The 69,594-nt window shown below is 50.5% G+C and overlaps 2 protein-coding genes and 1 long non-coding RNA gene across 7 annotated transcripts; 1 reads left to right on the plus strand and 2 right to left on the minus strand.

Annotated features, from left to right (window-relative positions):
* Nucleotides 1–20,044: 20,044 nt before the first annotated feature.
* LOC140001083 (ATPase family AAA domain-containing protein 2-like) lies at nt 20,045–41,495 on the minus strand. Its single transcript, XM_072032224.1, has 21 exons — nt 41,361–41,495; nt 37,424–37,538; nt 36,882–36,987; nt 35,955–36,077; nt 35,624–35,726; nt 35,288–35,403; nt 32,852–33,026; nt 32,392–32,480; nt 31,898–32,057; nt 30,963–31,053; nt 30,221–30,535; nt 29,784–29,910; nt 28,623–28,806; nt 27,416–27,649; nt 25,767–25,973; nt 24,464–24,623; nt 23,996–24,109; nt 23,750–23,899; nt 22,432–22,680; nt 21,613–21,746; nt 20,045–20,318 (listed from the first exon to the last, which is right to left on the minus strand). The coding sequence occupies exons 1-21, from the start codon at nt 41,484–41,486 to the stop codon at nt 20,271–20,273; spliced, it is 3,126 nt and encodes a 1,041-aa protein (XP_071888325.1). The 5' UTR covers nt 41,487–41,495; the 3' UTR covers nt 20,045–20,270.
* LOC140001104 (protein N-terminal glutamine amidohydrolase-like) lies at nt 33,716–50,140 on the plus strand. Of its 5 annotated transcripts, none has more exons than XM_072032255.1 (6): nt 33,716–34,396; nt 42,145–42,244; nt 43,004–43,054; nt 44,262–44,410; nt 44,757–44,881; nt 49,839–50,140. In XM_072032255.1, exons 2-6 carry the CDS (start codon nt 42,242–42,244, stop codon nt 49,970–49,972), a joined length of 462 nt encoding a protein of 153 aa, XP_071888356.1. In that variant the 5' UTR covers nt 33,716–34,396; nt 42,145–42,241; the 3' UTR covers nt 49,973–50,140. The 5 variants fall into 5 exon arrangements, 4 of the variants coding, with proteins under 4 accessions (XP_071888356.1, XP_071888352.1, XP_071888354.1 ...); XM_072032251.1 differs by lacking the exon at nt 33,716–34,396 and adding an exon at nt 41,823–41,957; XM_072032253.1 differs by lacking the exons at nt 33,716–34,396; nt 43,004–43,054 and adding an exon at nt 41,823–41,957.
* Nucleotides 39,277–40,651, minus strand: LOC140001106 (uncharacterized). Its single transcript, XR_011806252.1, has 2 exons — nt 40,521–40,651; nt 39,277–40,424 (listed from the first exon to the last, which is right to left on the minus strand). It is a non-coding gene; the product is annotated as an uncharacterized lncRNA (long non-coding RNA).
* Nucleotides 50,141–69,594: the final 19,454 nt, after the last annotated feature.

Genomic DNA, 69,594 nt, shown 5'->3' on the forward strand with positions numbered 1-69,594 from the left:
CTCCCCCCATTGCCCCCCCAATTGCCCCATCACCAATTATTACCCCCCCAGTCCCCCAATTGCCCCCTACAGACCCCCCAAATTGCCCCCCATCCCAAATAATTACCCCACCAGCACCCCCAATCGCCCCCACCCCAATAATTACCCCAACCAGTCCTCCAATTTCCCCCATCCCCACTAATTACCCCCTCCAGCCCCCCTCATTAACCCCCACCCCCAATTGCCCCCCCAGAACCCCCTTCCCAACCAGGACCCCCCCCCAGCAGTACCCCCCCCTGTCCCAAAAAGACCCTTTTCCCCGGGCCCCTTCCCCGCGTCTCCATCCTGCACCAGTCCCGAGACCCCCAAGTACCGGGGCTGGTGGAGTTGGGGGGAGGGGCGTCGGTCTTGGGGGTGCTCGGTGCTCCCCTGTGTCCCCCCCGCGGGGGGGGGGCTCAGCACTGCACCCCGTAGCGCTCGAAGTGGCCCAGGATGACGCCGAGCTCCAGGCGCACGGTGCCGGCGGCCCCGGTGCGCAGCCGAATGCGGTCGCCGTAACCGGGGTCGGGGGTAAGCGGTTGGGGGCCCCCCCCCCCCCAGCCAAAATTGGCTCAGGCGCTCCCGCCAGGTCCCCTGGGGCCGCCAGGTGACGCAGGTCAGCGCGTGGCACCCCGGGGTGCTGGGGATCTGGCAGGAGCTGAAGCCCATCAGCTCGCTATGCCCCAGGGAGCCCTGGTGCCACACCTCGAGGTGCAGCTTGGGTCAGCCTGGGGGGGGCGACAAAAGGGAGGGGACAGGTTGGGGACACTTTGGGGACACCTTGGCGGCTATTTGGGGACACTTTGCAGACACCTTGGGGGCACCTTGGGGACACTCTGGGGACGCACCTTGCAGGCCCTTGGTGGCGTAGTGGATGTCGATGTTGTCACCCGTTATGACCCTGTGCCCCCCTCACTGGCGTGCAGCCCCCACTTGCAGAAGAGGCGGCACTGCAAGTATATATAATCCTCTATACCTAGAGGATTGGTTATCTACTTTGATCAATCAAATTTGATGTATGTGATGCTGCTGGGGATGATTAGTATACATTGTGTGGAACAATGAGTTGGGTGAAATATTCTAGATATGGGAGTCCAATAATTGCTAAAAACTTGTTTATAAATCTTGCAGAGAATATTGTGAAAGCATTCTCTTCTGGTTCAATTGGCCTTGGCCAAATCTGAAAACAAGACACGGATTAATGATACTCAAAAGAAGATGAGGGATTGTGATATATGGAGTGGTAATTCGTGTGGAGAAAATGGTTGATATTAATAAAGAAGGGGGAGATTTGGGAGTGTGGCCATGGGGCTTGGAAAGCCCTGTGGTTGAGATAAAATTAGACCCTTAACGAGGAGGCCATCAGGAATGTAAAAGAGTTTAGAGGGAACCAAGAAGGGTGATTCAGGAGACTCCATGCAGGCTTGGGTTTCTTGTTCTCCAGCCAGTAAGGCATGGAAGCTCCTGGGTGTTTGCTGTTGTTGTTACATTCAAAGTTGTTTGAGCAATGAAAAGTTGTTTTGAAAAGAACTGCTGTGGAGAGAAGGGGATAAGAGGGGAGCCTGCCCTCAAGAAAGAAGAAGAAAAAAAGGCAACACGATGAAGTTACATCAATAAAGAAGCAGGAAAAAGAAGTGAAGAGGAACAGGCTGGCAGAATGGAGACCAGGACGGGAACAGGCATTTTGATTGCCTCATGAAGATAGGTTCGGCCAAACTCAGCAAACTGCTCAGAGAAGCTCGTACTGGAAACAGGCGCGCCAGAGCTGGAGAGAAGCTCGAGCTGAGAGAAGCGGAGCCAGCACACAACTGCCCCTCGCTGCTAAGCAGCTGCGCATTATGGGGAATCATACGTCCTTAGGAACAAAGACTGTCCTGGTCACCTCACAGCTTATTCTCCTTATTAACAATCGGACAGTTTATGATCCTGAAACATGGGACCAAACTGAGGTCAAGGTGTGGGACTCTGCAACTAGAAACGACAAGGTTGCAGTGGGATTGCTCGGCACCTGGCGAGCAGTCTCTGAGGCCTTAAAGAGCCCTGTGGGACCACAGTCAGAAACGTGTGGTTTGCCAGACTGTGAGGGAGCTGCGGGCTCCTTTACTGCTCCTTCTGCCACGCCATCGGCCCCTCTGCTGCTACAGCCATCGAAGGCTTTTGCTGTTACGCCCATGGTGACCTGGATGTGCCTTTTGGCCCAGGCCCTATGGCCTTGAGAAGGAGCTGGATATGCTTGTCTTCGATTTGGGAAGAACGGGATCCATAGGGCCTGAGGACCGAGTTGCTTGACAACATAAAGCAAGACATATTGTTCAAAAGGAATGGAAAACGGAGACTTGTTAGTAATCAGGAAAAGGAGTGGAAAATGGAGACAGTTGAGTCGTGGAACTTGGAGGATTGTTTGTTACCTTTCCTGATTGTACGTATGTATAGGCATACTTGGGTTTAGTATGTAAAGCAATGTTCTGTATATTTAGAATGTTTGATGTTCGTGTGTGCGTGCTGGTGGAGCGTAGACTCCCCGCACACCCAGCGCTGTTTACTTGCCTTTTATACCTTTTATAGCTTTTATACCTTTTAGAAATATTTGTTTTATAAATATTACAAAGTTCAGATTGAGTTGAGACCTCATGTATAACAAGGGGAAGAGCAGAGCTAAGAGCAGAGCTGAGCGCCTCCAGCCCCCATTTCTCGCCCCCACCCCACACAAAACAGCACCGGGGGGGGGGTGGTCCCAGAAAAGCTAGGGGCTGCTGGGGGGAGTCGAGGTGCTCTAGGGCAGGCGCAGAGGGAGCAGAGCAGCCCCTGAACCCCTCAGGGGGCCGATCCGGACCCTGTCCCGGTTACCCCAGAGCCAAACCAGCAGCCAAGCCCTCAGGCCCACCCCAGTGCTGGTGGAGACCCCAAAAACGAGGGGTCCAGACCCCTCCTGTCTCACAGGAGACCCCACACAAGACCTCAAAGACATCCCCTTTTGGGGACAATTCCACCTCTCTTGGCAAAACTTCCCACTTTTTGTAAACAACTCCCACTTTTTGGGAATGACTCCCCTTATTTAGGTAACAATGCCACCTTTTTGGGGAAAATTCCCCCGTTTTTGGGGAACAACTCCCCCCTTTTGGTAATAATTCCCCGTTTTTTGGCAACAATTGCTCCCTTTGTGGGAAAAACTCCCCCCTTTGGAGAAAAAATCTCAATTTTGGAGAAAAACTCCCCCTTTTTGGGGAAAAAATTTCCCCAAAAAGGGGGAATTGTTCCTAAAAGTATGTTGTTGTTACCCAGAAAGAGGGAGTTTTTCCCCCAAACAGGGGAATTTTCCCAAAAAAGGGGGAAATTTCCCCAAACAAGGGAATATTTTCCCCAAATGGGGAGTTGTTTCCCAAAAAGGGGAATTGGTCCCAAATAATAAATTAAATGTTAAGTTACAAAAGTTCACAGGCCATGAGATTAGAAATAAATCCCTTCTCGAGCTAAAAGATCTCTTTTTTTTTTTTTTTTCAGGAGCGGCCTCCCTGAATCTAAATAATCCTCTCACAGGCAGAACAGAGTGTGTCCGTTCTAACTCTTTATCAGATGTGGAAAAAGAGATCGAGATGACCAGTGCCTAAAAAAAAGAGGCACTCTCTTTTTAAGGCAGACTGATCAGCACAACACATTTTATCTGTTCTTAAGCACAAGCAACTCTAAGATAAATGGGTTCAAGGATCTTCAATGTGAAGAGTGAATATCCAGCGTATACCGGGAACACCTGACTTGGACCATGGACGCCTCACGCAGATTTCGGAGGAATTCGGACAACTCAGAAATCATCTTTTACAGGAAGAGACCAGAGAATTTGACTCAGTGTAAAACTGGCACAGGCAGAAATCTCCCCAGTTACAGATGCTCAAGCGCATTAGTTAAAAAGAGATTAGAGTGTGACTAGAGAGAAGTCTCAAACTCTTGTTATATACTTAAATTTCTCTCCAAGGATGGAACAACCACTATCACCGTGCATGACTGGCTGTAGAGGGAGAGAGCAAGTGAAAGACTTAGAAAAGCACCTTCCCTTCATAGTCCTCCCACTCCCAAAATGGTTCTCAAGGAAAACTACTGACAGACTAAAGTTAACTGCTTTGAAAGGGCTGTGTGGGTGGACCCGTTGTCTTCAAGTTCAAGCTTTTTCCTGCAGAAACTGCCAACAATTATGCCAAATACAACAATGGTTTTGCAAGATGGATAAACGTCTTCCAGACTGAAAGGGAGAAGTCGTACTGTTGTTGTTGTCTGTGCACAGACACCTAAGCAGTAAAGAGCAATGCTAAACAACCACGATATCCCAGAACACACAAATACTGCGTAACAGTGACAGAAAGCGCTAGAATTCAAAACAAAAAGCGGCTGGTGGCGAAAGTGGGGTGGCTGGCGGGCAGCCTGCGATGGCAACCGATTGCGTTGCCCTTCACGGGCACCAGGCCTTGCAGCTGCCCCTGAGCAGCTCCTCTGGGAAGGATCCAGCGCTGAAGCATCTCACAGTGCTGGGAGCTCCCTTCACATCAGCCACGCTAATGCTGAAATTCCTCCTGTCCTGCTCCCTGCCAGGCATCCAGCCAGGTGCGGGAGCACTCCATTTGCCTCTTCCAAGCCATGGTGGAGGATGTGCTGCGGCAAAGGAAGAAGGAAATGAAGAGGACAGTGCACAGGAGCCTTCTCCCACTCTACTTTCACATGAGAGACCAGAGTGAGAGCGTAGCAAAGGTACAGATCTCAGAGCTGAGCAGTTATGTGGGCAAGGGTGTGCTGATGCCACAGGGTTGCTCTGGGGGATCACAGAATTTCTAGGTTGGAAGAGACCTCAAGATCATCGAGTCCAGCCTCTGATCTCTGGCTGTGATCTCTGGGATCTCTCTCATTGTGAGCTGCCTCCGATAGTGGCAGTCCCGTGGCCTTGCCTTGGCCACTGAACCCAGTGCACGCTGTCCGAGCCACGGCTGCACTCGCGTCAGGCAGCACCCTGGGGTGTCACCAAGTGACGTCACAATGGGTGCCCACCCAGCCCAGGCGCGTGTCACAGTGGCACCCATTGTGACGTCACTTGGTGACACCCCAGGGCTCCGCCTTATAAGAGCGCAGCGGTGGCTCGGACCCTCAGTGTCGGTGCACGGCAGTGACGGACAGGGCAGGAGCACAGGGCCTTCGAGGAGTCCCCGAGCATAGCCCACGTCCCACAATGCCGCAACCGCCCGCCCGGAGGAGCCGCCGGTTTCTATCTGAGAACTCTCCCACTCCAGAGGCTGCTTCTGAAGGGGATGAGGAGGGAGGCATGCCCCCCAGGCAGCCCAGGCTGGCCTGGCAGGAGACCTGGTCTTCTAGGGGCAGCAACCGGCCAGCAGAGGACAGCTTGCTGGCAGTGGAAAGAACCCCCGTTGAGGCCTTTTTGCCGGAAGAGGACAGCAGCCCGGCAGACGCCATTGCTCAGGCAGCGGGCAGCAGCCAGGTAGAGGAGAGCCAGGACGACGTACAGTGGCTGGATCCCAGTGAGTCAGGGTCTTCGGGATGGGGTGGGGAGGGTTGGGGACACAGAGACCCCTGCCTGACTCCAGGACTCCTTCCCTGGGTAAAGCGGCGCTTGGGCTGACGGGGCCGAGCTTCCTCCGCAGCACCACAGAATGCCAGGACGCTTTGGGCTGGGGGGGACCTCGGCGATCACGATGCTTCCCCCCAGCCCAGGCTGCCCAAAGCCCACCCAGCCTGGCCGTGGGCAGTGCCAGGGAGGGGGCACCGCAGCCTGCGCCAAGGCCTCACTGCCCTGGGCGTGAAGGAGAGAAATCCCTGCCTGTCCGAAAGAAACCTGCCCTCTTTGAGGTTAAGGCCGTCACCCCTTGTCCTGTCGCTGCAGTCCATGATGAAGATCCCCCCCCAGCTTTCCTGGAGGCCCCTTTGGGCACTGGGAGGCCGCAGCGAGGTCCCCCCGCAGCCTTCTCCAGGCTCCACAAGCCCAGCTCCCTCAGCCTCTCTTCCCAGTGGAGCTGCTGCAGCCTCTGGGCATCCCCACGGCCTCCCCACGGCCTTCTGGGGCTGGGGCCCTTCCTCTCCTCACCCCTGCATTCAGCCCCTCTCTGCAGCACTCTTTGCTTTCCTCCTTTCCAGGTAAGGCATGGAAACTGTGCAGAGACAAGGCCGTGGAATTCATCAGGGCGTATGTCAGAGGCACAGAAAAGGTAATGGCAGCCGCTTGCATCACAGCTGTGCTCCTGGCGCTGCCCTCCAGGGGTCCCACACAGCCCCAGACCCCTCAAGGCTTTGGTCCTGCTGGCCGTGGGTGTCCCCCTAATGCTCTGTTGGTGTCTTTGTGGCTGCCAGGACGACGAGGAGCAGAAGATGCTGTTCCTCAGCAAAATCTGCGATCTGTGCACATGTGTCACAGAGAGGGGTGTGCCGATGAACTTGCATGGCTTCTGCAGCAAACATAAGCTGGTGGAGAACATCATGGTGAGAGGATGCACAGCGGGTTGGGGAAGGGGCAAGGCCCCCCGGCACCAGCCCCCTGGGAGGCGAGGGCTGGGGCAGCGCTGGCTCTGCTGCTGCTGGGTGCCGGCGGCTCCAAGGTCTCATCCTGCTTGTGCTCTGCAGGCTCTGCTGGAAAAGGAGCCCATGGACAGCTTGCGCACAGCATTCCGGCAGAAGGCCATGGAGACTGTCGCCCTCCTCAGGTGCGTGCCCAGCCCCTGGTGGCAATGTCCTGGTGGCCCTGAAGCTGGCAGGGAGGCTGCCCGTCCCTCCCAGGGATGCCTGGCCAAGGGAGGTCCGTGTCCTCCTTCATAAGCCTCGAGGCACTGCGTCCAACAGGCTCCTCTCTCTCTTTTCTTCAGCAACACCATACCAACAGCACTGTGTGGCAAAAAGGAGAGTCTCCTAAACATGTGCTGCAAGAGCATCTTCTTTCTGCCTCCGGAGTCGGATGTGCCAGAGACAGGAGTGCTCTACGCCAAGGTATGTGCTGGGTGAGGTACCAGCACCCCCAGTCCTGCTGAGCTGCTGCCTTGCTTCCCCGTGCTGACACAACCAGAGACCAGTGCAGGGCCGGGGCCCAGATTTGCTTTCCCAGCCTCGCCCCTTCCCCGACCTGATCTTGTGCTGCAGGAGGTCTGCACACAGCAGCTTTTTAGCCCCAAAGCCACCCCTGAACTCCCGAGGGGCTCAGAGCCAGCTCCTGGGGGTGAGGAGGGCCACAGAAATAATTCGATGCTCTTCTGTCCTCCCTGCAGACTATGAAAGCCATGGACACCATGCTGGAGGGCTTCGTACGCAACTGTGCCAACACCAGTGTCAGCATAGAGTTGGAGAATATGTTGAAGGTTTGGCATTTGCAAAGAATTTCCAAAGAATCCTCTCAGGTCTCATTTGCAGACCACTGTCAACCCAGCAACTTCTCTCCTCACAGGTGATGCTGGACTTTGCTGTCTCCAAAGACTCAGCTGTGCGTGAGAGCGCTGTGAGGAGGATTGAGAGGCTGGGTGATTTCATCATCAGTTATTTTGTGAGCGAGGTAAGGCACAAGGAACCCTCCACCCTTTCCTGCATCCCAGAGCATCCTGCCACTCAGGGGTGCCTGTGAGGCAAGCCTCGATGCACGTGAGTGCCTCAGAACCGTGAATCGAGGGTCTTCGTCCCTCCTTCGCCCCTGCTCTTCCCTCCCCAGGCCCTGCTATCTCAGGGGCTGGCTCTGCCTCCACTAAGCCCTTTGTCTCTCCTCCCTTCCTCACCCAGATCACAGATGACTATGAAAACTATAGCGATGATGAGCCCACAGAGCTCTACATCCCCATCCTGGGACAGCTGCTGGGCATCCTCTTCATTTTCACCAGTGACAAAGATTCCATCAGATTCACAGCTTTAGAAACTCTTTCTCACATATACAAAATCATCAGAAAAGGAAGAGGTAAGAAGGTGTGGTGGGCAGCGTCCGTCTGCACACAAACATCTACTGATTTGTCTACTTGTTTTCCCCGAGTTTAGTGGGGACTGTTAGTGTTAGGTTAGAGGTTGGACTCGATGATCTTGAGGTCTCTTCCAACCTAGACATTCTGTGATTCTGTGAGTATTGTGAAGGATTGTTTTTGTGCTTGGTGGAGGCTGCCCACGGAATTCTGCCAGGTTCCCTGGCCTCCTCTGCTCCTCACAGCAGCTTCCCGCAGCATTCTGGCTATCGTTTTCCGCAGAAGCTAGACGCTCACCTGCCGTCCAGGAGCAGTTCTCTGCTGCTGTCCTTCCCAACCCTCCCCAGATCACCTACCACGCTGTTTTGTGGTGTCCCCCAGTCTAAGCCATCGATCGATGAGCACTTCCCAAACGGCATCTTCCCCGAGGAGTGAACAGCAGAGCCAGCCGTGCATCACCAGGGATGGTGACGCCCTCCAGAATGCTCCCTGACTGTTTGCTCCCTGCCGTCTTAAAGGCAGGTGTCAGGGGGCTTCCTGCACATCCTGACCCCGAGCAGAAGGGGGTCTGTGACACGCTGCTACCCCCACGGCACCCAACGCCATTGCTTCTCCTCCTTCTGCATCATCCCTGAGGTCCCTCTTGCTCCCAGCACTCCTCACCTTGTGCTTTACATCCCTGCCCACCACTCTCCTCGCCGTGGGTCTGAGCCTCCCTCCTCAGCCATTCCTAGTGAAAGTGCTTTTCACCATTTGGCAAGCTTGTTGGCAAAGATGCTCTTCCCTACTGACTCTTCGCTGTTGCCCCCTGTTTAGAATGCATATTGAGAGAGGACATGCTATATTATGCAGTGAGACACAAGAAATTGGAGTATGCAAAACTTCCATTTTCTACAACATCAACTCCGTGTGAAATTGCCAAGGTAATGAGCTCTGGCCTTGCTGGGGATCTTGTCCGCAGCATCAGCAGGCATCTCGTGTGAGCAAAGGGGTCCAGAACCGGTGGGGCTGGCACGGCCTCACTCGCCCTGCTGAGAGGGTTCCTCTTGTCCCCAGGCTGGGGCTATGCGAAGGCTGCTCCCCTGTGTCCCGGCAGCAGCTCCACCCTCCTGGCCACCAGCAAGCCCTGGTTACCTGCAGGGCCAGCACTCTGGCCCCATATGCCCCATCCTCACCCCTTCCCCCGAGGGCCCTCTCTCCAGAGCTGCCCTTGCTGCTCAGCTAAGCAGCACCCTTGGGACACTCAGTGAGGCATGTCTTCGCTCCTCCTTCTTCCCACAGGGGTTTGGAGGACATCTCTTCCCTGATGAGAGGCTGGACATCATCCTCACAGCCCTTGAAGCTTTACAAGACTCCAGCATCCATGACAAGCAGGGGGCCTGCAGCGTGCTGGACGCAGCCTTGGAGGACCCTTTCTACTGGCTGAAAGATGTAAGTGGCCTGTGGCCATGGCCCTGCCCTTGAGCTCTTCCAGGCGTGGTTCCTCTCTCCTTCCCTGCCTCCCTCCCTGCCTCCCTCGCACATCGGGGTCTCTTGGGCTCCAGAAGCCACCTGAAGCCAGCAGAGAGCAATGGAAGGGGCCAAAGTTTGATTGGCAGCTGTGACAATGGCTGCTGTCTGCTGGCAACACCATTCCCACTTTGTCCCCCAAGGTGCCAAAGACCATGGAGTGCATCAGGAGAAACCTGGGCAGCATCCACACGGCATTGGCGCGGCAGTGCCTGGACTCCCTGCTTCTCCAGATGACCAAAAAGATGTCCAGGGAAGAAGTCAAGAACCTGCTGCAGTTCTCTCCGCCACGTGACAGGTCCTGGCCTTAACATCCTTGAGGGCTTGTTCCGTGTTGGGAGATGCACCTGGAGACTCTCTGCTTGCCACACCAATGGCAAAGAGCAGGACATCCCCAAGGAGCACAGCCCTCCTTCCCACCAATGTGTTCCAGCCCTACTGGGCCAGCCAGGGCTGCAGCAGCCCAGCTGTCCAAGGCAGCCCAGAGTCCCCCTGCCCCCAGGGAACACCAGCTCAGCCCCCTCCTGCCTGCCCAGGCTGGGCCCTCAGTGCTCCCCAAGTCACAGGGGCTGCAGTACAGCCTGGGTCCTCCGGGGCTGGCCCAGTTTGTGGCCCTGCGGCTGAGGCAGCCTCACTGACAGAGTATTCTGGGCTTGCAGCACTGACCTGGCCATGTGGGAGGTGATCCTGGCCATGCCGCAGACCTTGGAGAGGGTTTTAAACATCATGATGCAAGACTTGCCGCTGCGCAACTGGTGCACCGAAGTCACCAAAGACACCTGCATCCGTCGCTTGGCTGTGAGTTCCCAGATGAAACCTTGCTCACAGCAGGGCTACGTGTGCCCCTTCAGGCACACAGGCACAGCCCTGTGCCCATCTACCCCCAAACTGCCAGCTCCCGCAGGACGTACGGACACATGGTCCCTGGGGCCGGCAAGCCCCCGTAGCTCCCCGCGCCTGGTGCCTCTTTGGTGCCAGCTGGCGCTGCCCCATCCCTGCCCAAAGGTGGGAGAAGAAGAGGCTGCAGGGAGCCCTGCAGGCCCTGCCAGGCTCTCACTGCTCTTTCTTGCAGATGCTGGCCCAGAATCACATTTCTGAGGAGGACTTTGTTAACCCAGTGCACCTCCAGAGCTACCTGAGGCACCCAAGACCAATGATGCGCTTTTTGGTTCTGAAAGGGCTCTGCACCGTGTCAGAGAGCCCTGAGAAGGTGAGCGGGCCATCGTCAAGCAAAGCCATGTTGGCAGCCTGGGGCTTTGCTCTTCTGCCCTCCCGTCCCTCCCCGCTGCCAGGAAGCAAGGCAGGAGGCTGGTGCTCAGGAACCAGAGCCCTTTGCCCAGGGTGGTCTCTCACTGCCTCACGGAAGGGAAATGGTGTCTTTCCTACAGGCAAGGGAAATTCAGGTCTTGCTGCCAGACATCCTGGAGGCCCTGCAGGACACCAACACACACGTGGTGCTGAAGGCCCTGCTTGTGCTGAAAAACGTGATGGCTCATGTGGAGAGGAGGAAGGCCAGTGGCCCGGCTCTGCAGCTGGCTGAGAAGCTCCTGCCATTCTTTGACCACGTAAGTGTGCTGCGGGAGCCCGAGCCCTCAGCTGGGCCCCCTGTAACGAGGGCTGCCCTTCAGCCCGGCCCTGTGGGCAGCACTCAGGCAGGGCCTTCCCAGTCTCCTCGTCAGCCCAGGCGCTGGGGAGCTCTGCTTGGGCATGGCTGGTGCGGCTGGTGGCGAAAGTGGGGTGGCTGGCGGGCAGCCTGCGATGGCAACCGATTGCGTTGCCCTTCACGGGCACCAGGCCTTGCAGCTGCCCCTGAGCAGCTCCTCTGGGAAGGATCCAGCGCTGAAGCATCTCACAGTGCTGGGAGCTCCCTTCACATCGGCCATGCTAATGCTGAAATTCCTCCTGTCCTCCTCCCTGCCAGGAGTCCAGCCACATGCGGGAGCACTCCATCTGCCTCTTCCAAACCGTGGTGGAGGCTGTGCTGCGGCAAAGGAAGAAGGAAATGAAGAGGACAGTTCACAGGAGCCTTCTCCCACTCTACTTTCACATGAGAGACCAGAGTGAGAGCGTAGCAAAGGTACAGATCTCAGAGCTGAGCAGTTATGTGGGCAAGGGTGTGCTGATGCCACAGGGTTGCTCTGGGGGATCTCTGGCCGGCAGCATGAGCTGCCTCCGATGGTGGCTGTCCCGTGGCCTTGCCTTGGCCACTGAACCCAGTGCACACTGCCCCCCACCACAGCCTCCCATAACGCGCTGGGAAAGGCTCGCAGCCCTGCCAAGAGGAGGGGACAGAGGGTCTCCTTCCCAAGGCTGTGCTGCTACCTCCCAACCTCTGCTGCTCCGCAGGCCTCTGGGGAAGCTCTCGCCGTGACTGCAGAGTTTCTGCGATGCAAGGAGCTGAAGCGCTTGGCCCAGACAGAACAGACGTGGAGGATCGGGGAGTGCTTGGTAAGGACCCAACTTGGTTTGCCCCAGCTGGGCAAACGTGCCCGGCCAGAGCCCGCTGCCTGCAGCCGCATCCTCGCTCCCTTCCTGCCAGCACAGAGCCCCAGGGGGCTCTTCTGCAGGCCCCTCTGCCCTCCCTGCCCCCAGGATGCTGGAGGAGACCCTGGAGAGGGTGTGCAAGCCCCGTGACCCTGCGTTCTCTCTCTCTCCAGCTGCAGCAGGACAGAGGCAGAGTAGAAGAATACCTGCAGCAGAGCCAGCCCTACCTGCAGGCCACTCAGACCGACTTGCGACTTGAGGCCGTCAGATTCATTGGTGAGCCCAGCCCCTGGGTCCCTCTTGGGGCAGTCTTTGGCAGCCCCAGGCACTGCCCTGTTGCCCCCAGAGCCCCCCGACTGGGCCCTTGCTCCAGGGTGCAGGAGGGGGCACAGCCTGGCTGGCCAGGCCAGGGGCTGCGCTGCTGGGAGCGTGCTGGGGAGCGGGGCTCTGATGGGGTCTCTGTGTCTAGGTCTTGCTGCGCGCTACTGCGAGGACCAGAGCGAGGAGAAGCTGAATGAAATCCTCAGAGGTGAGTGAGGGCAGTGGGGGGTGTGCTAGGGCTGGGGGGACAGCGGCAGAGGCCCCCGTGCCTTGCCCTGCTCCAGGGAAATGCTTCGGGGCGGAGGAGCAATGCAGCCATAGGAACGAGGGAGAGGAGACGGGGTAGCCTGTGGTGTCAGGGAATGGCCTCCCAGCCTGGAGCTGGGCAGTGCCGCTGAAAGGGTTGAGTGTCCCTGAGGAAGAGTCAGGGGAAAGGGTGACAGTAAGGCTGACAGAAGGTGGGAGCCTGTTGTAGAGCACGCAACCAGGACGAAGAGGGAGATGAGACAGCCTACAAGCAGCTAGGAGCAGGGTCACGATTGCTAGCCCTTGCTCTCATGGGGAAGCACAATAGCGAGAGGAAAGAGTCCAGGAGATTCCTGGAGTGTGTGAATCCTCCCAAGGGATGGAGGCAGGTGGTGAGGGAACCAGCTTGTGAAGGTGCCCCACTTGACCTGTGGTGCGCAGGTGGGGAAGGACTGGTGGCTGCATTTGGGACATTGCTGAGCAGCAGCTTTCAACGGATTCCTTTGTCCCTCTTGCTCCTCCTGGCCTGGGGAAGAGTCGAGTGGGGCTGGCATGGTCTGCAGGGGATGCCTGGGGATCTCTGCAACGAGTGGGTTTTCATCTCTGCTCTTCTTTCTTTTGCAGTCCTCCGGCCTTCAGAGAAAGACCCGGAACCCATGGTCCGTTCCGGGGCAGTTGAAACCACCGTGATGCTGACGTCAAGGCATACCGCAACGTCAGGACGGAGATTTCCACTGCCGTGTTGCCGCTAGCCCCGCAGCAGTCCTCAAAAGAGCAATATATATATTTAATAGAACTAGGTTGTTGTCTCGTTATTCCAGCAGCTCCTTCACAGTGACTCGGTGCCATGACGCTGAGCTAACTTGGAGGCCACCATGGACGTCTTTTCCCTGGGCCCGGTGACTGCATGGTGCCTACTCAATCAGTGAAAGAGTCACAGAACCCTTGCGCTTGGAAAAGGGCCTTCAGCTCAAGTCCAAGCGTCAGCTAACACCACCAGGCCCACCACAAAACCACGGCCCTTAGCGCCAAGTCCACGCATTTCTTTAATAGCTCCAGGCCTGGGACTCCAGCAGTGCCCTGGGCAGCCGGTTCCACCCTTTGCATGAAGAAATTCTTCCTGACATCCCATCCTGTGAGTCCACCTGTGGTAGGTGCGCCCAGGTAGAAGAACTGCTCAGCCTCCTGGCAGAGCTTCGGGAGGAGGTGGGCAGGCTGAGGAGCACCAGGGAGTCGGAGAAGGTTGAACTGTACTGTGCCAGCCCTGGGACAGATGCGTCAGGCAGACACAGCAGAGGAAATGGAGGATCCCCTACCCTCTGGCCATCAGGCAGAAGGAGTGCATCTCAGTGACGAAGGGATGGAAGTTTAGATCTGCTCGGGGCAGCAGGCGGACCCCTCCTTGCCTACCTCACCTTCCTTTCAGGTGCCCTGAAACAACAGACTCTGGAAGTAATGGACACACAAACGATGATGTGCATGAAGGTCCATCCAGGTTGGAGGGGTTTTCTAGGGCAAGTCAGCCTTCCCCAGTATCACGACCACCTCCATCAAGAAGAAGAGAAGGGTTACTGTCATAAGTGACTCCCTTCTGAGCAGAACAGAGGGCCGCATATGCCGGCCTGACCCAACCCATGGAGAAGTCTGCTGTCTCCCAGGAGATCAGGGTAAAAGGTGTTTCTGGAGAGCTCACTCGCCCCGTAAGGCCCTCTGAGCATCATCCATTATTGTTCTGTCCCCGGGGTTTTTCGGGGCCCGGTGGCAGTGCCGTCCCCTCTGTGTCCCCCTTCGCGCAGGTGACACCTCGGTGCTGGCCGGGCTGTACGGCCCCGCGGAGGTGCGGGGCTCAAAGGAGAGCCCCGAGAGGGCGACGCTGGAGGTGCTGCTGCGCCCCAAGTTGTGGCTGCCAGGTGGGGGCCGCCTGGGGGGGGGGGGGGCCTCGGGAGGGAGATGGGGTCGGGGCCAGGCTCCGAGGGGCGTGGGGGGGGCCGAGGGGGTGGGGTCCGGGAGTGCTCTGAGGGGTCTGGGGGTGCTCAGGGGGATCCTGAGGAACAGGGGGGAAACGGGGGGAGCCCTGAGGGGGGGCTATAGGGGTTTATGGGGCTCCTGAGGTGCTCAGAGGGCTCCGGGGGTGCTCAGAGGGGTTTGGGGATGCTCAGGGGGATCCTGAGGGGACAGGAAGGTAACAGGGGGAGCCCTGAGGAGGGCTACGGGGGGGCTTAGGGGGCTCTGGGGATGCTCGGAGGGGTTTGGGGGTGCTCAGGGGGATCCTGAGGGGTGGGGGGGTAATGGGGGGAACCCTGAGAGGGTCTTCGGGGGTGTTCAGGGGGCTCTGGGGGTGCTCAGAGAGCTCCGGGGGTGGTCAAAGGGCTCCCGAGGGATGTGGGGGTGCAGGGGGGAGTCCTGAGGAGGGCTCTGGGGGTGCTCAGGGGGCTCCTGAGGGGCAGGGGGTGTAATGGGGGGAGCCCTGAGGAGGGCTTTGGGGACTCTGGGAATGCTCAGAGGGGTCTGGGGGTGCTCAGAGGGCTTCAGGGGTGGTCAAAGAGCTCCCAAGGGATGCGGGAGTGCAGGGGAGAGCCCTAAGGAGGGCTCTGGGGGTGCTCAGAAGGGTCTGGGGGTGCTCAGGGGGCTCCCGAGGGACGTGGGGGCACCGGGGGGAGGGCCTGAGGAGAGCTCCAGAGGGGAGCCCCCTCCTTGGGGGCTATTTTGTGACACTTTGGGGACACTCTGGGGATAATTTGGGGACAATCTGGAGGCACATTGGGGACACCTTGGGGGCTATTTGGGGACACACCTTGGGAGCTATTTGGGGACACCCTGGGGACAATATGGGGACACTCTGGGGACGCACCTTGCAGGCCCTTGGTGACGTAGTGGACGTCGATGTTGTCACCTGTTGTCACCCTGTGCCCCCCCCTCACCGGCGTGCAGCCCCCACTTGCAAAAGAGGCTGCGCTGGGGGAAGCCGCTGGCCCCCACCAGCTGCCTGATGACGTGCAGCTCCGCCATGCCCTGCGGGGACACGGGGGGGGGGGGACATGGGGACACACACACACGGTGTCACCCCACCCCAGAGGGGGGGTCCATGTCCCCCCCCAGGGGTTTCTGCACCCCCTCCAAGGAGCTCCCCACCCCCTTGCACTGCACATCCCAAGCCCATCGCAGCCCCCCCCACCCTCTTGTTCCCCCAATTGCCCCGTCTGACCCCCCCAATTGCCCTGTCTGACCCCCCCTATTGCCCCACGCCCCCCCCACTGCACCCCCGCCCCCCCTTTTACATCCCCTTACTCCCTTCTCCCCCCATTGCCCCCCCAATTGCCCCATCACCAATTATTACCCCCCCAGTCCCCCAATTGCCCCCTACAGACCCCCCAAATTGCCCCCCATCCCAAATAATTACCCCACCAGCACCCCCAATCGCCCCCACCCCAATAATTACCCCAACCAGTCCTCCAATTTCCCCCATCCCCACTAATTACCCCCTCCAGCCCCCCTCATTAACCCCCACCCCCAATTGCCCCCCCAGAACCCCCTTCCCAACCAGGACCCCCCCCCAGCAGTACCCCCCCCTGTCCCAAAAAGACCCTTTTCCCCGGGCCCCTTCCCCGCGTCTCCATCCTGCACCAGTCCCGAGACCCCCAAGTACCGGGGCTGGTGGAGTTGGGGGGAGGGGCGTCGGTCTTGGGGGTGCTCGGTGCTCCCCTGTGTCCCCCCCGCGGGGGGGGGGCTCAGCACTGCACCCCGTAGCGCTCGAAGTGGCCCAGGATGACGCCGAGCTCCAGGCGCACGGTGCCGGCGGCCCCGGTGCGCAGCCGAATGCGGTCGCCGTAACCGGGGTCGGGGGTAAGCGGTTGGGGGCCCCCCCCCCCCCAGCCAAAATTGGCTCAGGCGCTCCCGCCAGGTCCCCTGGGGCCGCCAGGTGACGCAGGTCAGCGCGTGGCACCCCGGGGTGCTGGGGATCTGGCAGGAGCTGAAGCCCATCAGCTCGCTATGCCCCAGGGAGCCCTGGTGCCACACCTCGAGGTGCAGCTTGGGTCAGCCTGGGGGGGGCGACAAAAGGGAGGGGACAGGTTGGGGACACTTTGGGGACACCTTGGCGGCTATTTGGGGACACTTTGCAGACACCTTGGGGGCACCTTGGGGACACTCTGGGGACGCACCTTGCAGGCCCTTGGTGGCGTAGTGGATGTCGATGTTGTCACCCGTTATGACCCTGTGCCCCCCTCACTGGCGTGCAGCCCCCACTTGCAGAAGAGGCGGCACTGCAAGTATATATAATCCTCTATACCTAGAGGATTGGTTATCTACTTTGATCAATCAAATTTGATGTATGTGATGCTGCTGGGGATGATTAGTATACATTGTGTGGAACAATGAGTTGGGTGAAATATTCTAGATATGGGAGTCCAATAATTGCTAAAAACTTGTTTATAAATCTTGCAGAGAATATTGTGAAAGCATTCTCTTCTGGTTCAATTGGCCTTGGCCAAATCTGAAAACAAGACACGGATTAATGATACTCAAAAGAAGATGAGGGATTGTGATATATGGAGTGGTAATTCGTGTGGAGAAAATGGTTGATATTAATAAAGAAGGGGGAGATTTGGGAGTGTGGCCATGGGGCTTGGAAAGCCCTGTGGTTGAGATAAAATTAGACCCTTAACGAGGAGGCCATCAGGAATGTAAAAGAGTTTAGAGGGAACCAAGAAGGGTGATTCAGGAGACTCCATGCAGGCTTGGGTTTCTTGTTCTCCAGCCAGTAAGGCATGGAAGCTCCTGGGTGTTTGCTGTTGTTGTTACATTCAAAGTTGTTTGAGCAATGAAAAGTTGTTTTGAAAAGAACTGCTGTGGAGAGAAGGGGATAAGAGGGGAGCCTGCCCTCAAGAAAGAAGAAGAAAAAAAGGCAACACGATGAAGTTACATCAATAAAGAAGCAGGAAAAAGAAGTGAAGAGGAACAGGCTGGCAGAATGGAGACCAGGACGGGAACAGGCATTTTGATTGCCTCATGAAGATAGGTTCGGCCAAACTCAGCAAACTGCTCAGAGAAGCTCGTACTGGAAACAGGCGCGCCAGAGCTGGAGAGAAGCTCGAGCTGAGAGAAGCGGAGCCAGCACACAACTGCCCCTCGCTGCTAAGCAGCTGCGCATTATGGGGAATCATACGTCCTTAGGAACAAAGACTGTCCTGGTCACCTCACAGCTTATTCTCCTTATTAACAATCGGACAGTTTATGATCCTGAAACATGGGACCAAACTGAGGTCAAGGTGTGGGACTCTGCAACTAGAAACGACAAGGTTGCAGTGGGATTGCTCGGCACCTGGCGAGCAGTCTCTGAGGCCTTAAAGAGCCCTGTGGGACCACAGTCAGAAACGTGTGGTTTGCCAGACTGTGAGGGAGCTGCGGGCTCCTTTACTGCTCCTTCTGCCACGCCATCGGCCCCTCTGCTGCTACAGCCATCGAAGGCTTTTGCTGTTACGCCCATGGTGACCTGGATGTGCCTTTTGGCCCAGGCCCTATGGCCTTGAGAAGGAGCTGGATATGCTTGTCTTCGATTTGGGAAGAACGGGATCCATAGGGCCTGAGGACCGAGTTGCTTGACAACATAAAGCAAGACATATTGTTCAAAAGGAATGGAAAACGGAGACTTGTTAGTAATCAGGAAAAGGAGTGGAAAATGGAGACAGTTGAGTCGTGGAACTTGGAGGATTGTTTGTTACCTTTCCTGATTGTACGTATGTATAGGCATACTTGGGTTTAGTATGTAAAGCAATGTTCTGTATATTTAGAATGTTTGATGTTCGTGTGTGCGTGCTGGTGGAGCGTAGACTCCCCGCACACCCAGCGCTGTTTACTTGCCTTTTATACCTTTTATAGCTTTTATACCTTTTAGAAATATTTGTTTTATAAATATTACAAAGTTCAGATTGAGTTGAGACCTCATGTATAACAAGGGGAAGAGCAGAGCTAAGAGCAGAGCTGAGCGCCTCCAGCCCCCATTTCTCGCCCCCACCCCACACAAAACAGCACCGGGGGGGGGGTGGTCCCAGAAAAGCTAGGGGCTGCTGGGGGGAGTCGAGGTGCTCTAGGGCAGGCGCAGAGGGAGCAGAGCAGCCCCTGAACCCCTCAGGGGGCCGATCCGGACCCTGTCCCGGTTACCCCAGAGCCAAACCAGCAGCCAAGCCCTCAGGCCCACCCCAGTGCTGGTGGAGACCCCAAAAACGAGGGGTCCAGACCCCTCCTGTCTCACAGGAGACCCCACACAAGACCTCAAAGACATCCCCTTTTGGGGACAATTCCACCTCTCTTGGCAAAACTTCCCACTTTTTGTAAACAACTCCCACTTTTTGGGAATGACTCCCCTTATTTAGGTAACAATGCCACCTTTTTGGGGAAAATTCCCCCGTTTTTGGGGAACAACTCCCCCCTTTTGGTAATAATTCCCCGTTTTTTGGCAACAATTGCTCCCTTTGTGGGAAAAACTCCCCCCTTTGGAGAAAAAATCTCAATTTTGGAGAAAAACTCCCCCTTTTTGGGGAAAAAATTTCCCCAAAAAGGGGGAATTGTTCCTAAAAGTATGTTGTTGTTACCCAGAAAGAGGGAGTTTTTCCCCCAAACAGGGGAATTTTCCCAAAAAAGGGGGAAATTTCCCCAAACAAGGGAATATTTTCCCCAAATGGGGAGTTGTTTCCCAAAAAGGGGAATTGGTCCCAAATAATAAATTAAATGTTAAGTTACAAAAGTTCACAGGCCATGAGATTAGAAATAAATCCCTTCTCGAGCTAAAAGATCTCTTTTTTTTTTTTTTTTCAGGAGCGGCCTCCCTGAATCTAAATAATCCTCTCACAGGCAGAACAGAGTGTGTCCGTTCTAACTCTTTATCAGATGTGGAAAAAGAGATCGAGATGACCAGTGCCTAAAAAAAAGAGGCACTCTCTTTTTAAGGCAGACTGATCAGCACAACACATTTTATCTGTTCTTAAGCACAAGCAACTCTAAGATAAATGGGTTCAAGGATCTTCAATGTGAAGAGTGAATATCCAGCGTATACCGGGAACACCTGACTTGGACCATGGACGCCTCACGCAGATTTCGGAGGAATTCGGACAACTCAGAAATCATCTTTTACAGGAAGAGACCAGAGAATTTGACTCAGTGTAAAACTGGCACAGGCAGAAATCTCCCCAGTTACAGATGCTCAAGCGCATTAGTTAAAAAGAGATTAGAGTGTGACTAGAGAGAAGTCTCAAACTCTTGTTATATACTTAAATTTCTCTCCAAGGATGGAACAACCACTATCACCGTGCATGACTGGCTGTAGAGGGAGAGAGCAAGTGAAAGACTTAGAAAAGCACCTTCCCTTCATAGTCCTCCCACTCCCAAAATGGTTCTCAAGGAAAACTACTGACAGACTAAAGTTAACTGCTTTGAAAGGGCTGTGTGGGTGGACCCGTTGTCTTCAAGTTCAAGCTTTTTCCTGCAGAAACTGCCAACAATTATGCCAAATACAACAATGGTTTTGCAAGATGGATAAACGTCTTCCAGACTGAAAGGGAGAAGTCGTACTGTTGTTGTTGTCTGTGCACAGACACCTAAGCAGTAAAGAGCAATGCTAAACAACCACGATATCCCAGAACACACAAATACTGCGTAACAGTGACAGAAAGCGCTAGAATTCAAAACAAAAATTACCTCCACCAAATCGGTTTTGTCGTAGTCTTCTCTATGGTTGTAAATACACTGATTAATGACGCCATATACTTTTTCCAGGTGTTAAATGTCAAATCCCTTCGTTATCTTAGTGACAAAGCATAACAGTTTCTGAAGACAACAATGGAGCAAAACAACAACTTTAGAATAGTATAAGATCCTTTGAATACGCTCTATATGTTTTCAGAGGTTGAACAGTAACAATACAAGTGACAGCCTACTTTTTCTTACGCTATTAAATAAAATGTGACACTTCAGAGAACAGATTAAATATCCCATAAGATTTCAGCAGGGAAAATATGAGTTAATTTTTCATATTTCAGAGAAAGGAAAGGCTGAAATTTCGGACAATCTTTTACTACTAATCAATCACATCAACGGTTGTAATTGCAAGTCGACTGCTCCCAAAGCAGCAGGGAATGACACGATCCTCTTTGTAGGACAGCTGCTGCCACAGCAAAGCCACTGTTGCATTTCATTAGAGAAGCGTTGCAGCAGCGCGGGGCACTGTAAAAAGGCTGCAGATCTTGTAGATACAGCTGTGCCAGCTGGAAAAGGAAGCACCCTTAGGTGATTACCTTTACCCACGTGTGCCATGCCTACAACTCTGCTGGCAGAACAGATTGCTCAAACGCCCAGAGCAAAGGTGGATTAGTTTGCTCAGTCCTACCTTTAAATTCAGGGGTGGGTAAATAGCAAAGTGACTGCTTGTAGCAATCACCTCTCTCTCACACAGCCATTTCTATTACCAAAGATGCAGAGATGATAATCTCTGGCACAGCAACAGTGACAAGCTAGTGGCAGCACCTTCTTCCACTGCCACAGCTGTCCATTAGCAGTGTGAGCCTGCGAGTATGTAGCTTTAGGGAGCAGCCATACCAAATGGAAATACTACTGCCCCCTGGAAATAATGCTGCTATCATCTAATCAGCAAACTCTGCCTCCCTCGTGTATATATATACACACACACACACTATAAGAACTTCTAATGCTGCACTTTCAAGGAATTTCAGAAAAGTAGTCACTTCTCCATGGCTAGCTAGTTTACGTCAACCTGCTAACTTCAGGTTTAAAATCATCACTGCAAGAAATAAAGATCCTTTTCAGGTTCTTAATACATCAAAGCATGAAAAAAAAATCCCCAAATAAAAGCCCTCAAACCCATCATTAAAATTACAAATCATTAAATGATATCCATAATAGTGCTAGCAGGTTGTCAATGTGGTATTTTAAAATTCAGCAAGGCCTTTTATCTTAAAAATTAGGCAAAGAATCTGTCTCCTAAACTACAGATGACCAGAAGCAAATGGTAGCCTACAGAAATCTACACGAGGTATGGAAACTAAACAGTCACAGTGCATATGTCCTATTTGAGCATCAAAAAAAAAGCTGAAATTAGACATACTTTGAGCTCATAGCGATCCACGATAACTATGTAGTCTGTCTCTGTAGGAACTTGTACAGGGTTCTCATCACTTATCTGTTGCTGGTCTTCTTCCCAAGAATGTTCAGGAGTCACTGCTTGAAATGCCCAGGAATCTGGAAGGACACAAATTTCTTCAGTCAGGTTTCCTGTTTATCTAGAATACAGTCTCAGTGAAGTATCCTGTACCTGCAAAACAGTCTCTCTCTACAAATACAGAGACAGAATTGTTATCGTCTGCACTGAGAAATACTTGGCTTCTCCCTTCTTTCCAGCTAAAGCCACTGCTCCATAAAAAAACAGAAACTAAGACAAAAAAAAGCAAACAAAAATACCCACAAACAAACAAAAAGCACTAATGAAAAGGTTAATAGTGAAAAAAAATAGTCATGTTGCCAATTCAGGTTAGGGAACACATCTTAGAGTACAACATTAGGGCTTAAGTCTCCTATTCCACATGTTACTCTGGATCCACGCATCTTGAAGTGCTGCTTTTTCACCTAAGCTGCTCGTTATTGGAAAGCACCTCGTACAATAAAAGAGTGTCAGTGACTGCCTGCTTTCAGTTAGGTACCATTAGAAAAAAACACACTTTAGAATCAAAAAAACAGCACCTACAGAAACATGTGGGCTAGGCTTGCACAATTAGAGGAGCAACATCGTTATGGAATAAACTGTGTGATGATTTTTGAGAGCTGTAACAGAAAAAATAGAGTGAAATTGAAGGCTAAAGCTAATAAATAGTGCAATCCTCCTCAGCAAGAATAGGGTGCTAAAGGATCTGATGGACTTCTCCCTTACCATTTGAACTTGGATTTCCATTAGTTATAGTTCCCCATCTTGGTGTTGAATATCCACAAAGCTTAGCACTTTCCTTTTCAGTGTTAAGTTTAACTTGACATACGTCAGAAACATGTTTGTCCACAAACTCTTCTCCATCACTATTGTTTTGGTCATCTGTTGGTACTCTGTTCTCTGTATCGAATTGAGAACTCCTCTTTGCTGCAGCACGCGCACAGTTGTTCCTTCTGCGCTTTCTTTCTGACGCACCTACAAAGAGACAGCATAAAAAAATAATCCAAAACATAACCAAAAGAATTCTTTCTTCAAAATCCATTATCTTCATCTTACTCAACTGACAAGGAAAACAAAGGAACTGAGCTACCACTGCCTATATCCCTACATATGCTGAGAAAAGAGTTGAAAGTTAATGGGGTCAGTTTGCTATTAAGATTAAAAACAAGCAAACAAACCACACACACAGCTACGGAATTTCATTCACTAAACAGTCACTTTCAGGATTTTACATGCTGAGGATTCTTACTTTGGATGGGCAGCATTAATACAACGTGAGGTTATTTGACAAAGTCACTGTCTTACTACATGAACTAATACAGATGAACATCATAAAAGCCTCTGGAAATAAGCTCTCCTTCGAGTCTGGTATCAAGCTGAAGACTTCAAAAGCTGAATACGTGTTTGGAAGAGATTAATTAATGAGACAATTTTAAGGGAATATTCAAAGGAGAAAAAACATGAAGACTTATACCTCGTACGCTTCCTGATTTGGTAAACCTTTTGTGAAAAAACAAACTTTGTGGTTTTGCCCAACATTCGTAGTATTCATATAGTATTGCAAAAGGATATGGGTGGAGTCCATGGCAAAATTCCCACTCTCACTAGTTAGACTTCCCTCCTTCAACTGGGAATCACAGTATGAGGTAGCTAAGATTTTAGCATTTGGGGAAGGGAGGGGTGGAGTGGGGGTAAAAATGCCATTTTGCATAATTAAAAACTAGTTAAGTATTCAGAAACTGCCATCCACAACATTTTTTACCTCAAGAATTAGCAATTTAGGGGCGGCTAAATGTCAATTGGGCCATCAAAGTTGTTTTTGTTTGTTTGTTTGTTTGTTTTTTATGTTGTAAACCAACTTTCTTTGAACTTTAATTCATCACTATATTGAATGAATGACCTCTGGATTTCTCTCTCACATTTTGAAGTAAATTTGAAAACAAAATACCTCTGGCATAAAGAGCCAGGCATCAGAGACACCTGTTGCGCCTCAAGAACAGAGAAGGTATGAATGACAAGAGCAGCTGAATAAAATGCAACTTACCATTAGAAATGGGTGTACTGGCATCTACAGGTGCCGCTGTCATCTCCTCATTTTCATTACTCTCTTCCTCTGGTTTGTCGTCTTCAGTAGCAGGGTTCTGCTGTGGTGACTTGGAGTCGTCCCATGGAGACCACGCTGGAGAGGTGCGACCTTGCAATAAAGAATAGATACCAAAGATCTTCGTCGTGCATTTTCAGTTACAAATGCAGAGACAAGTCTTAAAATCCTTAGCGTTAAAGCACGTACCTCTTTTCTCACGAGATTCTTTAATTTGTTCACAAAGTCGTCCAAACTCTGTATCCATTTCGTTCCTCACCATTGAATATGCAGTGTCTTGCAAAACATAGGCTCTGTGACGATCTGAAATTTTACAGACTTTAACTGAATGTTGTCTACCAACCAATGAAACTGTTTTGATCACAGAAAAAAATTGCTTTCTTCATAGGTTGGTTCCAAAAGGTTATCTCAGTGAATATTTTCAGCATAACAACGTAGAAGTTAATTAAACAAAAGCACTAGTTCCTTGGGAACACTTATATCACAATTCCATGCCCAAGTAGCAAAATGGTAAAATAGTTACAATGTGGTAAGAGATGTTCTCTGTGGATGTCCAAAATCATCTAATCCATCTGAAGTCTACTGTTTGAACACAGCATTTATCCATCTATACGTTTGACCGATTTTTTAAACTAGGGCTAAAAAGCACATCCTCACCTGTAGATCTTTGATCCGGGTAGTACTCTAAGGCATTGTTACAGATTAGATCGATGTCCTTCAGATAGTCTCCTGCAGTGAGGTACTGGTGCGAGTCAATTTGAGTCAGAACTGTTAAAAGATCCATCGGCTCTTTAATCCTTGTGGCATAGTCAGGTACCTGCAGATCAAATACAAGCATTCAGAGGTTTTCTTAACCTTGCGCACTGTCTACCAAATTATTCTGAAAACTTTAAATAAACGACTTCCTAAAAACTCTGAACATTTGCGATGCATCAGAAGATGCTGAAATTAACCAGTTTGCTTCTCAAAAATGGAAGGGCTCTTTCAACTGGCATTAGAGCTGCTAGGAGAGGACAACAAGAGGTAGGGCGGTCAGAAGCACGTGCATGGTAGAGAAGAAACACTGAGGGTGGGAGATTCATTTCACTTTGCTTCAGAAAATCACAACAGTGAAAGCTGAGTAAGCCATCCGACATTCTCTTTGTTGTCGACATTGAGGAAAAGGTGCATGCATTGCACCTGTGAAGTACCTATTGCAGGCATCTACTTTAGAATGAGGTAACTGGGCCCAGAGGTGCCGAGTTCTTCCCTCAGACCGTAAGAGGAGCCTAATAACTAGTTCAGATGAGGACATACGTATCTGTCTGGATTTTTCACAGCTCAAGAACCTAGGAGAAAAGGGGAAGAAAAGCCAGTGGATGCCCACATGAAGAGGCCTTTGCTGATCCGCAGGTATATTCAAGTTACATCTGTCTTTGAAATATACGCCCCTAGTTTAGACTTATCTAATCAATTAAGGAGAAAAAGGGATCTAAGCAGCCAATTGGAGGAAAAAGAAAACACACTGCACTTATGGTTGATTCCTATTGAGGAGTTCCAGATGAAACAGAGAACAGGATCTCAAAACTTACTTTTACAAACGGCTGCTCCTATTCCTGTTCCCACAGGTACTGACAGTCCAATAAAGGGCTTTAGACTTCATTAAAGTAGTCCTGTAAATACTGTTTGTAATTATAAGGGAGGATCTCTGGGCTTTTCAGTGCTGTGACATGCCTACATACCAAAGCCTTTTCACGAGCAAACTGTGTTGGCATTTGGACTGGCTTTTTAGAATGAAACCAGGGCTTTCAGCGAATAATCCAATAAGAGACGTTTGAGAGTCAGCAGAAGTAAAAGCACTGCCTCTGCTTCTTGCAAAATCCTAATAGCGCAGCCCTAAAAACAAAGTTGAACCTTCCCCAAAACGCTGAGAAATACGAACGCTGAGAAGTTACAGACACACAGATCAGCACTAGTTTACCTTCTGTGGGTCAACGGGCTTTGCAAATTCCCTGAAACGTCTGTCAGTGGCAAGTCTGTGAGTAATGTCCCTCAAGAAAATTCTAAGTTCACGCAAGGTATCCTCCTCTTCCTCCTCCAGCATCCCTACTTCTTCCTCTTGTGGCTTCTGAGGCTCAGCTGGTGGTGCTACAGGCAGGACTTCCAATGTCCGATCAACTTCAATTAATCAGGAAAAATTAGCCAATTTACAGTACTCAAATTCAAGCATATGACAAATTACTGACAGAAAATGACCACCAAAGCAAATCCCAAAGAGCTAGTAACTTCGATAGGAAAGTTTTAGATGTACTTCTTATATCCTCCTCACCCGTTTTCTTTACAGGAGGCTTAGCCACTTGATTTAGAATTAGGTCCTCAAAAAAAGCTGCTCTCTCTGCCCTACCAGGCACCTCAATATTGCACACTTCTCCAAATTCCTTATTAAATAATTTTTGGATCTAAAGCAGAAGGAGGAAAGACATTTCAGATTTAAGGCCACAAAAACTCATCTTCTATTCCAAAAAGACGAGTACCTTTTAAAATTAATAATAACCTGAAGAACACAAACTGAAAAAAGTTATCTTCCTGGCCTTAAACGGCTACATTTTCACAGGCTGGCACGGCAAATTCAAATATCACCTTTAAGAATCACCTGTAGAATTAAAGCTCGGTGAAGGGATTGTACGCTACACTGATAAAGTAATGCCTTTCACCACATCCAACATCGCTTCCTTTGTATTTACTTGCCTTGCTGCATCCTTTACTTAGAACCTTTATGGCTATAGAGGGAAGAGAAAGGCTTCAGCAGACAAGTGAGGGCTTTTTGCTGAGTTTTTATTTCTCTACCAAAAGGTGTCTGAAGTAGCTAGTACCTCTACGTCTTCCTCCATTTTCAATTTCTAGTATTAAAAGGTAGGTAAGGAATTTCACTACTTATTTTAGAAGGAATTTAGAACCTGCACAAAAACTTCTGTGGGAACTCAAGCACTTTCAAAGCAGTTGATAATAAACACGTCTAGGTAAGACCCGTTCTCTTCCCCCAATAACTGAGACAAAATAATCAGAACGAGAACAGCGTGTTCCTGTTTTGGGCACCTTCCCTTAATGTAAACTCTCAGAAGTCAATGAAGTTCTGCATGTACTTTTTTTATTACAGTTTATTTAGGAATACAACTAGAATTCCATTCCAAAGTTACTTGAGCAGAAATTGGAACTCAGCTTTCCAGCTTGGAAAGCTTTGGCCTATATGAAGAAAGAAACTGATTTTTTTTTTTTTTTAATCAAAGTGTTTCAATTCTCTACTAAATTGCATTATTAGCAGTTTACCCAACATAGCATGGAATGACAGACTGTCAGAAGAAGTCTCTTCAGTAAAGACATCCTCTTGTCATTTCAAGCACTGCATATTCTTGACTGAACCACTTTGTAGCCACCGGAATTATTGTATTAATTTATTATTTGCATGCGTGAGAAGGGGGTGAAAGTCACTTGCTTGACTCAGAAAAAACTTTAAGCAGATGCTTTCACAGTATTCCTTTTCTCTAAGCAAATTTTAAGTGATTTGTTAGGGTGCCTGAGTAATAACAGTATGCATTTAACAGCACAGCATTTTGATGCTGGAAGCATTCAAAAATTACAAGAAACTGAAGAAATAGTAAGAAAAGTATTGAAAAACACCTCTTCTGGGAGATCTGAGTGACGTACATCAGACGTAGCAAGCAGCAAAACTGGCGAAAATGCTGGAATGTTACGTAGTAGAGTTAGAAAAGTAAGTTTCAAGGCAGGTCCAGCGTTGTCCCACCATAAATGGATATCTGGGACATAAATTATGCTTGGTGCTGTCTTCTGAGCATTTCGGATCAGCTAGTGAAAAGGAAAGCTTGGGTAAGAAAACTAAAACACGGAGAATAACCTGTTAATACATAGCTACATAGCCATCTGACTGCCCCATGAAATGAAACTATGTGAACAGAGTGGCAAGCATCCTTTCACATAAGGAATTTCTCTGGGCACCCTTTCAGATTATCAGTATTCGGAGAACTCTAGTCAGAAGATGGGAAGGATATATTCAGGCAGTGGCTAGACACCGTAGCTATATGGCCACAGCCACAATCATCGCATAACAAAGAAAGGAAATGTCCCTCTTTTGGGACACATCAGTATTCAGTAGTGTAACATGCCTGTTCTTACTTGTATAGCTCTCAAATGTTTCCACTAAAGGTAAAAATATTTTAAGGTAGTGATGCCAAACAGTAAAATGGATTTCCTGCCTAAAAGTAAAAACACCAAATCTGTTCATTTTTTCTAGCTAAAACCACATCAGCGTGTTAATGCTTTTATTGCACACACTGCAACAGCACAAGTTGTGTATGTCCGTGTGAAAACAAAATAAACAGAAGCCCCAAACCTTGGTTGCCTTACTAATATAATTTAAAAGAAGGCTACAAAAAGTAGCCGACATGCAGTCTGGTACAGAGCCATCTACTGGGAGCACACAGTCTTAGGAGGCAATGAGAACTACTTTCTGGATCCCAGGGAGATGAGCAGCATTTCTTTCCACAAAGAGATGTTCATTAGCAATACCGCCCAGCTTCCTGAGCTGCTAGCAACATCCTCACTGTAAAATTGGGTATGGAAAACGTGGACATGTACAACATCCAGATTGTTTGTGGTGCTGTCTAAAAGAAAAGGGGATTTTCAGACAGAAGCAAACATCCCAGCACATTAAAAGAAGGCCACCTCCATTACCAATGAATTTTGCTCACCTTACTTGCAACTCGATTGATCCTCTACATACAGTCAGTGAATCCGATGAGAATAAAAAGAAAAAAGGTACCTGTCCGCAGATTTCTTCTGGCGGTGCAATGTTTGTAAGCAGAACAGAAAGGTCCAGGGTGTGAACGGGAAACTTCTCCAAAGCGTGCAACACCACGGGTGCCACGTAAGAAACCTGGCCGTACCCTTCTTTTCCTACTATTAGCAGACGGGGCCGGCGTGATGTTGGTTCGCAGAAAGCACTCCTAGAACAAGAGTTAAGAAAACAAGCTTATAAATGAGGTGCTGAATAGACACACAGATGTTCCAAGTACTTTTCCTATAGATTTTCTTTTCCCTCCCCAAATAATCCCAATGGCAGTGGTACATTAAATACATGTAAGATTTCCAGTTAAGTTATTCAGTCATTCCAATTGTTTCATCTTCTTCCCTTGTGTTTCCTATTCTTTACTAAACCAAGACTGCAAATTAATATCCCTGCAATCTTGCCTTACTACTAGGAAATAAATTTGCAATGAGCATTTGTTTCCCCACTACAGTCAGGCTGTACCTTTGCTGGCTTAAATCAAAGATGCTAGAGACTTAGCCTTGCTCTAGAGGACAGAAAATCTTCTGGACAGCACAGCAATAGAAACTGAGAAAAATAACTGATCCAGCTGCGACAACATGATCTAACTTTCCAACCGTGGGCTTGCATGACTTCCATACTAAAATACCACAAGATTAACACAACTTGGTGGCTTAACAAATAAAGACACCATTCAAATTTTTCTCAAGGTGTTTTAACAAGCCATTTCTCAGTGTTCTTTCTACTACAAAATTCACTACTGGTTTAACAATCCTGGAAAACAGAAGGGCAAAAGGTGGCAACACAAACCCCTAAAGTTGGGGTACTTTTAGCTAAAAGGACAGATAGGACATGTATGCGGTCTTGAGTCTTTCAAAGAATGCCATGGATTAAGTCAACGTGTTCTGGTAGTCTACGGATCACTTTGGCTTAGGAAGAGAAGCCTGGGCATTTCAATTGGGTCATTCAGAGCAACTTCATTACAACTTTAGTCCCTTCACCCTTTCTTCTTGTGAATACCAAGCACCCCTTCTACACACTAACTTGATGTTACCCCTTCGTCTACCACCCCTCACACTTTTAACAGCTGGAACTGTTTACAAAGACTCATCAGACCTGAGAATTTAAACATAACAGGGATCTATCTTTCTTTACCTGCTGAAACAGAGGAGTTTTTTCTCCGGTCCGTCAGGCATTCCATCTTTGAATTCATCTCCGGAAACCAAGGATGCATCGTCATCACTGTTGAACATACCATCTTGTAAAATAGGATTTAAATGGTCTGAAAGGCAAAAGAGGTTTGTTAACTTCCCTGAATAGCCTTTGTCTCTTTCTCTTACATTAATACAGCTTCTAAATCAGTGCCAAAACCCTTTCTTCATTTGAGAGCACACACTGAAAGCTATTTCCTAGAGTTCATCCCACCACAGATCTAAGCAGATGGCACAAGGCCCTACAAAGCTGTACCAAGTCCCACTGATGTGTACGTATAAGGTACGCTACTCTTGGTGATTTTTTTCTCTCCCTTAGAATAAAGGAGCTTACGAACAATCTTTAGCAGAATTATAAAGAAGTGGATGCTGTGGTTATACCTTGCTGTCGGTCCTCCTTTAGCACTAGCTGTGCCTGCGGGAAGATCTTCTGCACAACTTGTAAAATATTCGCTACTGATCTTTTAAAAAGTGGCTTGAAAATGGGTGATAGTGCTTGTACGGGTGAAGCCTCGATCCTGTTTGATGCCGGAACAACCTTCTTCGGAGCCATGAAAAAGTCCTTTGCTTTTATTTTAATAGAATTAACGTCTAGTTGCAATTTCTCCCTACTTGCATAAATCTGAGGATAGCATCGGCGCAGAGAGCACAGAGCAGCTTCAGTACATAGGGATTTGATATCTGCACCACAGTATCCTAACAAACAAAAATCAAACGTTACATCAGTCAAGGCCCAGGTTTACAACATGCAACATTTAAAGAATTTGTCATGTCAAAACCAAACAGGTTAACAGGGAATTCAAAGTGCTACCGCTCTGCAGGGAAGTTTCATGTTGCTCACTGCCTGATATCCTGCGCTTATGCAGCTGAAGCAGACTCCTCATCAAAAACTATACTCTTGAGGCAGATGCCCCAGAACCATTTAATGTTCTCAGACAACAAGAGGAACGACAACAAAGAGTAAATAGATGAAAGCATCTAACTCTGATTGCTATGAAGGCGTGCCAGCTGCCTCGTTGACTAGTTGTGCAGCAAGGCACAAGAGCTTGGGTACTGCCTGGTACAAGCTAAGGTTCTTTACAACTTGGTCACAAGCAAGAATCCATTTTGGTTTCAGTCTTACCAATGCATTTCTCAGCTAGTTCATCAAGCAACATGTCCGGTGGCTTAGGGGTCCAGTCACGAGTATGAATCTTGAAAATTTCTTTTCTAGCCTGGAAGCAAAATCATTGCATTTTAGCTTGTCTCAAGTTTTCCTTAAAAATACCAACAAGAAACAAACAAACAAAAAAACCAAAACAGTCCTCCCTCAAAACCCCTCATCTACTAATACGCTTTTCTTACTTGCTCAACTTTCAAGTATTTTACAGTTATTTAATATACACTCTGCATTGTCAACCAGGAAATTGAATATTTCTTATTTGTTACACTGGACTTTTTTCTAGGAACCTACAGTGAAAGAAAAGGCATTTATAGCTTCAATAACAAGTTTCCAAACTACGAGACCTAAAGACCCAGAGGAAAATACTGCAATGAAAAATTTATCCAGAAACATTTCTTTGTTGTCCAAAAAACTTCTCTAAAATTTAACAAGCTTTCATTGTGACAGTCTCATTACTTCATCACATTTGCTTTTCAGGCAGTAAATTCACAGAAAGCACTTCTGGCACAATGTTTCAAATTGCTACAATTACTATAAAGAAGAAAATAATTATGACTCAAACTACTACCACTGATCTGGGGCACAATCAAATGCACACATGCCCCCTATTCATTCATAAGTGAAGGACTGAGACCAAAAACACAACTTCATGATGAAAGCGCCCAAGTGGACTAAATAATTAAGCAAACAGGTACAACTTTGGGAATGAAAGGTTTGATTACAGAACTAACTACTTGGTGGTATCATCTTGACCATATATATTCAGTACCAGATTTGCCCTCCATGGAACAACGCAGTGTCTCCACATATCACTCTCTTGTTCAAGTTGTCAATTTTTTTTTCCTATAAAGTTGGACTTTGCCATGGTAGCGCTAACGTTGAATTTCAGTTCTCACCTCTTTATTTGGCAAGTTGAAGAGGAACTCTCTGTCAAAGCGTCCTGGTCTTCGTAAAGCAGGATCTATAGAATCCAGTCTGTTGGTAGCTCCGATTACCACGATCTCCCCGCTGTTAACTATGCCGTCCAGAAGCGTCAGAAGAGTTGAAACAATGGAACTAATAGAAAAATATAATTTTTACTTACTGGTTCAGTAAATTTTGTCACATTCCACATGACTTTCTTCCATGAGTAGTCAAAAAGGACAAGCTTTAAGGACAAGACTCATTTTAAGACATAAACAATAGGTAAGTTAACACAGACCACATGCTGATATCAGGCTTAGTAAATTGGTTTCAACTATTGTTTAGAAGCACCTGTTTTGGCATTGAGTTACAAGTTTTCAGGATAAATTAACGTGTTCACAGTAAATTAAACAGGTCATCATCCTTTTTTTTTTTTTTCATTCCCCAAAGATCAAGCAGATTTTATGTAGGTGCAAAACTGTAATACCTATGAATGTGGTCTTGTTTACTAGAGCGCACAGGAGCGAGACCATCTATCTCGTCAAAGAAAATAATTGAAGGTCGCATCTGATAGGCCTAGCACAAAAACACAGAGTAAAACACCATTATCTAAAGGAAAAATACACAAAAACATCATGGTTGGAATGTCATCTAAACTAGATTTTTCACTTCAGCCTCTGGGACCTCTACTGATAGAGCTACTGGAGTATCTGGCATGACTAACAGAAGACAGCAGTCTGTGTCAACCCACTGTATCCGGGTGACAGGAAGCAAATCGTTCCAGTAGCTCCTACAGCTGACATTCACAGCAGAAACACTGGCATTTCCGTTTCAGTGGGAAAAAAAAAATAACAAAATACAAAAAAAGCAAGTTCTACTTAAAAACGTTGACCACAGAAAATAATGGTTTCAACTCTGACAGAACACACTGTGCATTTCAACCTTACCTGTTCAAATAACACACGAAGTTGGCGTTCTGATTCCCCCACGTATTTTCTCATGCAGTCCGAAGCACTTCTCATAAAAAATGTTATTTTTCTGTCACTTCGGCTATATTCACCGGCAAGTGCACGAGCAACTAGTGTTTTCCCTGTTCCTGGGGGGCCATAAAATAGACAGCCTCTGCAATAAAAAACGATCCAGATAGGAAAAAAAACATCATGATGAGTACCTCCTACAACCATCATCTCTAGAACAAGCGTCTTTCCTAACCAAAACACATCATGTACAAGACAGCAGTAATAGCTGAAGTGTGGGTAGAGTCAGAACAGATAGAAGTTCTGCATTTTTACAACGTTTCACAAGAAAATTCATTTTTTTCACCCAAAGAAATGAATAAGGGGGTAACTCAAGTGTATAAAACCTTCAAAAGAGAGCATACTGTCCCAGAAGGACACTTCCAAAACTGCTGACAAACAGTTTGATCACAGCAAACCGGAGCCAAACAGGCAAACTTCAGCACAGAATCTGAGAATGGGCTGAATGGTGAATCACCACTTCATTCTTCAGTGATAAACTGCATATTCTTGCTTTCATAATATGCAGAATCTGATAGTAAAGCATTTAATGCTCCTCTCAAAAGCATTAAGTTACTGGGTTTGGTCTCTCAGACCATCTATTGCTGATGGCACGTGAGGAAGCCTAAAGCCGGAAGGAAAAGAGATGCCTTAGCACTCAGAGGGAAAAAAAAAAAAGAAAACAAAAGTAGGCAGGAAAAACAATTGGGCTTCCAGGCAACATATTACAATTGACTTCCACTAGATAATCCCTTCTTGCCTACAAACTAATCAAGCTGACTGTGGTGTAAATGCCTGAAGTAACTAGGAAAATAAAACTAACATTCACGTTTTTAAGGAAAAGGTACAGCTTTGAAGAGGCTTTCAGGGTAGGGCATAACTGCATTATCTGAGTGTTCCCTAGGCTCCCAACCTTAGATGCTATCGCGCTGGGGAAACTTGGTGTGCTAGCTCTAAGGAACACCACGGAGCGTGGAGTGGAGTGGAGACACCACGGCTAGGCTCTGTGATCAGGTGGGACCTCGATTGTTCTTGTGCACAAAGCAGCACTTTTTGCCACCCTAAGCCAAAGACCTGTCATGTTTTGACAAATGCTGTACCCTAGTGTACTTTTTGCTCATTATAATATCATTATAATACCAAAACACACCTCCATCCCAAAAGCTACCCGCCTCCAAGGTGCGACCACCCCTCACTGAGCATGCGCTCTGAATTTCTCGGAGCCTATTACTTTAAACGGAGACGGGAAAACTTTACACCAATCATAACTAAGATATGCTTGACTAGAGCCACTCAAGCTCCACCTAAAAGATAGAAAATAATATAAATTGGCCCAAGAGAGAGGGGATGTGAGGGAAGATACCATCGTCAGGGGAGATACCATCCCGAGGACATACAGCATCCTTAGGACCTCCTGACTCCTGGGATCAGTCGACGGGCTGAACCTCTCTTCCCCCCCCATTGGGACGCCTTTGGGTGAGATCTGAATATTTGCTTATAAATCTCTATATAGAGTCTTTGATCCTTTCAACGCGTTTATTTCTAGGCTGTGCACCCATAACACCTATAACACCTGTAACACCTGTAACATCTATACCATCTATAACATCTATAACATCTGTAACACCTATAACACCTATAACATCTGCAACACCTATAACACCTGTCACATCTATAACACCTATAACGCCTGTGTATTTCATGCATATTAGCTTGCTTTTGCAGACAGTCACTATCGCCGGCAATCCAAAAGAACCTGATATTCCTGTTGCTGTAATAAACCATACTTGATTGCATTGTGATAGCTTTCATTAATGCGACTTGGGTGAGGGTGATTATCCGTGATAATTCAGTGTTCTGAATCTAACCAGACCCCCAGACGGTTAATGCATTGTTGGTGAATGTCTGAACGGACCCCCAGGTGGTTAATACGTTTTTGGTGAATGTCTGAGTGGACCCCCAGGCGGTTATTACGTTTTTGGTGATTGTCCGAACGGACCCCCAGTTTTGGTGAATGTCCGACTGGTTCAGTACTCTGAATTCAAACGGGCCCGTGACGGTTAATCAGCTACACCCCTTTAACGCGACACTGACTTGTACATAAAACTGAGAACAAAACCACTCCAACCCAACTAACCCAACTTTTTAAAGACACCAGACGGTAAAACTTAAAATTTTAAGACGTTGCTTATATTTTTAACCTACAAATATTCTAGATTCTATCCATTTTTAAGAAACCACTTTTTGCCACTACTAAAACAAACGTTCACCGCTGCCAAAATGTTGAAGCATGGAAGCATATTGATGCCTGAATTGAACTTTCTCCTGAAAACAGCTGACTTACGATTTATCACTTTAATGAGTTACCTGGGGGACTGAATATTGAACCGCTGAAAAACTTCTGGATACAGGAGGGGAAAAATCACCATCTCTTTCAAAGCTGCGATGTGTTCGGAAAGACCACCCACGTTCTCAAATCCAATCTAAAGAGAAATTCAACACAACAGAGTTTGTATGTTAAAGAAAGCAGCAACCTAGATCAAGGTTTCATCAGAAATTATCTCAGCACAACGGAAACATTCTGGGCAACTTTTGAAGTTGCTTTAGAGAAAACCATCAACAAAGGTAGTTGTAGATGGCACACTGAGATCTTTCATAATCCCTGGAAACACTCGCTGACACGATGATTAGTTTAAGACTTACCGCACTATCTATTTGCATTGCATCTCCCTGACTTCCTCCAACTTTCTTTTGATCCCTCTGAACTCTCTTTAGGTCCTGTTTCTGAAGTTTCACTCGAAAAGTCCTGATTTGAATTAAGGAGAAGTTATAGGGCTTCTTTTTCTTTAAGATGCAACTCGAAGATTTTTGTTTTTCATAATAATGCCAAGCAAATGTAGAAAACATTAATTAATATATAGAAGACCTAACTAATTGACATAAACTCACACAGTTAAATTTAGATAAACTTAAACATGGCTAAATATTCATTTGAAGGAGATTCATCCCTCCCCTATTCTCTAATGACAGCAACCTTCTTGGAGATGTGCTCTCGCTGTCCTCACTGCTCTCACCACTCTCCTCCGTATCACATGTGCTAAGCAAGGGAGATGAGCAAGAGGGTGTAGAATCACTGATGTCATCTGCATGTCTCTGTCTGCAAGCAAGCATATAAACCAGAAAGTTAAAAAGAAAATAGAGCAGATACTAAGTAACACCAAAAATTAAGGGAATTCTATCTCAAAATTTACTCTGAGATCTATTTTCCAGTCCATTGTACTCCTTAGCAATCTGATTTCAAAGGCCATGACATGATTTTCCTCGTGACAACTGTCTGCTTTCAAGAATGCTCAACAAAATATCTGGCAATCAACAGCATTCTCTACGCACTAACTGCTTACAGAATCCAAAAAGCCTTTATCATTACTAAGGCAATTTATGATTTCATTTAGATCTTTTATTGTTTAAGGTTAACTTCATATAGAAACATTAGTTGATTCCAAACAGAAACTAGAGTCAGTATTTGAGTGATAACTTTTTTTTTTTTTAATCCAACAAAACTTCCATAAAGCCTCTCCCTCTAAATCGAATAAAATTATTTTTGGTTTTAAGAAAATAATTTGTATCCTTCAAGATTAAATAGTGTGACTAAGATTTTTAAGGGGGGATTCTGGCTTCAGTTCCAGAACCAAAGAATTTCAGTTACAGAAACTCAGACACTACCTCCATAATCATCTTATCAGCGACCCACAAATATTGGATTTAAAAAAGAAACCAACTTAAAAGTATCCACCTCCTGCCCTCCAAATATTTCTTTCCTCTCTATCCTCAGACTACCAAAGTACCGATCATAAACTTACTCTGTAATTACCACTAAACTGAAAACCCTTTGAAGCATTATGCAGTAAGGAGACTGACAGCTCTACGGATAAGTAAGAGCTATCACTAGCCATACACCAACCTGGCACGTCTTCTACATTTTTGTGACCCAGCATTTTCAAGTGACTCTTTCTGTCTGACAGAACAGGGCTGGCCCGAGTTAGTCCTCTCTCGATCTCTTTGTCTTACTGAAAGGAAAGAATTTAGAATAATGATACAGATACATTTAAGAGAGGAGGATATCAAAAGATAAAGAAAATGCCACGTGTTTCACTCATCCCTAATTCCAGAAGAATTTTTAACCGTTTTTGCTTTTCATCAGTGCATGGTACAAGTGGAAAACTACGCCCTTTTTAAAGGTGAACTGAAAATCACAAGAGCAAGACTATTAAGTGTGATTAATTACTGTTATATCAAGGATACATAGCACTAAGTAGGCCAAACAGCAAAGAAATATAATGGGCACAGGACACACGTGTCTGATAAAAACAGCGAAGTTCATGTGCAGAATGAAGGTACAGAACTGAAACAGAACTGTGTGCGCAAACACATGTATTTGCATTGAAAAAAATTATCTCACTTATGTGCAAGAAATAAGGTTTTAAGAGAAACTGTGCGTTCAACCTGCTTTCCATAGGAGCTTGGTAGCGGTCAACAGGTTTCCTCCGTCGAAGGTTGTAACGCCTTGGAACATCTTCACCGTCATTTTCTTTGTTCTCACTTCCTCTTGCTGTTTGTACTGTACCACAAAATGACACCGAATCGTTAAGTACTTTTGCAAATTATATGAAATCCAAAATGCATTACACAGATGCCTGTAAGTTTTATTATTATCATTATTTTAATGACACAGTGGATCCTGCAAAACCTTAAGATGAATTTATGCAAGTCACGTTTCAGAAATCACAAATCCTAGCAGATGAGCATGCATCTAGACATTGTCTGTCCTCTCTGAAACTGCTGATGGACTTGTCGTCAGCCTCAGTGTTTAACAACAGGCAAAATTCTGTCATATTGCTTAGCTAAGATGCAGATCTTCTGAAAACAGCTATTTCAGAAAGTCACTTCTTAGTTTGAGAAAGTGTTTAATGGAAAGGGTTTTAATAATCTGTAGTGCTAAGACTAAGCACAGTAATCTAAGTCCAAGTCTAGCTCTGCCACAAATTCTGTGAGCAATAATGGGCCAGACACAGGCTTGAAGCTCACCAATGAGAAAACAATGCCAAATGCACATAAGCTTAGGCCATTAGCTTCTGTCAAGTAACCTGAAGTTGTTTCATGAAAGATGGTAAAAAACACAAAAACCAGAGTGCAATTATCTACTGGGTTCTGGTGAATATCCTCTCACGTTAACAGCAGGACACCGAGGAAGGAACGTACATACTCCGTTCACCTACCTGTTTGCCAAAAGGACTTATCTTTTTTTCTTGGAAAGCACCGCCCTCTTTGGTTTTTATTTTTTAACCCCAAAGGTTGCATTGCTTTCTGAACGCAAGGTAGGTGCCATGGGGTATACAGACAGCACACGGAAAACTGAGCGATCAGTAAATGAGTTTGTGATCACTACCATCTCCAGTCCTTGGTGTTCCAACACTTCTATCACAAAAGCATGAATTTCTTTGCTTTATTGCTCCACTAACCCTTTCTCAAGAAACCCTGTGCTCAAGAAAAACCTGGAGGAAAAAAACAAACAAACAAAAAAAAACTTTCAAAACTAAAGCTTCCCTCTCCCCACCATTTTCTTGTGGATAACTTAAGCTTAATATCCTTGGCAAAAAGATATTGCAGCAAAACCTTTCACATAAACTTAGTGTTTCGTGAAAAACAACAACAAAAAAAACCTTTAAATTGAATTGGAATTTAAATTCAAAACTTTGAATTCAATTGAATTTAAATTAAAAAAACTAAACTAATTAAATTAAAAAATTTAAATTCAATTGACTGTTCAGAGGAACAGTCAAGCTTGACATTATACATCCTAGAATTAAAATCTAGTTCGAGTTTTTCTCCCATCTCCAGACCTTGCTAAAGATGCTTATTAGGAGCTCTGTCAAAAAAAAGTGTAAGGCTTGTTATATCAAAGCTTTGAACCCTTCTTACTGCCCTTGACCTTCTTCACATTGCTGCTCCTACAAGGGTGAGTACTATCATTTTTAGTACGGGAGGGAAGCTGTGATATCCTTGATTGGGGGGTCGTTCTGTTTACAAAATGAAGTTCCAGCAAGAGTACATCAAATGAAATTTCACTCCAAAGTCAGAAAATAGACAAGATTTTTCTGCTTCCCGGCACTAACTTTACTAAGAGCTTAGTTAGTGTTTGCTCAAGGTAACAGCAAAGGCATGAAGAAGTTAGAGGAGGGCACTGGTAAGGGCACGTGGGAGAATGCTTTTCTCCCTCCTGTTCTCCGTGCTGATAGAAAGGGGCCTCACGAGATGCTTGCCCTAGCACAAGTTTGAATCCAGGCATCTGAAACAACTCTTGAAGACATTTTTTATTCCCCAGACCCAGCAGAGATGAAACAAGACCTAAAGCTTGATGAGACCAGCCTGGTCTGCCACAGTGATGTTTAATGTTTTTCCTCCGGGAGGCTTAAGAAAGGAAAGAGTGGAATAACTCAGGAGACCTCTGTACACATAGTTATGCATTTCTTTGATGACTTCTCTGCAACAAGCACAGTGCCGTGTACTCGTGTTATTCTTTATCAGCTCTTCTTTTATCTTCACCTTGTCTCAAACAAGGGCACAGCCAGGAACAATGGACCAGGAACCCTGACCATCCTCTGGCTCCTACAAAAGCATCCCAAGTCAGTGAGACAGCAGACACTGAGAAGCACTACGTTACCTGCAGCAGGCTGCCAGCAGGGCAGAACTGGCTCGTATCAGTCACACAAGGCTGAAAAAACACACTCAAGAAGTGAAATTCAGCAGAAGCAAGTGGCTAAACCAGAGCAAGGAAACTGCAGGAAGGAATTTTGTAGTAGTTTGAAAGTTATTTTCCTCCTACTATGGGAAGTGATCAACAATTGCTTCTAAGAAGTTAGCTGTTGGGTGTCTCTAAGGAAGCAAGCAGATGCTCAAGTGCCAGCCAAACAGGTAAGTGTGTTTAGGCTAGGAGCTCTGGTGTCAAGTCCCTACGCAGATGACTCAGGAAGGCTCAGCAGAGAAAAGGGCCACTTCCCACTTTCCCCAAACAAAAAGGGAACTCTGGAGCACACGGGTGTCAAGTACAGGTCACAACAAAACGACCTTGTTCGGCCTGAGGAATCACAGCGGGGTTGTAAAGCTGCAGACAAACAGCCTCCAGAGGGACAGCCGCCGCTTACGGTCTGCCACAGGACTCCTTGGGACTGGAAACTTGGGAGAAGACGAAGCCATCAGACTCCGGTTTACCTGAGACTTTCTGCTGCATGCTCCTTAATCTAGATGGATGAAATACGCAGGTAAATGGCTTGCTGGTATCGGGAAAACTGCAAAAGCTGCTATTGCCGAGTCTTTGCGCACCAGAAAGTCAGGGAAGAGACATTAGGATGTGAACAAGCAGCTAGGAGCAGGATCGCCATCTCTGTCATCTAGGGCACTTCTACATGTCTCTGCTATATGAGTGCTCCAGCAAAGGCTGGCGGTCCTACAAACGAAACAGGAGTGACTCTGTGCCTTGAAGCATGGGAAAGTTCTGCAAAGAGGTGAAAAAACACAAAGAAAGAAACCAAACCAAACACACCTTACAACCTGTTTCATGAGAAGGATTCTGCTTTCGCTTCAGTGAAAACTTTACATTTAACTTCCTCATTCCTGCTCCCACAAGGAAAGCGGGCCAGCTGTTTGCCCTGCCTGACTTTGCACAGCCTTCCCTCACGTGCCACGGGCAGCTCAAGTCCTTGCAGGCTTTGACAACCGCTTCTCATGCACACTGCAACGGCAAAGTGGAGATACTGAAGCAGCCTCCAGCGCCTGCTTGCAAAGAGACGACACCCCAAGGGCTGCTTCCTGCTTAGTTCAGTAGACTTGAAATGAGAAGGGGGAAGAGAAAGAGCAAAACAAAACCCCAGCCTGAACCCAAAGAGCCGAGAACGCTGAGCTCGGCGGCACGGAGAGCTGAAAGCATCGCTCGGAGGCGGGGCTCGCCCTGAGAGCTGGGAGGTGCTTTGAGGTGGTTCTGCTCTGCCTTTGGGAAGAGCAGAGCTTGAGCTCTAGCTAGCTGTGTGTACAGCAGCCAATTCCTTCAGGTGATGCTGAGCGGGGATGGGAGCAGCAAGACGGAGCTGGAAAGGTGTGGATGAAATACCAGACACACGAATCGTCCCTAAGAGCAAATTCGGGCTTTCCCTAACACCATCAACCCCTTAAGGGAAGTCGTAACCACATTACACCCCCTAACTAACGGTTTTTTTACTTCAGCACTAATTAACCCTGATTTTTAGCCTTGCTCTCCGAGCCCCCTCAGCACCCCCCGCGTGCACCTGCCCGCGGGGCCGCCTGAGGGGGTGGGGGGCTGGTGAACGAACCCCCCCCCAAAGCTCCCCGCCCGGGCTCGCTCGGAGGGAACCCCGCGGGAACTCACGGCCGGGGCTGCTCTCTGCCTGCTCGTCCTCCTGCCGCCGGGCTGCAGCGAGAGGAACTCGGAGCTCGAGTCCATGGCAGCCAGGGACCGCCGGCGGCTGCCGGCGCTGCGCCTCAGCACCACCATGGCGGCGCCGCAGGGCCTCCCGGAGGCGCGGCGCCCACTGAGGCGGCCCCGCGGCCCGCTGCGGATCCCTCCGCCTCACACGGAGCCCTCCATCCCCCTCCTCCCCCCTTTCTTCCCTCCTCGGCGCGGCTCCCTCTTCCGGCCCTCACTGAGGGCCGGCCCTCGCCCGCTCTTTTAATTTTTTTTTTTTTTTTGGAAGTATTTTTTAAATCTTTGCCGGCGGAGGGTTACAGGCGGGAGGCGCAGCACCGTTTGAGCCTTTTGGCGGGCGGGAAGCGGCGCGTGCCGCCCCCTCAGGCGGGCACCGCCTCCTCACGGGCTCCGCGCCCGCCCTCAGGCGGCTCCCTCAGGAGCCCGGCCCCGTTCCCCAGCACGGGAAATCTGCCCCCGGAGCATGGCGGAGCTGGATGAGGACCGGTACCGGCCGGCGGTGCCTCCCCGAGCCGCCTGCGCCTACACCGGCTGCTACTGGTAAGGGAGGCGCCTGAAAATGGCGGCCGGCGCCTGACTGGAGGCTGGCGGCACGCTGAGGGGGGGAGTTGAAAACGGAGCTAAAAACCCCGCAGGGAAACCTTCCCGGCCCGGTTTGGGTTGCTGGAAGTGAAGGTGAAAAGGGGATTGAAAAGAAAACGGTGCCGTCGACGGTTGTGTTTTGCAGTGAGGAAAACGTGTGGAAGCTGTGCGACTACATCAGGAGTCGGGGGGAGCGCCCTGTGGAGGAGTTCTACGCGGTTTTCATCTCCAACGAGAGGAGGATGGTGAGTGGGTGAGTTGTGCGCTCCGTGGGGGTGGTAAACCAGAGGCGGGGGGAGGTGGGAGGCGCTTTAACTACCCCAGGCCTTTTAAGTACAGCCTGGGGTAGGTGAGTCTTGGCCCCAGGCCCCCCTGCAGCAGCTGAGAGGCACGCAGGCAGCAGCACCTGGGAGCATGAAGAATTTCATTTGTTTCTGGCCTCCAGACCCCACGCAGTATTTGCTCAAGACATCAAGGCAACACCAGAACCTGAGAAACAGTAAAAGGAAACAGCTCGAACTGCTGCACCAGAAGAGAGCCCTGCTCTCTCCTCTAGAAGCCCCAAGGATAAGGATACCCTCAGGGGAACAAAAGGTTCATGGCATTCTTTCCAAGCTTAAAAGAAGTTGCCCTAAAACAACAGATCAATCTTAATTAAAGGTTAAAGGTTGGGCTAGATGATCTTAAAGGTCTCTTCCAACCTGAATGTTTCTATGAATGTCCTTACCTGACACGCTTGGATTGTGGGAAGAAGGAATCACGGTGCCCCTAAGGGCTGTGGGATGATTTTTCCCTGTCATCCATCAGGTTAGGGGGAATATTACATTATATGGTCCAGAATAGCGTCCAGTTTAATGTTTCTGAAAGATAAAAACTGGAGCAAGCTTTCTGACAGCAGCACTGATACAAGCTGATGAAATGCAGAGTTTAGCAAAGAACTTACCCAACGTGAAACTAATCTCTGTAAGTCAGGAGTGGTTTATGCCAAATTGCTTAACTTTCAGGTCCCGCTCTGGAAACAGAAGTCAGGGCATGGAGATGAGCCTGTTGTCTGGGTAAGGCCCTCTGTTCTTTCTTTGTCAGTATTTAAGTGCGTGCCTCTGCAGCTGAGGTCTGCAGGATCAGATGTGGGTAGTGTTAGATACCTCTGCTGGAATGAATTTAGGTTTATGTCCCCCCTGAGCATCAGGAAGCACTCTGTATGTGCCAGAGGTCCCTTCCGACCTCAGCCGTCCTGTAGTTCTGTATTAGTATTTATTATTCTTCTACAGCAGCCTAAATGCAACCCTTTTATTGTTCACAGGGAAATAGCAGTGAGATGGCCCATAAAACCACCAGGTGACAAAGCTTAGTTAGCATCGGTAAGAGTGCACAACAGTTCTGTGAAAATTACTGTCTGGTTTTGTTGGGGCCCGCCAGCTTTGTAGGATGTTAAATAGATGTCTTGTAACAAGCTGACGGGTGAAAATATCCATATAGGTCTGACATGGGATGGAAAAACGTGAGCAATACATGTCTTCAGGTGCCAGCTTGTATGTAAGCTCTTCCAGAGTTTTTGGCGTGTCATTTAATTTAATGTAGTTCAGTAGTTGCCACTACAGAATTCCTTTTAAAGATGTGTAGTTATGGTTATACTGTATGGGAGGGAAAAAATAAATTTTGCATGGCAATTTGTTTCAGAAATTCTGTTTTAAAAAAAAAAAATCTATGAATTTCTGAAATTCTGTCCTTACAGAATCATTTTCTGGAAAATTATCAGTGTGTTTATATTGTACAAAAGGCTTGGTTTAAAAAGAGGTCCAAGTGTTATCGGGATGATCTGAGAAGGAATAGGAGTTAACAACAACTATCTTCAATTTACTTTTTGGAAAACTGCAATGAATGTAAGTAACTAACACTGAAAATAATAACTGGAGTTTCTCCAACCCCCTGCCATACCCGTGTTTCCTACATGTTAAGGAATCAAAGATGTGGTATGAGGACTAGCGTACTCTTCAGGTTAGCTGCCCAGGCTGATATCAAAGAAGGCTACAAGTAATGGGGAGAATAGCAAGGCTTACCAAAAGGCACGAGGGCTGAGGCAGGCATTAGGAAACGTCTCTCCTGGTGCTGGAACATCACAGGCGTGATACCCGAGCATCAGAAAGCAGTCTCTAAAGAAGAGAAGCTGTAGCCTCAGCTTCCAGGAGGCTTTTTTTCTACTCCCTGTGCCGGTTTCTGGTTAACAACTGTTTAACTCCTGACAATTACCGTTCTTCCCAGGACTACCACGTTATCCTACTTCGTGTCTCCAGTGGGGAGCAGAACTTCATTTATGATCTTGACACAGAGCTGCCATTCCCCTGTCCTTTTGACGGGTACAGCACGGAGGCCTTCAGGCTGGATGACAGCCTTCATCCTGAATTTCACAGGTGAGGACAAAAAAAATAAAGATGAAGAGCATGAATTTTATTTCATGAAGTCCAAGTTGAAGTTGTCTCTGTGGATATATACTGATAGAAGTCTTCTGTTATACTCCAAGAAACTCAATGCACTGCATTATTTTTCTAAAGCTCTTTAATTGCTGTTGTTTAATCATCAAAAGCCTTTCCTTGCTGATGTTTATTCTTAACAGCCCAGCAGCTTAGCCCAGTGTTTCTGAGTGGAGTATTTAACTAAGCTAAGGCTCCCTGGGAGGAAGAAAGGGCTCTTCTCCAGAGTGGCTAATGCAGCGTTATGTACATATATCTCTTGATACAATTGTGCATTGTTGTTCAGGAAAATCCGGATGATACGAGCAGATCTGTACCTGGAGACGTTTGCTTCGGACAGATCTCACATGAAAGATGCAGATGGGAAATGGCAGAAACCTCCTCCCTCGTACCCCTGCATTGAAACAGCAGGTGAGCTGGCAGGACTCCTTTTTCCTTTTAACAGAGTTGAATGATTCAGTCAGAGGTGGGTGCAATAAATAAATGTGCTTTTGGACATGTGCTTTGGAAGCGTATCCAGCCAGCACAGTGTGTGGGGACAAAATGGGGCTCTGCAGTGCTTGCCTTTTCCGAACATGTAAAGTGTAGCGTGCTTCCTGGCAGCTGCCACTGCTGTTATCAAACACGAACTGCTGGTCTTCAGAAACTGAGCAGAGAGTAAGAGGTATGAAATGTTGCAGTGGGGAGCTGAAACAGAGGCCAAGCAACCTGCCTAGGGTTGGAAAGGGAATTTTTAACACGGTGATTACCCCACTTTTTTTTATCACACGGCGTTTCAGCTTACTCGAACCAGGTGTTTGCCAAGCTGGCTAATGTTTGCCATGTGCTTATTCTCTCCTTTTCTTCCCAGATGGAGAGAAGTGTGGTGAAGTTTTGTTTTGGTGGAGTTTGTTGATGCTGTGCACGTTTGGTTTTGCTGCTTTTTTAATAATACAATGCTACCATATATTTCTGTTAGAGAAGGTGGGGTCAAAGGAACATGTCTTGTGTCTAGAGCCAAGTTTATTGTGGTTTTAAGCTACAGGCAAGTTAATTCACAGTTTTTGTGTTGCTTTCTAAGAAAGTTTGGCGTTTCACTTGGGTATAAATGAGTTATGAGTGGGGGCGGGAGCACAGGTACAGCCTTGTGAAGCATTTTTAGAAATTCCAGGCTATGAAACACCTGTCTCAGCCAGCCCCCAGGTCATCCTTGGGATGTTGGTAGGTAGCTAAAGATGCAGAGACTTTGATTGCTCCCATACTTCATTCCTTAGCCTGTACCTTGCCAGGCTGGGAGGAGCATCCCCAAGTCATCCAGTCCAGACCCTGCTCAAAGCCGGTGCAATTAGACTGAGGGGCTTTAAGACTCTGTCTGGTCTAGCCTGGAACAACTCCAGGGACGGCCATTGCACCACCTCTCTGGGCACAGTGTTCCAATATTTGATCCCAGGCATGAATTCAATACAATTCCAGTATGCAACCAGAGTTTCCTGTGTTCCCACTCGAGTGCTTTGCTTCTTGTCCTGTTGCCAGCCACCTGGAAGGCTCTGAGTGCACCTGTGGTGATGTGCTCTTGTCTGGGCAGTCACCTGGGTGTTGCAGGGGACGGTGACTGCTTACCCTGCGCCCACCCAAGGTGGAGGATCGCTGACTGGGTAGCTCTGGGATTGGGGTCAGAACAGGAGGAGACTCTGTCAGGTCTAGGACATCTCGTTCACACTGCCTTTCGCTCAGTGCAAGTTTCTCAGGCTTTGATTTTGTTTTTCCTTTCCTCACCTGAGGCACCTCGTAATGGTGTGTGCTTCAATGTATGCACAGTCTTATCAGGCATAAAGCACCTGATTTCAAACTTGATAGGAAGCCAGGTGGCTGACCTTTGGTTAGTGTAAAACAGCCTGGGACATTGATGTTCATCCACGCCAAATGCCTTTATGGATAATTGCTTCCTCCCCACTTAGAGTACTCTCTTTTCCATGCTAATTTGTGTTTGTGGAAGATTAAATTGCTCGCTGCTGGTGTTAGAGGTGACTGTAATTTAACAGCTGGCGGAATTGATCACGTATATGGCTTTAGTGCCAATTTATTTGTGAGATCAGAGCATTACATTACTCCTTGAGGTTATATTGCTGTCATTTAGAGAAGCCAGAGTTATAAGCTCTTGAGAAGATGACTACAAAAGCTTATCAGTTACAAGGACTCATATTACATCTATTTGGTCTGTCTTTGATGCTAAACAAATGCTTGAAGACTGAAAAATAGCATAAATACATATATTTTTTTTTAATGTATATGAGCATTGTACTGTTAAAAAGAAATGAGCTTGTGAACTTAGGGTATTTAAAGAAAATCAGCGCTCTGGTGCTGCTGCGTCTTAAAGGATGTTAGTTACACTCAACACACCCTGCTTCACTTATCCAGTGGGGGTTTAAAGCTTTTAGTAAACTTAAAAAGATTGGAGGTTTTGTTCTTGATACTGAAATATTGCCTCTTCAGGGCAGAGCAGCTGCTGAGCCCAAATAGAGCACTTTGGGCAAGGAAATTCTGTAGCATTTAAGTCAAATGTAGGCCAAATAGGGTAATGTAAATACCCACTGTGGTGCTGGGACAAGGCACTGGGACCAGTGATGCCTTTTTATGAAGTTTACCAGGAAGTGTTAAAGGACTGTGAAATTCCTGTTGGAATTCAACCAATAAACTATCAGGAACCAGTGAAGCATTTTTTTTTCCTAATACTAACTCAAAAGGAATAATTCTTGTGTTGGAGTAAGTCTTGTGTTGGCAGTGCTCTGGCCTCTGTTCCTCTGCTGCAGGTGCTCATCCTGCTTTTTTAAATAAAACTAAACAAGATCTGTTTTGAGGTGTGGATTCACCATTCTGGAGCTGGCTAGCCCAGCCTGGGGTTTTCTTTTAAGTCTTCCTCCTACAAATGAATGAGGTTTGATTCTGCATGGTTTAAGTCCCGATGAGATCAGCCCTCCTTGCTGCAAGCCTGTGTAAAATCCAGCTTGCACCCTGCAGTTACTCAGGTCTTACTGCTTCGATACAACTGGTAGCACCAGCTCCTAACGCTGAAAAGCCTCACTTTGATTTTCAGTTCTCCCCAGGTGTTTGGCAGCACACAGGCAGAATGGATGTGTAAAGGCTTTTTGTTCTTTTTATTACTACTGAAATCCCTAGAAGCCATGAATTCTGGGGGTTTATTTCTGAAGAATGCAGGTAGGGCAGCTGAGGAACTGTGTGGGTGCCGTGTGTGATGCGTTTCTGTAACGGGCAGCTGCTAGACAGGGCAGGCAGGTGGCTGCAGTTCCCTTCTGTACCTTCTCCACAAGGTAATGGCAGGATCCTAGCAGAAGGAAAGAAGGACTGATACAGATCTAAGCAGCTCATGCGTGCTATAACCTGATTCCCATTTGAAAATAAAACTGTTGTGAGAAACACCTCAAATAATTTTCTTCAGACAGGATCTTCTGTGAAGTTATTTTATTTGCGAGTGCAATGGCATGCGGCCTGTCAATCAGGAGCGCATTTCAGTAAACAAACCATAACCTTTTATTCGCTATTACCCGATGCCTGATCACCTCCCCTGTTTCCTCACTGAATCCTCTCTGGATTTATTCTTCGTTCCCCCTCAGCCACTAGATGCCCTAACTATTTGACTTCTCTTTTTCTATGAATTTTAATTTATTTTCCAATCCTTTCAAGCCCTGTTTTCCCAGAAATTCAAATAGCTTGTTAGTGCCTTCCTTCACAGCTGTTTTCTCCTGTCCTAACAATAGAAGATCATCCATATATTGTTACAGCAACACCCCCTTTGGAGGTTGGAATTACTCCAAAAACTCCTGTTGGCAGATGCCACAGGTATCGTGGCTGTTAGGCTGTGCACTATCGGATGGTGTTTTTGTTTTGTCCCTGCTCAGGGCAAAAGTGTCAGACTTGATCAAAAAAGAAATGAAAACGTGCACGGATCTCGGAATGCACCAGGTAGGTCTCACGGACTGTAAACAAAGTGAGTTTGGGCAAAGAGGAAGCCTTAGCTCTGTGCGTGCCCAAATGCAGACTAGTGTAACACCTACAGCATCAGAGGAGGACTGTGAGCGTGTTGTAAATCTTAAAAATAAACAGGAGATTTTTCATTATTATTTTTTGCCACTTTTTATCTGCTTCAGAAAAAGGCTTTTGTGGTGGTCTGTTTTTGCGGAGCTGTTGGCTAAAGCTGTAAGGTCTCACATAAGTGCACAGCCTTTAGATGTGACACGTGAATAACAAGGATGACAAAGGGGGACTTCTGTCTCCTGAACCAAAGGAGATGGGAGAGCACTACAGGCAGTTACATGGCTCTCATACTGCTTTAGTGCCACCTACTGACTGGTCTTTAGACCATCTGCTCTTCGCGGGACGGTGAAGCTTGTTTCTTCTTCTTGCTTGCCTGTTACAACAGGTTTTGCTCTCATTAAACTCCTGATGCACTGTGTTATGCCCTGCCACCACCCTCCTGACTGTCAGAGACTGTTTCCCTTCCTACAGACAGTGTGACAGCAGTTCCCAAGTTGCTAACAGCAGCTGCTTTGGTTGTGACTCTGCTGGAACAATCCCCCTTGGGCTTCTTCACCATTCGCAGAACATTTTAATTAAATTATTCTTCTGCTATGCTCAGTGCACATAAAGCAGGGACTTGTTTATCTTTCAGATCTTAAACTACATGAGTAATCACATTAATTGTAAAATAAAAGCATCTGAGAGGAAAAGACAAGCTGGGGATTGGAAAACAAGCTTACCAGGCTACCTGCATGCTGGAACTGTTATCCTCTGCTGGTTGTTCTGGAGTTCCAACAGAAAATTGCTGGGCTTGTGCTATTTTAAATCCCCACATAGTCAAGTAGAAAGTGGCCTAGTGCTGGCACTTGTGGCAGCAGTGGGACTGTGGTTGAGAGAGTTTTTGATGTTCAGTACCCAAAGGGGCTGACAAGGAAAAGGTCAAGTTAGGGGCCAGACCTTGCAGGTGCTGAGAGCTGGGGCTCAGAAAATCCCAAAGCTGTGCTGCGGTGTAGATATGGTGCAAACAAGAGGGCTGCAGGGGCTGCGTGTTGGCTGGGACTGCTGGGTATGGGATTCCCAAACGTTGTCTTCCCTTCCTCGCTTACACTATCTGTAATGGTGAGCCTAATTACACAGGCTTTTTGCAGCTGGAGCAAATTCCATTTCTATGGAATTTGGTTCTGGTGGCTCTGTATGGTCTGCAGAGCTGTTGGACTGCTGCTCAGCAAGTGTGCTGTGAGCTGCTCTGAGTTATACTTTCAAACGGTTTTTCTTGGGATTTTCATGGTAGCTGTATGTGCTACAGAAGCTGAATCGGGAACTCTGACATTTCACTTCTCTGCTCTTGTTTTAGATTCCAAGATGAACTTGGATGATTTCATCGGTATGAATCCCAGAGTGGGCTGGGGCTCAGTGCTGCCCTTATCGGACTTTGTGCGCCAGTTTGGCAGACAGACTCATCTCAGCTGCTCCGTGAAAGCACAGTGAAGTAAAGAAGCTCTTTCTGCTGCAGGTTGCAGGTGGTTTGATTTGTTTTGCTGCTCTTACATTGTATTTATGAATGGTTTACATTTCTTTATATGGAATAAGCGTTTGGGCAAATACAGTACCCAGGGTACACTGAACTGAATAAAGTCTTTTATTTTTATTACAAAAGAGTCAACTTCTTTTTTTTTTAATAAATCAGATCAGAGGTTGACATCCCACCATAAACGTGTTGCTCTGTTGTAAACAGAGGCCACCCTTGCAGCTCCCCCCACTACCAAAACCTCGCCACATAAACCCAGCACCTGGGCGTCACTCAACAGAGCCATTGAGCTGTAGAACATCAGGTTGTCATCCCTCCAGACATGAGTTTGCTCCTTGATTAAACTACTGAGCTGGTTCCTGGTGGCTGAAATCCATGGCACGCTCCCTTTAGTGAGGCTCAGATAGGAGAATTTGCCACGTTTGGTCTAATTTCAGGATCAAGGCTGTTAAGGAGAACAGAGACAACCATTATTCAGAATGTAGAAGTTAAAAATCAGCATGAAGAAACGTTCCTTTTTCTCTTTACTCACTCTTTAGCTTGTCCTTTCCCACAGAGAAGTCCTGACTTTCTGTAGTCCATTCCTATTACAGTATTTATGTGCTGAGAGTCCCCGTGTGGTGGCTTTTTGGACTCGGTCACCCTTGAATTAGGCATTGAACAAACAGAAAAAAGTTCCTCACAGTCCCACTCTCTCCTGGCTTCTCTGTGCTGGTGGTCACTGGAAATTCTCCAGTAACCCAACACTACAACGTTTGCTACTGAAAATGTTAGGGCAAGGCCTTGACGGCCTGACATCCACGCTGGGGTCACCCTGTCCCATGGGTCGGTCCTCTCGCTTCCACCAAACTATGGATGCAGTGAGCTGGGATGGGACAGAAGACCCATGTCTGTCCTGCCTCTTTCTCCTCTGCTGCTTCCTTTTTGTTAAGAATATCATTTATTCAATTCAACCTCTTTTATGTGCCTGTTTGGGACTTTAGGGGAAAAAAAAAAGCTCTATTTTTCTGACATGCATTTTCTCGGTTGATGCATTTCTGCAGGCCTGTCTCGTGGAAATAAAATTTTTCAGTTGGCCAGCAGAGAGAGCAGTCAGCACGCAGCAAGCGTGCGGCCAGTTCCCTGCTGGCACGGTGTGCCAGGAGCTGTTACAGCTCAAAACAAATCATCCCACAGCGGCGCAGAGGTGATCTGTGTCTCACAGGGTTGGGGCACCGGGTTTCGTGTTGCCCTTGTCAGCCTGAGCCCCTGAGGGCATCGAGGAGCGTGCCAAGGCCTTCAAACCAAGCCTTTGGATCGAACCAGCGTTTGTAATTCCTACTGAAATGGGTGCGTGGCACTTGAGGATGTCAAACTAATCGATGTATGGATTTGGGGGGCTAAATTTAGGCACCCGGGAGGCTGTAATCCGATCTGCACCATTAAGTAGAGCAGCTGGGAGGCACCGGGCTGCACTCGTATGAATCAGATTCCAGGATCAGAGCCCGGGTCGGAACATTTTGGCCTGTGGGGCCCTTCCCTGCTCGCCCGCTCGGCGTCATCCAGCCAGGACCTCATGTGTGCTGTGAAACCATCTGCTGTGAAAACGGTCAGCTCTAGGGTCTGCTTTTCCCTTGTTAGGATGAATTGGGCCGAATTTTCCCGTTTTACGGTGCCGTGAGGTTGTTTTCTCCTTTTCCCCTTGCCTTTCCAGCAAACGCGGGTGGTGGGTTGAAGGACACTGCAAGGAGCAGGCAGGAGGTGTGAAAACCCCGCCGGGTCATTCCTGTAGCCCCCAGCAGCTGAGCACCTGCCTCCACCTTTTGTGGGGTTGCCCTCTTAGGGCACTTAGGATTCGCAGGCTCGGGGAATCTCAACGTGAAACCCATCTCCACGTCCGCCTGCGGTAATTTCCTGCTCAGAAATTGGAGGGAGCAAGCGCCGGTGATTTTCTTCTCCCTCCTGGCTTCCCCCGTGCTGACCCAGCCGAGGTCAAGGTGAATGAGGCATACCCGGGGAGTGTCCGGAGGCATCCGCGCAGCTTTGCTCAGCAGCTGCCTGCGCCCTTGCCCCTGGAGCTCGGCGAAGATCTGAGCGAGGCTTTTTTGTCATCATGGTGTCAGCAGAGAAGCACTCGCTGGAAGGGCAGCCTCTCAAAGCACAGCTGCAGCAGCGGTTCTGGAAAATCTCCCCGGTTTGACCTAAGATAAACAAATATGGCAGCTGAAGCGTCCTCAATGTTTCCTTGTTCTTATAGTAGGAAATACCTTGGATGCTGAGGGCGGCTAAAACAAATCTTGCCTACTTATCTAAGGCCTCTGGCAAGTCCCTGAGTTTCTGGGGGAGCTAAGCCGCTTCCCATGCGGGAGGCACACAGAGCTCGGGTTCGTGCTGCCGAAAATCAGCACACAAAGGACCTGAGCTGTGGATCGGTGCTCGCCAGGCCCGAGGGAGGTGGCATTGCTGGGTGTGATGAGCAGGGTGTTTCCAGCAGGCCAGATTCCTGACATTACATGACTTAAAAGCAGGAAATGCTCATTTGGCTCTCTCCAACGTCATACCTGCCTTCCCATGCAGGGCTATATCTGAAAGCCAAACACTGCAATAAGGCAGGAATCGTTACATGTTACTTTTTTTTTTTTTTTTTAACCAGCCTACACGGTAAGAATATGGTAGTTAGCTCAGCCTTCCCCTCTTCCGAGTGTGTAATGGTGGTGGCATGCTTCCCACCGCCTTGGCATGGCTGGTCGGGTGGCAGAGCACCAGCTTCACACTCGGAGCCCTCCAGAAAAAGCACTCTGCCACGGCTTTTAATGATTTAGCTGTAAAACCTCCCTCCGCTGCCATGGCTTCCGACTTGCAGAGGGGAACAAGGGTTTCCAGCCCGTGTTTATAGCTCCTGTAATCAGTAAGGCCACTTATACTGTACTCATGCACTCATCACAGAGTGTTTTGCTGTATGAAATGGTCGTGGTTATATTTATCCCTGTGCAAAAACAAAGTCATCACAAACTCGGGCGGCAACGTTCGGCGTGTTTTGCCCTTGCTGTGTGCTGCTGTTTCTTCAGCAAACGGAGCGTCTACCAGCCCAAGCCACGCTCCTAGCACAAAAACCCCAGCCTGCTGTACGTCAGGAACCCCTCTGGTGTTTTTCTCTACTTGTTTTTTTTTTTGTCTTGTGTGAAGTAAACACAACTATTTAGTAAACTTTGCTCAGCTGCTACCTCAGTACGAATATGAGGCGATGCCAGCACAGTCCACAGGGTTCCATTAGCAGAGCTGAAAGCCGAGTTTGATCCGTTCTGCCAGAGGTACTAAAAATACCTTCTAATATGCTAAGGTATGTGTCTAGCCAGAAGATGTTTTCAAACGCCTTGTTCCAGGGAGCTGCTACACAGTAAACGGAGCCCGAGCAGCTCAGTCCTGAGGTGCAGAGGAAGAAGAGAAGAGGAAGGCCAAGTGCCTCCAGCCTGGCTCTAGACCAGGGGTAGCAGCACCATGTTCCCCCCACGTTGGTCCCAGCAGCAGGGTGGGAAGAGGGGACCTGGAGGGGGTTACAGTGCCCTACCTGCCATATGAACCAGTGGTGTTTTACTGGGAGGAATTAGATGCTTAATCCCTCATTCATGGCTTTCTCCGTTGCCTCTGCACTGCTTGGCATGGCAGCTGGGAGAAATGGGCTGGGACTGCCTTCTTCCACCAGTGTCCTGCTCCAAGAGACTTTGAGGGTTTACACGTGCTCATGGAGAGGGACTAAAACGAAGGCCCTCAGAAAACCTGTGTCCTTTTCTATTCAGATTTCCACCTTCTCTGGAAATCAAGTGCTGTTTCTGGTTGCTTTAGACAGTTTGGCAGGGTGTACTTACCTCCAGCAGAATACATTCGTGAAAAAGACAAGTTCGTGATTAATGCAGAAAGATTTCTTCCCCACCACAGTATGAGCCACGTCTTAAAACCTTTCGTTCAAGAAAAGCTGCTGCTGACAAGAAATTACTGACCTCCATTACTCATGCTGCAGCGCCCGGCATCTAAAAGTCATCTATTAATTATTTGCACGTAATGTGTGTGCATGTGCCCTTATCGCTCCCATGGGCAGTTGGCACCTCCTGAGAAATGCTCACACCTTGGCTGCTGCCGCCTGGCAACATTTGCGGGATTTTGGGCCAAAATTTGCAGCGCTGTTAGTCATTTTAACTCTCATTGTCACCCCATCACATAGCCCTTTGAAAACGTTTCAAGATATTTTTTTTTTCCATGCCAAAGTTTGGTTCCTTTAGGAAGACAACCTGGCAGTGGAAACACTGACAAAAGCACAGGCTAATGCTGTGTTGCTTAACATCCTTTCTTTAGACTGCTCCATCAGGGGGAGTTGCTTGTTTGGTGTTGGGTTTTGTTGTTTTTGTTTTGGATGGCACTAAAGAAGCCATAAAATTAGCTACAGTACTGCTTCAGGGATTTGCACACTTCAGCCACATCTGCCTTCAAAATAAGAAGAGGATCACAGTAAAATGAAGTACAGGAATGGCGCTAACCCTGCTGCCACCAGTCGGGCAGGGCAGGCCGGTGGCAGGGCAAGGCCTCGCCACTGTGCCTTGGGGACAGGGCTTTCTGGCAGGCTGACAGCATGCACAGGGACATTTGGCTCAGGCAGAACATTTCAAATGAGGGGGATGAGGAGCATGAGATAAACTGTGTCCCATCCTGTATTGTAGCAGAGGCACTGCCCTGCTGCCTGCTGGGGCCAGCAAGGCCTTGGGCTTTCCTGAAGGCTCAAGCAAGGGAAATTTGCATTTTCAGGGTTTCTTTCTCAAATAAAGATGAACTGAATTCACAAATACTAAAAAACCTTGAGGCTCTAGCCTGAGGAGAAGGGGTTTAAGGTGCCCAGGTGTGTTACAAACTGCGAGGCCTAGCACTGAGCGCGCAGAGGCCGTGCTACCTGCAGCTCTGCTCTCTGTGTGTGTGTGTGTGAGAAATGAGTTACCCAGCCTCTTTTCCTTCAAATGTTCACAAGAAGCAGGGAATAGTAAAACACAACTGTAGTTCTGGGCACCACAGTACAAAAAGAACATTAAACTGTTGGAGAGTGTCCAGAGAAGAGCTACGAAGATGGTGAAGGGCCTTGAGGGGAAGACATATGAGGAGCGACTGAGGGCACTGGGCCCATTCGGCCTGGAAAGGAGCAGGCTGAGGGGAAACCTCATCGCGATCTACAGCTTCCTCATGAAAGAATCATAGAATCATGAGGTTGGAAAGGACCCACAGGATCATTTAGTCCAACCATCCTTCTATTACCATTACTACCCAATAAGCTACTAAATCATATCTCGTGCACCTTGTCCAGGCACTTCCTGAACACTGTGAGGGACGGTGACTCCACCACCTCCCTGGGCAGGCCGTTCCAGTGCCTGACTGCTCTCTGAGAGAAAAAGTTGTTCCTGATATCTTATCTCCCCAGGCACAACTTGTGGCCATTTCCTCAAGTCCTATCATTAGTTATCTGAGAAAAGAGGCTGACCCCCTCCTCATCACAACCTCCCTTCAGGAAGTTGTAGAGTACAATGAGGTCTCCCCTGAGCCTCCACTTCCGCAGACCAACCACCCCCAGCTCCCTCAGCCGCTCTTCACAGGACTTGTGCCCCAGGCCCTTCCCCAGCTTTGTAGCCCTGTTCTGGGCACACTCCAGGGCCTCGATGTCCTTCTGGTACTGAGGGGCCCAAAGCTGAGCACAGCACCTGAGGGGCGGCCTCACCATGTAATACACAATAAATGTTTGTTCATTGTCTTTTGTATTATAAAAACAAGGAGTTCCGTTTGAGGAGCAGGAGTTGCAAAAGCTCCCTGCTGAAGTAAGGAGCTGTATAATACTTGGCTAGACACTATGAAAATTCTTTTGCTTAATGTAACAAAAAAGAGAACCCCCTCCCCTTCTCTCCCTCTGCATCTCAGTTGCCTCTTTCGTTCAAAGACCCTGCTGCAAAGCTCATGTAACCATCTCCTGATAAGTTGCTAACTAGTGTATCAACATCCTGCCTTCCTGTCTCACACTGGGCCAACATGACCAACTAAAAAAAGAAGTTGAACCACAACGCCGAGGAAGACTACGGCCTTCATCTTCACGACCACCAGAGGGACAGAGACGACCCCCTAGCAACAGTGCGCGCAGTCGCAGAATATACCAGGATGTGCTGTGTAATCCCGGAATTACCAAGATATAAAAAGGGATGCTGGCGGGGGTGAGGTGCGCGCCGTTGGTGGAGCCGAGACTCCGTGGCCGCCCAGCGCTGTTTTGCTTGCTGTTGCTTACTCAATAACTTCCTTTCTATTATTAATGCAATGTTCTCTGAAAATTAATTAAGGGGGCAACTTATAACACTGGGGAGCTCTGCTTGGGCATGGCTGGTGCGGCTGGTGGCGAAAGTGGGGTGGCTGGCGGGCAGCCTGCGATGGCAACCGATTGCGTTGCCCTTCACGGGCACCAGGCCTTGCAGCTGCCCCTGAGCAGCTCCTCTGGGAAGGATCCAGCGCTGAAGCATCTCACAGTGCTGGGAGCTCCCTTCACATCAGCCACGCTAATGCTGAAATTCCTCCTGTCCTGCTCCCTGCCAGGCATCCAGCCAGGTGCGGGAGCACTCCATTTGCCTCTTCCAAGCCATGGTGGAGGATGTGCTGCGGCAAAGGAAGAAGGAAATGAAGAGGACAGTGCACAGGAGCCTTCTCCCACTCTACTTTCACATGAGAGACCAGAGTGAGAGCGTAGCAAAGGTACAGATCTCAGAGCTGAGCAGTTATGTGGGCAAGGGTGTACTGATGCCACAGGGTTGCTCTGGGGGATCACAGAATTTCTAGGTTGGAAGAGACCTCAAGATCATCGAGTCCAGCCTCTGATCTCTGGCTGTGATCTCTGGGATCTCTCTCATTGTGAGCTGCCTCCGATAGTGGCAGTCCCGTGGCCTTGCCTTGGCCACTGAACCCAGTGCACGCTGTCCGAGCCACGGCTGCACTCGCGTCAGGCAGCACCCTGGGGTGTCACCAAGTGACGTCACAATGGGTGCCCACCCAGCCCAGGCGCGTGTCACAGTGGCACCCATTGTGACGTCACTTGGTGACACCCCAGGGCTCCGCCTTATAAGAGCGCAGCGGTGGCTCGGACCCTCAGTGTCGGTGCACGGCAGTGACGGACAGGGCAGGAGCACAGGGCCTTCGAGGAGTCCCCGAGCATAGCCCACGTCCCACAATGCCGCAACCGCCCGCCCAGAGGAGCCGCCGGTTTCTATCTGAGAACTCTCCCACTCCAGAGGCTGCTTCTGAAGGGGATGAGGAGGGAGGCATGCCCCCCAGGCAGCCCAGGCTGGCCTGGCAGGAGACCTGGTCTTCTAGGGGCAGCAACCGGCCAGCAGAGGACAGCTTGCTGGCAGTGGAAAGAACCCCAGTCGAGGCCTTTTTGCCGGAAGAGGACAGCAGCCCGGCAGAGGACATTGCTCAGGCAGCGGGCAGCAGCGGGGTAGAGGAGAGCCAGGACGACTTACAGTGGCTGGATCCCAGTGAGTCAGGGTCTTCGGGATGGGGTGGGGAGGGTTGGGGACACAGAGACCCCTGCCTGACTCCAGGACTCCTTCCCTGGGTAAAGCGGCGCTTGGGCTGACGGGGCCGAGCTTCCTCCGCAGCACCACAGAATGCCAGGACGCTTTGGGCTGGGGGGGACCTCGGCGATCACGATGCTTCCCCCCAGCCCAGGCTGCCCAAAGCCCACCCAGCCTGGCCGTGGGCAGTGCCAGGGAGGGGGCACCGCAGCCTGCGCCAAGGCCTCACTGCCCTGGGCGTGAAGGAGAGAAATCCCTGCCTGTCCGAAAGAAACCTGCCCTCTTTGAGGTTAAGGCCGTCACCCCTTGTCCTGTCGCTGCAGTCCATGATGAAGATCCCCCCCCAGCTTTCCTGGAGGCCCCTTTGGGCACTGGGAGGCCGCAGCGAGGTCCCCCCGCAGCCTTCTCCAGGCTCCACAAGCCCAGCTCCCTCAGCCTCTCTTCCCAGTGGAGCTGCTGCAGCCTCTGGGCATCCCCACGGCCTCCCCACGGCCTTCTGGGGCTGGGGCCCTTCCTCTCCTCACCCCTGCATTCAGCCCCTCTCTGCAGCACTCTTTGCTTTCCTCCTTTCCAGGTAAGGCATGGAAACTGTGCAGAGACAAGGCCGTGGAATTCATCAGGGCGTATGTCAGAGGCACAGAAAAGGTAATGGCAGCCGCTTGCATCACAGCTGTGCTCCTGGCGCTGCCCTCCAGGGGTCCCACACAGCCCCAGACCCCTCAAGGCTTTGGTCCTGCTGGCCGTGGGTGTCCCCCTAATGCTCTGTTGGTGTCTTTGTGGCTGCCAGGACGACGAGGAGCAGAAGATGCTGTTCCTCAGCAAAATCTGCGATCTGTGCACATGTGTCACAGAGAGGGGTGTGCCGATGAACTTGCATGGCTTCTGCAGCAAACATAAGCTGGTGGAGAACATCATGGTGAGAGGATGCGCAGCGGGTTGGGGAAGGGGCAAGGCCCCCCGGCACCAGCCCCCTGGGAGGCGAGGGCTGGGGCAGCGCTGGCTCTGCTGCTGCTGGGTGCCGGCGGCTCCAAGGTCTCATCCTGCTTGTGCTCTGCAGGCGCTGCTGGAAAAGGAGCCCATGGACAGCTTGCGCACAGCATTCCGGCAGAAGGCCATGGAGACTGTCGCCCTCCTCAGGTGCGTGCCCAGCCCCTGGTGGCAATGTCCTGGTGGCCCTGAAGCTGGCAGGGAGGCTGCCCGTCCCTCCCAGGGATGCCTGGCCAAGGGAGGTCCGTGTCCTCCTTCATAAGCCTCGAGGCACTGCGTCCAACAGGCTCCTCTCTCTCTTTTCTTCAGCAACACCATACCAACAGCACTGTGTGGCAAAAAGGAGAGTCTCCTAAACATGTGCTGCAAGAGCATCTTCTTTCTGCCTCCGGAGTCGGATGTGCCAGAGACAGGAGTGCTCTACGCCAAGGTATGTGCTGGGTGAGGTACCAGCACCCCCAGTCCTGCTGAGCTGCTGCCTTGCTTCCCCGTGCTGACACAACCAGAGACCAGTGCAGGGCCGGGGCCCAGATTTGCTTTCCCAGCCTCGCCCCTTCCCCGACCTGATCTTGTGCTGCAGGAGGTCTGCACACAGCAGCTTTTTAGCCCCAAAGCCACCCCTGAACTCCCGAGGGGCTCAGAGCCAGCTCCTGGGGGTGAGGAGGGCCACAGAAATAATTCGATGCTCTTCTGTCCTCCCTGCAGACTATGAAAGCCATGGACACCATGCTGGAGGGCTTCGTACGCAACTGTGCCAACACCAGTGTCAGCATAGAGTTGGAGAATATGTTGAAGGTTTGGCATTTGCAAAGAATTTCCAAAGAATCCTCTCAGGTCTCATTTGCAGACCACTGTCAACCCAGCAACTTCTCTCCTCACAGGTGATGCTGGACTTTGCTGTCTCCAAAGACTCAGCTGTGCGTGAGAGCGCTGTGAGGAGGATTGAGAGGCTGGGTGATTTCATCATCAGTTATTTTGTGAGCGAGGTAAGGCACAAGGAACCCTCCACCCTTTCCTGCATCCCAGAGCATCCTGCCACTCAGGGGTGCCTGTGAGGCAAGCCTCGATGCACGTGAGTGCCTCAGAACCGTGAATCGAGGGTCTTCGTCCCTCCTTCGCCCCTGCTCTTCCCTCCCCAGGCCCTGCTATCTCAGGGGCTGGCTCTGCCTCCACTAAGCCCTTTGTCTCTCCTCCCTTCCTCACCCAGATCACAGATGACTATGAAAACTATAGCGATGATGAGCCCACAGAGCTCTACATCCCCATCCTGGGACAGCTGCTGGGCATCCTCTTCATTTTCACCAGTGACAAAGATTCCATCAGATTCACAGCTTTAGAAACTCTTTCTCACATATACAAAATCATCAGAAAAGGAAGAGGTAAGAAGGTGTGGTGGGCAGCGTCCGTCTGCACACAAACATCTACTGATTTGTCTACTTGTTTTCCCCGAGTTTAGTGGGGACTGTTAGTGTTAGGTTAGAGGTTGGACTCGATGATCTTGAGGTCTCTTCCAACCTAGACATTCTGTGATTCTGTGAGTATTGTGAAGGATTGTTTTTGTGCTTGGTGGAGGCTGCCCACGGAATTCTGCCAGGTTCCCTGGCCTCCTCTGCTCCTCACAGCAGCTTCCCGCAGCATTCTGGCTATCGTTTTCCGCAGAAGCTAGACGCTCACCTGCCGTCCAGGAGCAGTTCTCTGCTGCTGTCCTTCCCAACCCTCCCCAGATCACCTACCACGCTGTTTTGTGGTGTCCCCCAGTCTAAGCCATCGATCGATGAGCACTTCCCAAACGGCATCTTCCCCGAGGAGTGAACAGCAGAGCCAGCCGTGCATCACCAGGGATGGTGACGCCCTCCAGAATGCTCCCTGACTGTTTGCTCCCTGCCGTCTTAAAGGCAGGTGTCAGGGGGCTTCCTGCACATCCTGACCCCGAGCAGAAGGGGGTCTGTGACACGCTGCTACCCCCACGGCACCCAACGCCATTGCTTCTCCTCCTTCTGCATCATCCCTGAGGTCCCTCTTGCTCCCAGCACTCCTCACCTTGTGCTTTACATCCCTGCCCACCACTCTCCTCGCCGTGGGTCTGAGCCTCCCTCCTCAGCCATTCCTAGTGAAAGTGCTTTTCACCATTTGGCAAGCTTGTTGGCAAAGATGCTCTTCCCTACTGACTCTTCGCTGTTGCCCCCTGTTTAGAATGCATATTGAGAGAGGACATGCTATATTATGCAGTGAGACACAAGAAATTGGAGTATGCAAAACTTCCATTTTCTACAACATCAACTCCGTGTGAAATTGCCAAGGTAATGAGCTCTGGCCTTGCTGGGGATCTTGTCCGCAGCATCAGCAGGCATCTCGTGTGAGCAAAGGGGTCCAGAACCGGTGGGGCTGGCACGGCCTCACTCGCCCTGCTGAGAGGGTTCCTCTTGTCCCCAGGCTGGGGCTATGCGAAGGCTGCTCCTCTGTGTCCCGGCAGCAGCTCCACCCTCCTGGCCACCAGCAAGCCCTGGTTACCTGCAGGGCCAGCACTCTGGCCCCATATGCCCCATCCTCACCCCTTCCCCCGAGGGCCCTCTCTCCAGAGCTGCCCTTGCTGCTCAGCTAAGCAGCACCCTTGGGACACTCAGTGAGGCATGTCTTCGCTCCTCCTTCTTCCCACAGGGGTTTGGAGGACATCTCTTCCCTGATGAGAGGCTGGACATCATCCTCACAGCCCTTGAAGCTTTACAAGACTCCAGCATCCATGACAAGCAGGGGGCCTGCAGCGTGCTGGACGCAGCCTTGGAGGACCCTTTCTACTGGCTGAAAGATGTAAGTGGCCTGTGGCCATGGCCCTGCCCTTGAGCTCTTCCAGGCGTGGTTCCTCTCTCCTTCCCTGCCTCCCTCCCTGCCTCCCTCGCACATCGGGGTCTCTTGGGCTCCAGAAGCCACCTGAAGCCAGCAGAGAGCAATGGAAGGGGCCAAAGTTTGATTGGCAGCTGTGACAATGGCTGCTGTCTGCTGGCAACACCATTCCCACTTTGTCCCCCAAGGTGCCAAAGACCATGGAGTGCATCAGGAGAAACCTGGGCAGCATCCACACGGCATCGGCGCGGCAGTGCCTGGACTCCCTGCTTCTCCAGATGACCAAAAAGATGTCCAGGGAAGAAGTCAAGAACCTGCTGCAGTTCTCTCCGCCACGTGACAGGTCCTGGCCTTAACATCCTTGAGGGCTTGTTCCGTGTTGGGAGATGCACCTGGAGACTCTCTGCTTGCCACACCAATGGCAAAGAGCAGGACATCCCCAAGGAGCACAGCCCTCCTTCCCACCAATGTGTTCCAGCCCTACTGGGCCAGCCAGGGCTGCAGCAGCCCAGCTGTCCAAGGCAGCCCAGAGTCCCCCTGCCCCCAGGGAACACCAGCTCAGCCCCCTCCTGCCTGCCCAGGCTGGGCCCTCAGTGCTCCCCAAGTCACAGGGGCTGCAGTACAGCCTGGGTCCTCCGGGGCTGGCCCAGTTTGTGGCCCTGCGGCTGAGGCAGCCTCACTGACAGAGTATTCTGGGCTTGCAGCACTGACCTGGCCATGTGGGAGGTGATCCTGGCCATGCCGCAGACCTTGGAGAGGGTTTTAAACATCATGATGCAAGACTTGCCGCTGCGCAACTGGTGCACCGAAGTCACCAAAGACACCTGCATCCGTCGCTTGGCTGTGAGTTCCCAGATGAAACCTTGCTCCCAGCAGGGCTACGTGTGCCCCTTCAGGCACACAGGCACAGCCCTGTGCCCATCTACCCCCAAACTGCCAGCTCCCGCAGGACGTACGGACACATGGTCCCTGGGGCCGGCAAGCCCCCGTAGCTCCCCGCGCCTGGTGCCTCTTTGGTGCCAGCTGGCGCTGCCCCATCCCTGCCCAAAGGTGGGAGAAGAAGAAGCTGCAGGGAGCCCTGCAGGCCCTGCCAGGCTCTCACTGCTCTTTCTTGCAGATGCTGGCCCAGAATCACATTTCTGAGGAGGACTTTGTTAACCCAGTGCACCTCCAGAGCTACCTGAGGCACCCAAGACCAATGATGCGCTTTTTGGTTCTGAAAGGGCTCTGCACCGTGTCAGAGAGCCCTGAGAAGGTGAGCGGGCCATCGTCAAGCAAAGCCATGTTGGCAGCCTGGGGCTTTGCTCTTCTGCCCTCCCGTCCCTCCCCGCTGCCAGGAAGCAAGGCAGGAGGCTGGTGCTCAGGAACCAGAGCCCTTTGCCCAGGGTGGTCTCTCACTGCCTCACGGAAGGGAAATGGTGTCTTTCCTACAGGCAAGGGAAATTCAGGTCTTGCTGCCAGACATCCTGGAGGCCCTGCAGGACACCAACACACACGTGGTGCTGAAGGCCCTGCTTGTGCTGAAAAACGTGATGGCTCATGTGGAGAGGAGGAAGGCCAGTGGCCCGGCTCTGCAGCTGGCTGAGAAGCTCCTGCCATTCTTTGACCACGTAAGTGTGCTGCGGGAGCCCGAGCCCTCAGCTGGGCCCCCTGTAACGAGGGCTGCCCTTCAGCCCGGCCCTGTGGGCAGCACTCAGGCAGGGCCTTCCCAGTCTCCTCGTCAGCCCAGGCGCTGGGGAGCTCTGCTTGGGCATGGCTGGTGCGGCTGGTGGCGAAAGTGGGGTGGCTGGCGGGCAGCCTGCGATGGCAACCGATTGCGTTGCCCTTCACGGGCACCAGGCCTTGCAGCTGCCCCTGAGCAGCTCCTCTGGGAAGGATCCAGCGCTGAAGCATCTCACAGTGCTGGGAGCTCCCTTCACATCGGCCATGCTAATGCTGAAATTCCTCCTGTCCTCCTCCCTGCCAGGAGTCCAGCCACATGCGGGAGCACTCCATCTGCCTCTTCCAAACCGTGGTGGAGGCTGTGCTGCGGCAAAGGAAGAAGGAAATGAAGAGGACAGTTCACAGGAGCCTTCTCCCACTCTACTTTCACATGAGAGACCAGAGTGAGAGCGTAGCAAAGGTACAGATCTCAGAGCTGAGCAGTTATGTGGGCAAGGGTGTGCTGATGCCACAGGGTTGCTCTGGGGGATCTCTGGCCGGCAGCATGAGCTGCCTCCGATGGTGGCTGTCCCGTGGCCTTGCCTTGGCCACTGAACCCAGTGCACACTGCCCCCCACCACAGCCTCCCATAACGCGCTGGGAAAGGCTCGCAGCCCTGCCAAGAGGAGGGGACAGAGGGTCTCCTTCCCAAGGCTGTGCTGCTACCTCCCAACCTCTGCTGCTCCGCAGGCCTCTGGGGAAGCTCTCGCCGTGACTGCAGAGTTTCTGCGATGCAAGGAGCTGAAGCGCTTGGCCCAGACAGAACAGACGTGGAGGATCGGGGAGTGCTTGGTAAGGACCCAACTTGGTTTGCCCCAGCTGGGCAAACGTGCCCGGCCAGAGCCCGCTGCCTGCAGCCGCATCCTCGCTCCCTTCCTGCCAGCACAGAGCCCCAGGGGGCTCTTCTGCAGGCCCCTCTGCCCTCCCTGCCCCCAGGATGCTGGAGGAGACCCTGGAGAGGGTGTGCAAGCCCCGTGACCCTGCGTTCTCTCTCTCTCCAGCTGCAGCAGGACAGAGGCAGAGTAGAAGAATACCTGCAGCAGAGCCAGCCCTACCTGCAGGCCACTCAGACCGACTTGCGACTTGAGGCCGTCAGATTCATTGGTGAGCCCAGCCCCTGGGTCCCTCTTGGGGCAGTCTTTGGCAGCCCCAGGCACTGCCCTGTTGCCCCCAGAGCCCCCCGACTGGGCCCTTGCTCCAGGGTGCAGGAGGGGGCACAGCCTGGCTGGCCAGGCCAGGGGCTGCGCTGCTGGGAGCGTGCTGGGGAGCGGGGCTCTGATGGGGTCTCTGTGTCTAGGTCTTGCTGCGCGCTACTGCGAGGACCAGAGCGAGGAGAAGCTGAATGAAATCCTCAGAGGTGAGTGAGGGCAGTGGGGGGTGTGCTAGGGCTGGGGGGACAGCGGCAGAGGCCCCCGTGCCTTGCCCTGCTCCAGGGAAATGCTTCGGGGCGGAGGAGCAATGCAGCCATAGGAACGAGGGAGAGGAGACGGGGTAGCCTGTGGTGTCAGGGAATGGCCTCCCAGCCTGGAGCTGGGCAGTGCCGATGAAAGGGTTGAGTGTCCCTGAGGAAGAGTCAGGGGAAAGGGCAGTAAGGCTGACAGAAGGTGGGAGCCTGTTGTAGAGCACGCAACCAGGACGAAGAGGGAGATGAGACAGCCTACAAGCAGCTAGGAGCAGGGTCACGATTGCTAGCCCTTGCTCTCATGGGGAAGCACAATAGCGAGAGGAAAGAGTCCAGGAGATTCCTGGAGTGTGTGAATCCTCCCAAGGGATGGAGGCAGGTGGTGAGGGAACCAGCTTGTGAAGGTGCCCCACTTGACCTGTGGTGCGCAGGTGGGGAAGGACTGGTGGCTGCATTTGGGACATTGCTGAGCAGCAGCTTTCAACGGATTCCTTTGTCCCTCTTGCTCCTCCTGGCCTGGGGAAGAGTCGAGTGGGGCCGGCATGGTCTGCAGGGGATGCCTGGGGATCTCTGCAACGAGTGGGTTTTCATCTCTGCTCTTCTTTCTTTTGCAGTCCTCCGGCCTTCAGAGAAAGACCCGGAACCCATGGTCCGTTCCGGGGCAGTTGAAACCACCGTGATGCTGACGTCAAGGCATACCGCAACGTCAGGACGGAGATTTCCACTGCCGTGTTGCCGCTAGCCCCGCAGCAGTCCTCAAAAGAGCAATATATATATTTAATAGAACTAGGTTGTTGTCTCGTTATTCCAGCAGCTCCTTCACAGTGACTCGGTGCCATGACGCTGAGCTAACTTGGAGGCCACCAAGGACGTCTTTTCCCTGGGCCCGGTGACTGCATGGTGCCTACTCAATCAGTGAAAGAGTCACAGAACCCTTGCGCTTGGAAAAGGGCCTTCAGCTCAAGTCCAAGCGTCAGCTAACACCACCAGGCCCACCACAAAACCACGGCCCTTAGCGCCAAGTCCACGCATTTCTTTAATAGCTCCAGGCCTGGGACTCCAGCAGTGCCCTGGGCAGCCGGTTCCACCCTTTGCATGAAGAAATTCTTCCTGACATCCCATCCTGTGAGTCCACCTGTGGTAGGTGCGCCCAGGTAGAAGAACTGCTCAGCCTCCTGGCAGAGCTTCGGGAGGAGGTGGGCAGGCTGAGGAGCACCAGGGAGTCGGAGAAGGTTGAACTGTACTGTGCCAGCCCTGGGACAGATGCGTCAGGCAGACACAGCAGAGGAAATGGAGGATCCCCTACCCTCTGGCCATCAGGCAGAAGGAGTGCATCTCAGTGACGAAGGGATGGAAGTTTAGATCTGCTCGGGGCAGCAGGCGGACCCCTCCTTGCCTACCTCACCTTCCTTTCAGGTGCCCTGAAACAACAGACTCTGGAAGTAATGGACACACAAACGATGATGTGCATGAAGGTCCATCCAGGTTGGAGGGGTTTTCTAGGGCAAGTCAGCCTTCCCCAGTATCACGACCACCTCCATCAAGAAGAAGAGAAGGGTTACTGTCATAAGTGACTCCCTTCTGAGCAGAACAGAGGGCCGCATATGCCGGCCTGACCCAACCCATGGAGAAGTCTGCTGTCTCCCAGGAGATCAGGGTAAAAGGTGTTTCTGGAGAGCTCACTCGCCCCGTAAGGCCCTCTGAGCATCATCCATTATTGTTCTGTCCCCGGGGTTTTTCGGGGCCCGGTGGCAGTGCCGTCCCCTCTGTGTCCCCCTTCGCGCAGGTGACACCTCGGTGCTGGCCGGGCTGTACGGCCCCGCGGAGGTGCGGGGCTCAAAGGAGAGCCCCGAGAGGGCGACGCTGGAGGTGCTGCTGCGCCCCAAGTTGTGGCTGCCAGGTGGGGGCCGCCTGGGGGGGGGGGGGGGCTCGGGAGGGAGATGGGGTCGGGGCCAGGCTCCGAGGGGCGTGGGGGGGGCCGAGGGGGTGGGGTCCGGGAGTGCTCTGAGGGGTCTGGGGGTGCTCAGGGGGATCCTGAGGAACAGGGGGGAAACGGGGGGAGCCCTGAGGGGGGGCTATAGGGGTTTATGGGGCTCCTGAGGTGCTCAGAGGGCTCCGGGGGTGCTCAGAGGGGTTTGGGGATGCTCAGGGGGATCCTGAGGGGACAGGAAGGTAACAGGGGGAGCCCTGAGGAGGGCTACGGGGGGGCTTAGGGGGCTCTGGGGATGCTCGGAGGGGTTTGGGGGTGCTCAGGGGGATCCTGAGGGGTGGGGGGGTAATGGGGGGAACCCTGAGAGGGTCTTCGGGGGTGTTCAGGGGGCTCTGGGGGTGCTCAGAGAGCTCCGGGGGTGGTCAAAGGGCTCCCGAGGGATGTGGGGGTGCAGGGGGGAGTCCTGAGGAGGGCTCTGGGGGTGCTCAGGGGGCTCCTGAGGGGCAGGGGGTGTAATGGGGGGAGCCCTGAGGAGGGCTTTGGGGACTCTGGGAATGCTCAGAGGGGTCTGGGGGTGCTCAGAGGGCTTCAGGGGTGGTCAAAGAGCTCCCAAGGGATGCGGGAGTGCAGGGGAGAGCCCTAAGGAGGGCTCTGGGGGTGCTCAGAAGGGTCTGGGGGTGCTCAGGGGGCTCCCGAGGGACGTGGGGGCACCGGGGGGAGGGCCTGAGGAGAGCTCCAGAGGGGAGCCCCCTCCTTGGGGGCTATTTTGTGACACTTTGGGGACACTCTGGGGATAATTTGGGGACAATCTGGAGGCACATTGGGGACACCTTGGGGGCTATTTGGGGACACACCTTGGGAGCTATTTGGGGACACCCTGGGGACAATATGGGGACACTCTGGGGACGCACCTTGCAGGCCCTTGGTGACGTAGTGGACGTCGATGTTGTCACCTGTTGTCACCCTGTGCCCCCCCCTCACCGGCGTGCAGCCCCCACTTGCAAAAGAGGCTGCGCTGGGGGAAGCCGCTGGCCCCCACCAGCTGCCTGATGACGTGCAGCTCCGCCATGCCCTGCGGGGACACGGGGGGGGGGGGACATGGGGACACACACACACGGTGTCACCCCACCCCAGAGGGGGGGTCCATGTCCCCCCCCAGGGGTTTCTGCACCCCCTCCAAGGAGCTCCCCACCCCCTTGCACTGCACATCCCAAGCCCATCGCAGCCCCCCCCACCCTCTTGTTCCCCCAATTGCCCCGTCTGACCCCCCCAATTGCCCTGTCTGACCCCCCCTATTGCCCCACGCCCCCCCCACTGCACCCCCGCCCCCCCTTTTACATCCCCTTACTCCCTTCTCCCCCCATTGCCCCCCCAATTGCCCCATCACCAATTATTACCCCCCCAGTCCCCCAATTGCCCCCTACAGACCCCCCAAATTGCCCCCCATCCCAAATAATTACCCCACCAGCACCCCCAATCGCCCCCACCCCAATAATTACCCCAACCAGTCCTCCAATTTCCCCCATCCCCACTAATTACCCCCTCCAGCCCCCCTCATTAACCCCCACCCCCAATTGCCCCCCCAGAACCCCCTTCCCAACCAGGACCCCCCCCCAGCAGTACCCCCCCCTGTCCCAAAAAGACCCTTTTCCCCGGGCCCCTTCCCCGCGTCTCCATCCTGCACCAGTCCCGAGACCCCCAAGTACCGGGGCTGGTGGAGTTGGGGGGAGGGGCGTCGGTCTTGGGGGTGCTCGGTGCTCCCCTGTGTCCCCCCCGCGGGGGGGGGGCTCAGCACTGCACCCCGTAGCGCTCGAAGTGGCCCAGGATGACGCCGAGCTCCAGGCGCACGGTGCCGGCGGCCCCGGTGCGCAGCCGAATGCGGTCGCCGTAACCGGGGTCGGGGGTAAGCGGTTGGGGGCCCCCCCCCCCCCAGCCAAAATTGGCTCAGGCGCTCCCGCCAGGTCCCCTGGGGCCGCCAGGTGACGCAGGTCAGCGCGTGGCACCCCGGGGTGCTGGGGATCTGGCAGGAGCTGAAGCCCATCAGCTCGCTATGCCCCAGGGAGCCCTGGTGCCACACCTCGAGGTGCAGCTTGGGTCAGCCTGGGGGGGGTGACAAAAGGGAGGGGACAGGTTGGGGACACTTTGGGGACACCTTGGCGGCTATTTGGGGACACTTTGCAGACACCTTGGGGGCACCTTGGGGACACTCTGGGGACGCACCTTGCAGGCCCTTGGTGGCGTAGTGGATGTCGATGTTGTCACCCGTTATGGACCCTGCCCCCCTCACTGGCGTGCAGCCCCCACTTGCAGAAGAGGCGGCACTGCAAGTATATATAATCCTCTATACCTAGAGGATTGGTTATCTACTTTGATCAATCAAATTTGATGTATGTGATGCTGCTGGGGATGATTAGTATACATTGTGTGGAACAATGAGTTGGGTGAAATATTCTAGATATGGGAGTCCAATAATTGCTAAAAACTTGTTTATAAATCTTGCAGAGAATATTGTGAAAGCATTCTCTTCTGGTTCAATTGGCCTTGGCCAAATCTGAAAACAAGACACGGATTAATGATACTCAAAAGAAGATGAGGGATTGTGATATATGGAGTGGTAATTCGTGTGGAGAAAATGGTTGATATTAATAAAGAAGGGGGAGATTTGGGAGTGTGGCCATGGGGCTTGGAAAGCCCTGTGGTTGAGATAAAATTAGACCCTTAACGAGGAGGCCATCAGGAATGTAAAAGAGTTTAGAGGGAACCAAGAAGGGTGATTCAGGAGACTCCATGCAGGCTTGGGTTTCTTGTTCTCCAGCCAGTAAGGCATGGAAGCTCCTGGGTGTTTGCTGTTGTTGTTACATTCAAAGTTGTTTGAGCAATGAAAAGTTGTTTTGAAAAGAACTGCTGTGGAGAGAAGGGGATAAGAGGGGAGCCTGCCCTCAAGAAAGAAGAAGAAAAAAAGGCAACACGATGAAGTTACATCAATAAAGAAGCAGGAAAAAGAAGTGAAGAGGAACAGGCTGGCAGAATGGAGACCAGGACGGGAACAGGCATTTTGATTGCCTCATGAAGATAGGTTCGGCCAAACTCAGCAAACTGCTCAGAGAAGCTCGTACTGGAAACAGGCGCGCCAGAGCTGGAGAGAAGCTCGAGCTGAGA

This window comes from Anas platyrhynchos, chromosome 37 (assembly GCF_047663525.1).
Source record: "Anas platyrhynchos isolate ZD024472 breed Pekin duck chromosome 37, IASCAAS_PekinDuck_T2T, whole genome shotgun sequence".
Classification (NCBI taxonomy): domain Eukaryota; kingdom Metazoa; phylum Chordata; class Aves; order Anseriformes; family Anatidae; genus Anas; species Anas platyrhynchos.

Excerpts from the sequence above, each read along its gene's own strand:
- LOC140001104 (XM_072032251.1), top strand. The coding sequence starts at position 41,881 with ATGGCGGAGCTGGATGAGGACCGGTACCGGCCGGCGGTGCCTCCCCGA. Across the intron at positions 43,055-44,261 it reads GAGATGAGCCTGTTGTCTGG|GACTACCACGTTATCCTACT; the intron begins GTAAGGCCCTCT and ends CGTTCTTCCCAG. Across the intron at positions 44,882-49,838 it reads CCCCTGCATTGAAACAGCAG|ATTCCAAGATGAACTTGGAT; the intron begins GTGAGCTGGCAG and ends CTCTTGTTTTAG.
- LOC140001083 (XM_072032224.1), bottom strand. The coding sequence starts at position 41,486 with ATGGTGGTGCTGAGGCGCAGCGCCGGCAGCCGCCGGCGGTCCCTGGCT. Across the intron at positions 36,078-36,881 it reads AAATGTAGAAGACGTGCCAG|ACAGAGACATGCAGATGACA; the intron begins GTTGGTGTATGG and ends GCTTGCTTGCAG. Across the intron at positions 25,974-27,415 it reads CTTCAGTTTCTTGTAATTTT|TTAATTGAAGTTGATCGGAC; the intron begins TGAATGCTTCCA and ends AATTTTTCCTGA.